This window comes from Echiichthys vipera, assembly GCF_963691815.1.
Source record: "Echiichthys vipera genome assembly, chromosome: 2".
Taxonomy (NCBI): Eukaryota; Metazoa; Chordata; class Actinopteri; order Perciformes; family Trachinidae; genus Echiichthys; species Echiichthys vipera.
Window position 1 is genome coordinate 4,072,551 of NC_139827.1, and position 55,625 is coordinate 4,128,175.

Genomic DNA, 55,625 nt, shown 5'->3' on the forward strand with positions numbered 1-55,625 from the left:
TCGAATGGAAGACGGCCCGCTCTCCCACTAATCCACAGCCGCCCAATTGTGCCACTGATTGAGATTTACTCTTGTTACCTCTCCAGTGACTGAATCCCGTCCCTGCCTCGTGTTGTGGTATTTCCCCGCAGGTTCACTCTGCTGGCCCCGGACCTGCTGAGGACAGACAGCCCGGAGAACATCTACCTTCAGGCTGACAGTCTGACCCGGCCCGTCACCGCGTCCGTCTCCATCGTGGACTTCAGTAAGACCGTCACGCTCCTCCAGGACTCCGTCACGCTCAACCTGGAGAACGGATTCCACGCTCTCAAGACGATACAGGTGATTCGCCGAGTTCAGAACCTTAGACGCCTACGTTTAGTTCAGAGAGACGTGAGACGTGAGATGAAGTCACCTGCTAGTTAGAAAAGACTAATTTCTAACACAATATCGACTCGATTAGAGGGTTTTCTTTAAATCCATCCAACCTGAAGCATTTTCGCTAACATGTAATCCAAACCTGATGCCGGTGCGTCGAAAATGCCTTTGAATACTCAGTGAATTTCATCCAGCACCTCATTCTCATCTCCTCCCAGCTCCCCTCTGATCGTTTGAACCGCGACGAGAAAAAGAACAAGTTTGTGCATCTGAAGGTGAACTTTGAGGGTTTCCACGCAGAGGAGCGGGTGCTGATGGTGTCCTTCCACTCTGGATACATCTTCATTCAGACGGACAAGCCCGTCTATAACCCTGGAGACACCGGTGAGGCCTGGAGTTAGGATGATGAGAACATAAGGCAATGGTGCACGAATGGCACCAACCAACCACCAAAGAGAACTGTAATTGTATATATACTGTGTATCAGGGCTGTGAAATAAACTTAGAGTCAGGGCCGGTTGATGGAAATGATCCAAAATGAGGGGCCGGAAAAATATGAGCATCACATTAATGGGCCTGTGAATGTTCTCATGTGTCCAGGTCGTCGTTATCCTCAAAGCAATTTCAGTCAAAAGCAACTGGACTTGGTTATTTGTCAGGAAGACGTTTCACCTCTCATCCAAGAGGCTTCATCAGTTCATGTACGCATCTGACCAGGCTGGGACTGGACCAGGACCAGGACCAGGCTGGGACTGGTCCAACTAACTGGTGTGGAGATCCAGGTATTTAACCTCTCACAAGGCCGATGATGTCACTGGAACCCTTTGTCGTTAACGACGGTCGTTGGCACTTGAAGCACCTTGTGAGAGGTTAAATACCTGGATCTCACACCAGATAGTTGGACCAGTCCCAGCCTGGTCCTGGCCCAGTCCCAGCCTGATCCTGGTCCTGGTCCTGGTCCAGTCCCAGCCTGGTCCTGGTCCTGGTCCTGGTCCAGTCCCAGCCTGGTCCTGGTCCAGCCTCAGCCTGGTCCTGGTCCAGGTCCAGTCCCAGCCTGGTCCTGATCCTGGTCCAGTCCCAGCCTGGTCAGATGCGTACATGAACTGATGAAGCCTCTTGGATGAGAGGTGAAACGTCTTCCTTGACAAATAACCAAGTCCAGTTGCTTTTGACTGAAATTGCTTTTGAGGATCACATTAATGGATATTGTGAAACAACGCAGCGACATAGGAGTGCAGATATTGAAGAGCGTGCGTAGTGTTGTGGCCGCGCACCTACAGGTGAACTTTGAGCAAGTCTTCCAGCGTGCAGGTAGTTGACGCGCTGAGACGGATACGAGAGAGGACAGAGGGCCAGGAGGGACTTTTTCACACGGGCTTCTACTCAAAGGGCCAGGAAATATTCACGGGGCCACCAATTGAATATTCCTGCTGTGTATGATAATTATAATTAAGTACATGAAACACGAATATGCATTTTCAAAACATAGTTTATCCCACTTCACAGTTGAGATGATATCAGCAGTGATAGTAGTACAAGTATCAGTCGAACTAGAAACTAGAGCTAGTCTTAAAAATGATGATGGACTTTATCTTTACACTTTATTTTGAAAAGTCTTTTGTCTCTCTCTCTCTCTCTCAGTTCATTTCAGAGCCTTCACGTCCTCTCCGTCCTTCAAGGCCTTTAACAGCACCATCTCAATCGACATCCAGGTAATAATAACGACAACAATAGTACATTTATTTTGTAGAGTGCTTTTCAGGGAACTCAAAGACACTTTACATAATGCAATAAACACCAAAACATTAAAAACAAGTACATTAAAAACAAGTAAGCTACGGTAAAACAATTAAAAACAAGTGAAGCGGTGGAAATTAAATGAAAACAGTGGAGTATTGGAGGTTGGATGCGATTCTGAAGAGGCGGGGTTTGATGAGTGATTTGAAGGTGTGCTGGTCGCTGCAGTAGAGGGGGCAGCAATGACCGCTCTGTCTCCCCAGGTACGATGCTTGGTCCTGAGAGGTAGAGGGAGGAGGTTTGTGTCCGAGGAGTGCAGGTTACGGGGGGGATGGGTAGTGGTGGTGAAGGAGGTTGGTGAGGTAGAAAGGGGCCTGGATGTGGAGGGGGACTTTGAACTGGATGCGTTGGGGAACAGTGGAGATTTTGCAGAACAGGGCTGATGTATTTACAGGTGCAGGTGCAGGTGAGGAGGAGGGCAGCAGAGTTCTGGATGTATTGAAGCTTGTTGAGGATTTTGGCAGATGAACCGTAGAGGATGCTATTGCAGTGGTCGATTCTGGATGTGATGAATGCGTGGATCTAAGTTTCAGCAGCAGCGAAGGGGAGTGATGGTCAGATCGTGTGATGTACCTGCTGTTTAAAGGAGAGGTTGCTGTTCAGAATGACTCGAGGTAAACAAATGAATGATTCATCCATTGATTGATTATATATATATATATTATATTTATAGATCACAACCTTAATGGATCAATCAGTAATGAAAATGCTCAATAGCTGTTAACTTGAGACATGAAACAGCGCACAAAAAGATGCTGACAAGGCAAAATGAACGAACAGAGAGAGCATAGAGTGTCAAGATGTGTGAGGTCTTCTGCAGCTGCAACACTTTGTCGACACAGAGTAATTATTTGTTAGTTATAGGTTACATTAGATCAAATGACCTGTTTGTGTGTGTGTGTGTGTGTGTGTGTGTGTGTGTGTGTGTGTGTGTGTGTGTGTGTCTGTGTGTGTCTGTGTGTGTGTGTGTGTGTGTGTGTGTGTGTGTGTGTGTGTGTGTGTGTGTGTGTGTGTGTTTCAGAATCCAGACGGTGTGGTGGTTAAACAGTTCTCCAGCATCAGAGCTGAGGACGGCATCTTTGCGAACACTTTTCCTCTCTCTGAAATCGTCAAGTAAGATAAACTCGTGTCTCCTTCGGCTGCCAAGAGATTTATACGAATGATCTAAATCTGTTATCGAGGGACCTTTACTGAGCATTCATACAGTACAGCCACAATCATCAAGAATAAACAAGAATTGCCTGATATGTTGAGGAAGTTTAAAGCGTTACTCAGTCAATATTTTTATCTGGAATTACCCAGAAGACCTTGCAACTGGAATCAGCAACTCACTGGTGATAATCGTGTTTATTTAAGGCCTCCACCTGCCCCAGTTAAAGTTGAGTGATAGATAGATGCTCATTATACTGACTAGACTCACCTCACTGAAATACCAGAAATGACAACTTCTACATTCTGCAGCATTGATCTGGAACAGAGCAGACTATGATTGGATGGTGGTTTCTGTTGGGGTGATACATGTGATGGAGCTGTCAGCAAGGCCGACCGTGTAATGCAATGAGAAGCTGTCTCTTAGGAAAGAGCATTAAGTTTGATGGGAATCCCAGGATGGCGAAGGCACGACCCGCCCTGCTCTGCCGATGATCGGCTTACCCTGATATTCTTTCCGTAACTTGAACCAATCTCACTCTAAATGCCTAAACCTAACCAACCCAACGAGTACTAGAAGAAGAAGAAGAAGAATTCCTTTATTCGTCCTGCAATGGGGAAATTCAATTTTCACTCTATTTTGTCATTTTACACACACACACAGGCCCACACACATGCACAGACAGGACCTATATACATGCAATTAATGGAGAGATGTCAGAGCGAGGGGGCTGCCAATGACCCGCGCCCCGAGCAGTTGGGGGTTTGGTGCCTCGCTCAACAGCACCTCGGCAGTACCCAGGAGATGAACTGGCACCTCTCCAGCCACCAGTCCACACTCCATTCATGGTCCACACAGGGACTCGAACCAGCGACCGGTTCCCAGCCAAGTCACCTATGGGACTGAGCTACTGCCGCCCCAGAAGTCCTTTAAGCACCGGCACGTGGCGGTCAGCTCTTTCAAAATAAAAGCCTGTGAAGAGCCTGCTTCTCCATTCGGAGGCAGAGTATGGTGGGTCATGAATTCCCCATCCTAAGAAAGAAAATGTGGCGTCCCACGTCTTGCCGATGACGGTTCTCCCTGACCAATTGGTGGTCCGCAGTGTTTAAACTCCACCTGGAGCCAAGTCAACCGAGGCCATACCAAAAACTACCAGGTACTATCCACAACTTTTGCAAATAGAAAACCCCCCAAAAAAGCGAATACAACATTTGGTACTTTGTTGTTCCCCCAACTTTCCCTTTAGCGGCACCAGCGGGTCAAGTTTTTCAAGGCTTTCGCTCACTGAAATATTTGTTGTACACGATGGATCAGCACTAACTTTTCTACAGACGTTCATGCTCCCAGGAGGACGAACCCTGCTTACTATGTTCTCTGATGTGACTTGTTTGTCTGTGGCAGTGAGGGAAAATGGACGGTGACCACAAAGTTCGACCACTGGAAACAGAACACGTTCAACTCCCCTTTTGAGGTGAAGAAATACGGTAGGTCAAGGAGTTGGGAGGCTCTTCAACGCTGTGGTACAGTCACACTATATTTCTTATTGTTGTGTTGTTTATCAGTGCTTCCTGCCTTCAATGTCACCCTGACACCCAAGAAGTCCTTCCTCAGCCTGGATGACAGTGAACTGGTCGTAGAGATCTCGGCCAGGTTAGTCTGAAACACACACGACATTGCAATTTATTACTGTTATTCCTGTTGACTATTAACTTCATATGCAAACTCAACTTGAACTCAAACCTAATCCTAATCCTAACTTTAAAACCACATCCTGACTGTTCACTAAAACAGCCTCTGAAGAGATCAGGAGCTGCAAACATTTTCTTGCGAGGGCATTTTTGGCCTCATACTGAAACATACATGAACCTCATTTATAAGGTCATGAGGTGGGTATATCAGGGCGCCAGACTCTTTTCACTAGGAGCACCGTGGCCCCCCCCAACTGAAAAGTTTAGGGGCGCAACCAGAAACTTTAGGGGCACACACCGTAAGGGCGCACTCACACTGTCCATCCGTACCGTGCCCAAACAGGTTCCACGGGTGAAGCCTAGTTCGTTTGACCAGGTTGAGCGCAAACGCACTGTGCCTAGCTGCAGCAAGCTTGCCGGCCACAGCCCGTTTGGGAGAGATGGGCTTTTGTAAGTGTGTTAACACATGTACGAGCACGAGCGTGCGCACGTATACGAGCACGAGCACAAGGCCTACGGCGGCTCTGACGTTATTTTATGTGCGCCTGTTGGGACATAGAAAAAAGAAGGAGGGACCATGCGCGGACATTTAAAACAATGGCGGTGAAAGGTTCACGTTGGTGTGATGCGGAGGTGGAGTGTTTACTGCAGATTTGGTCGATGAAAATATTCAAAAACAGTCGACAAGACGCACAAAAACTCAGTGGTCTATGGAAAGATTTGTAAACGAAGCGACGCATCGTGATGACGTCAATCAATGCGTGTGACGTGTTACGGCGTGATGACGTATAGGCAGCAAGAAGCATTCGCCGAGGCCCAGGTAGTGTGAGTACAAACGGGCCTGGAGGGGGGGACAAGGACCCTAAAGCACGGTGCACGGTACGGAAGGACAGTTTGAGGTTTTCGAATTCAGTCTTGCTTTTTTATTTAATGAAACCTCCGACTTAGCGTTGTTGTGATTGTGTTTCAGGTACCTGTACGGGGAGCCGGTCCAGGGGACGGCCTACGTGGTGTTTGGCGTGAAGATCAACCAAGAGATGAGGAGGTTGCCTTCAGTGAAGCAGGTGTCAAATGTAAGTCACCGCTCCTGCTGCTGTCAGTGATTTAAAGGGTGCCGTCCATCCCCCTAACTCCCAGTCAATCCAAAAATAGGAGGGCGATTGAAGTCTGGTAGCTGAAGGATGGCATTCCCCTCAAAGCCAACCTCAAGGTCCAATAAGTAGCTTTTTTTTACAGAGGAGATTAGTATCAGTTGCTGTTGAAAGCTCCAAAAGAACTTGCAGGTGGACCTAGAGATAAGATTTATTGGTTTATAATTATTTAAATTAGCTGTAACAAAGGTGAAAAAGTCTTTATTCATGTGAAATGTTTAGTGAAATGAATCTCTGCAGCTGGAAGATGGACTCGTCACACTGAGCGTGGAGGAGATCAAGCGAGCGTACCCCAACTTCAGGTCTTTGGTGGGCAGCTCTGTGTATGTGAAGGCCTCTGTGCTCACCAAGTCAGGTAAGCTCTTTGTGTCAGCGGGAAAAATAAACAGGAAGACAAACATTCCTCAGCAACATCAATCCGCACACACAGGACATAGGAAACCGTCACAGGATTTAGGATTTGACTGTGATTCAGGCTGTGCAGTGTGTCGCTGTCTGTTGTGTTCATTGCGTTTGCTCAATTCCTTGCAACACAGCCGAGTAAGATCAAACTCACAGTTTATTTACTCCACTGTACAGGACAGATCGATGCCTGATGACCTTTAGCCCTCTGGACAAGTCAGCGCTCTTCCACCCGGGGCTTAGCTCTTGGGAAATGTGGGGCATTTCACAAAACTGTGATGATTTTAAAACCCAGAGGAGTTATTTTGCAAACTAAAGTCCATTTAATTTTCCTGCATTCAACAACTGAAGCAATTCTTAAACTCGGATGGACATGATTTAATCCCTGGATGTGATAAAATGTGAAATATGATATGAAAGATAAGGTTGTCACTATATCCTGACTGGTGCAACTAATGATTGTTTTCATTAATGATTCATTTGTCCGTTACTTTCTTTTTTTGGTTATAAAATGTTAGAAAATGGGGAAAAATGTCAATCACTGTTTCCAAAAAGCCCAAGATGACGTCCTCAAACGTCTTGCTTTGTCCGCAAATCACAGATATAAAGTTTCCCGTCATAGAGGACGAAAGAAACCGGAAAATATTCCCATTTAAGGAGCTTGAATCAGAGTATTTGGACTTTTTTTTATATCTCAACAAATTACTCAAATAATTAATCGATTATCAAAATAGTTGCAGATTAATTTAATAGTCGACAACTAATCCATTAATCGTTGTTGTAGCGCTAATCCAGCAGACAGCCTGATTCGACAGTCAACCTGTGAAAAAGCCACGTATCTTTACCTCCATCTTCTGTTCACAGTGTCAATAACTGATCTAAAGAAAAATCAAACTGTAACCAGGCCGCGCTGATCAAATATGACCCCATATTCTGTCACTACGTTGCCTATTTCCCGCGTATGGTGTTTTCAGAAACATCCGTCTGGCTGTAAAATGAAAACGTGTGACCAAGTCGAGGTCGAAACCGAGCCCCGCCCACCAACTGACGGGACGGACAAACATTCTCATTTTACAGCTAAACAGTACACTAAAATATGTTTCTCTTTGAAAAAAGTATTGATTCATATTTGATCGGTGCTGCCTAGTTTCACCGTTTGCTCAGAGTTCACGAGCAGTTATTGACGCTGGATCAGAGATTTCTCGGCCGTGATTGGTTGTCGGCCGTGTGCGGTGGATCTTGCAGATGACATCGGGAGCAAATAGAAAGGTAGAGCTACATTATTATGTCACAGATCGCCGTCTCGATGTGCTGTTGGGATATAGTGACAGTTTCAAAAGATATTTTAAAAGAGAATCTGCGGTTGCCCTCCAAAAGCTGACGAGGGATATGATCTAAATACGTCACATCATCATAAAACTGGGTCTAGACACCTGAACTGATTCAGGGTTGTGGTCGGTGGCGTTGTTCGACCCTGGTTTCTCTCCTGTTCAGGTAGCGATCTGGTTGAAGCGGAGAAGACTGGCATTAAAATTGTGGAGTCTCCGTACGTCGTAGCCTTCAGAGACATGCCAAAGTACTTCAAGCCCAGCCTGCCCTTGGACTTTACAGTAAGGACCATCTTCTTTGATTTATCCACTAAAACGGGATCATTTTTTGTTTGCAACACTTTCTATGGAGACCGCATCTATAGTGCATTACGAGGGCCTTTATAATGTTTCATCACTACACACACTGGCCCTCATTTATCAAACGAACGTACGGCAGAAAAATGTGCGTACGACCATTTCCTGGCAAACTTCGGCATTTATCAATTTGGACGTGAGCAGGAGTGCAGGTTCAGCCGTGCGCACACACGCACACGGGTCACAGTGGTGCGCTGCTTCGGGTTGACTGCCTCCGTTATTCTTTTCCATACAGCGTTTTTATGATAGGCCCCTTTTATTCCACTCTTAAGACAAAAAGCATCTTTATTTTGCTCCATCTCGGATGTCAGGATGCCGATCTGTGTGTCGGAAAAGTTTCTGTTCTTCACAGCGTTTCTCCTCTGCATGTTTTACCTCACAGGGCGAGGCCTCCGAACCAGGAATATTTAAGGGCGTAACGTGTTAATGACGATCAAATTCAGCCGCCGCATTTATCAAGGCCCGCTCATTCGTACGCTGATATCGGTCAGATACGGATGTTTCATAAATCCCACGTGGGTCCTGTCAAACGACCAGTTCTGCGCTCAGATCTACGCCCGTTTTCACGCAAGATTGATAAATGAGGGCCAATGTCCTTTCTGATGCGCTATATCAGCAGTCATAAAACATTACAGATGTGACTTATAATGATTTATCAGGGTTCCCACACGTCCTGGAAAAACCAGGGAAAACTGTCGACCAATTTTCCAGTCAGGAAAAACACATGGAAAATGAAAGAAAACACTAAAATGTCCAGAAAAATATTGGGTTGACCTGGAAAATGATTTACTAGTGCGCCCCAAAATAGAAAACATGTGAAAGGACTAAGTTACATTCAGGATCATGTTATCGTTCAAATGGTAACATTATTTTTTAGGACGAGAGTATTTTGAATATGGACTGTTCTGTTGTGGAAACGTGCCACGGAGGCCGCAGTTTTAGAATAGATTTTGGGGAAAACGGCTGATTTAGCCGCGTAAAACTACTTTAAGGATCCCCTCCAGACATGTATCAAGACAAAGACTCTGTTTAGAACAATATTTGTGTGTCTGAAGTGTTATTTTCCTCTTACAAAAGTATCGTTCAGCTCAACCACTGACTGAAAAACCTCTAAAGTGTTAAAATCACTGTCCAGATCCAGGTGAGCCACCATGACGGTTCCCCGGCCCGAAACGTCCTGGTCAACGTGACGCTGTTGGAAACGCCTGTGATCGTCTCCTCGGGCACCGCCAGAGTCACTATCAACATGCCCAGTGATCCACGCTTCCAGACCATCACTGTTAGTACGACCCTGTTTACTCACTGCGCCTCCACCCACCGCCGTATATGTAAAACCAGAATTTCATCTCTGCTTTAAATATTCTGCTGTTTCTGTTGGTGTGAATGATATAGGGATTAAAAATGAGATAATCCAATAAATCATTTATTTATTTAGTCTATCTGTGGGATCAACGTGTGTATTTTTTGTTTCTCAGGCTAAAACCATGCAGGCTGACCTGAGACCAGAGCAGCAGGCCACACAACGGGTCACCGTTCAGCCGTATGTCCCCTTCAACAGAGGCCAACAGAACTACCTGTACGTCTCCACTGGGACCAACAAGGTGTCCGTGGGAGAGAGACTGTCCCTGAAGCTGACCATCACTCCTGCAGATGAGACGCACAGAGCTTACATCAAACACATCACCTACCTGGTGAGACAAGAACACTTTACGCGTTACATTTGGAAAGTAGAACGTGAAACGACCACGACACAAAATCCAAGTGTGTTGATGATGACTTTCTAAACTCTCTCAGGTGCTGAATAAAGGCAAAATGATTGTCGCGGAGCGCGTGGATGTGACTGGTCAGCTGGTCACCAGCGTCGGACTGTTGATCACCCCAGAGATGATGCCTTCGTTTCGTTTCGTGGCGTTCTACAGTATTCCCTGGGCGGGGCGGGAGGAGGTGGTGCCTGACTCCATCTGGGTGGATGTGGCAGATTCCTGTGTTGGAGGGGTGAGTGATCAGCTCAGTCTCAGAGGGCAACAGGTTAGATGACAGACTAAACTGTAAGAATTCAAAAGTGTTATGGCACTACCCCACCTCCCTAAAATAATCTAAACTCCTAAAGGCCATAATTATATCTATTATGTAATATGAAAATGTTAATGTTGCTTGGTTGGGACAATTTGCTCCAGTTCTGCCATTGACATCCTTGTACTAGGCTACATACTGTAGGTCTGCTTTTTCCTTGCCGGAGTGTACGTGATTTGTGTCGTGCAGATGGATGTAGATCCTGTACAACCAATAATGGTATATGTTTATACTTCTCATCCAATGACAATCAAATTCTCTCCATTCAGATGGCACGATTTATCTAGATAGGTTTTTTTTTGTGTGTGTTTTTTTGAACGATGCCATGACGAAAAGAAGAAGAAATGAAATAGGCGTAACAAGTAGAAACAGGTATTTCTCAGGGCTGTTTGGACGCAGGTGCGGATCCAAGTTATCCCAGAGGGATCACCACAAAATTGCAACAGTGATGGATAGGAAAGAGCCCCTACATCCTTCCTTAAGGAAATAAAGCACTAAGATGATAAACTCAACCACTGCTGCCAAACAGACACAAAAACAATATAGTCCAGGAGACCCAGAAAACACAAAACTAAAGATGAAGGCTGACACAACAAACTCTGCAGCGTCCCTACTATACACCAGAAAACAGGCAATGAACAACAAATACACACAAAGTTCTGAGATAGTGTTTGTAGGTACACTTGACAACAGGGAGAAGCTCTCACTACCTCTGATAGTGAGGTAATGAGTCAGCACAGAGCACTGGAGACTCAGGGTTTATGAAAACTCCCCACACCTGGGCTTAATCAACACCAATCAGTGCCACACACACACACACACACACACACGCACACACGCACACACACACACACACACACACCTGACTGCAGTGATTGATTCACTGATCCCAAAAATTTGGGAGCCCTCATAGGCAATGATACTACTACTTTCTTTTAAAGAAAAGATGTAAAATAAAATAAAAATAGAAACATTTAACGAATCGAGCATTGAATGAACAACTGCTTTATTTTCTTGTACCTTAAAATGTACTAAACAAACTGTAATAAACATTTTTGAAAACCAAATCATCAGCACAGCTTTGAAGAAATGTCAGTATGATGTCATGAATCAAAAGCAATTAACAATTCACTATATATATACTCAGAACAACATAAAAATACAGTGGTAACACATTATTACTCCCGTGTTTTTAGAAAACAAAGCACCAACAACGTAGTTAGTGAACCTGGAGTTTATTAAAAGAGTGTTTTAAAGACTTACCTACTGGCCCCTGTACCAGCTCCTCTCATAGTAAAGTCCATTATAGTGGATTACCAAAGTCAATCCCAAAGGAAGGAGCCCATTGGTGCTTTGTTTTGTGTGTAGGGACTCTTCTCATGCTGCTGCAGAGGTTTGCTGTTATTTTGAGCAGAATTAGTGGTTAAAAAAAGACGTTTTGCCTTCACCGTACTGCCCCGAGCTAATCAGTGTTAGCCACTTCAGGCTGTTAGCAACTCTACCAGATTTCTCCGTTAATAGTTGTTAACAGAAAGAAACTGTCTCAGTGGCATATTTGATGTATGTAAGTTCACTTTAAGTGGCCTTACACTGGTGGATGTAAAATAATTTTGGCTGCATTAATGGATAGTTAAGGTCTAACTTGCAAAGAAAATTTTGTAAATTCACTTTCTCTTCTTCAGTTCATCTTTCTGTCGATGCATTTTTAAGTCCACGTTGTTTTACAGCTGAAAGTGGGGCCGGTGGACGGCATACGTCGAGACTACACACCAGGGAAGAGCTTTAGTTTTCAGGTCAGAGGCGATCCGGGGGCAACGGTCAACCTGGTGGCTGTGGACAACGCTGTGTATCTGCTCAACAGGGACAGACTCACACAGAGCAAGGTACAGTCTGTGTGTGAAAACAAAGAAAGTACCTCAAATTTTATATTACCAATTAAACATGGTTTTTAATCTAGTGTTCACTTGTTGTGTACCGACATGCATCAGTAGTGTTTTTGTTCTTTTAAAGTACTAAACTCAAAAACCTTCACTTTGTCCTCAATGGGACCTTTTCCGTAGATCTGGGGTGTGGTGGAGCACGGAGACATGGGCTGCACCCGAGGGGGAGGCAGAGACGCCTCGGCGGTGTTCTCAGACGCAGGACTGCTCTACGTCTCCAACGCCGGGTTCCAAACCAAAACCAGACAAGGTTTGTCCATAACCTTTGAACTCACCTGGTAAAGCATGCGCCCCGGGTGCAGAGATTGTATTCGCACTGCTGCATCGAGGGTTCGAGTGCAGCTCTTTGCTGCATGTTGTCCTCTCTCTGTCAGTCTTCAGCTGGACTATCCAAAAATGGTAAAACGGCTCAGACCACAGAATCATTTAAGGCACCTCTACCCTTTGGCGCTTTATTAAGTTGAGCTTGTAACTTTGACCTCATCCCCTGTTATCATTATATGTGTTTTTTTCTTTGTATTCACTGCGGTTGTTTTTAAACGGGCTATACAAATCATGTTTGACTTGACTTAACTTGACAGTAATCGTATATGTTTGATGAATAGTGCAAACAAACAGATGTTTTTTGTTCCTTTCCTCGGCTCTTGTCAGCCCTGCAGTGTCCAGGCAGTGCCAGAAGGAGGCGCTCTGCTGAACTGTTGCAGCGTAAAGCTCAGCTGGGTGAGTAAAATGAATGAACTTCATGAATTGGCCGCACCAACAACAAGCTGGCATTGTAAAATCATGCCAACGTGGAAGCAAACAGTTGCCTTTTCACACATCCAGCAGACGTAGAGCAACATTACATCCTGTTTGAGTTTAACTGCAGCACCAACAACGTAGTCAGAGAACCTGAAGTGTATTAAAAGAGTGTTTTAAAGACTTACCTACTGGCCCCTGTACCAGCTTCTCTTATAGTAAAGTCCATTCAAGCGGATTAGCAAAGTCAATCCCAAAGGAAGGAGCCCATTGGTGCTTTGTGTTGTGTGTAGGGACTCTTCTCATGCTGCTGCAGAGGTTTGGTGTTATTTTCAGCAGTATTAGTGGTTAAAAAAGACCTTTGAATGCCTTCACCGTACTGCCCCAAGCTAATCGGTGTTAGCCACATTTGGCTGTGAGCAACTGTTAGCAACTTTCCGGGATATCTCCATTAATAGTTGTTACACGAAAAAAAAAAGTCTCGATGGCTTATTTGATGTATGTATTTGCCGAAAAAGACCCTGGGATGGTTTTACGCTGGAATTTCACTTTAAGGTTGATCTCCGCTAGCCAACAGTCTGCTTTGTAGCATTAAAGCATGGTGGAATTAGCAAGTTAGCTAACTAAATAAAACGCTATATATAACGCTTCCTCCGCACACTCTTGTCACAGTGTAGGAAAGCACGTCGCTGGCACCTGAGGAGTGACAACCATGGTGACTCATTTTCTGTAAGGAGTAGCATCGATAGATAGATAGATAGATAGATAGATAGATAGATAGATAGATAGATAGATAGATAGATAGATAGATAGATAGATAGATAGATAGATAGATAGATAGATAGATAGATAGATAGATAGATAGATAGATAGATAGATAGATAGATGAAATGAGCCAAAAGAGATCTGCGTTGCAACCAATCTGAAGGACGTGTCGAGGCAACGATAAGTAGCCAGTCACAGCACAGTAGGACGGGACTGGTCGCCTGCTCAGTGACACATGAGGCAGAATAACACATGAACTCTAACATGACCGTTCTCACAGCGGCTGCATGGCCAGTGATCGGAGAAGGATCAGATTTGGGACCACATATGAAAATGGCACTGATCTGATTTTAAAAAAAGATCTGAGATAAATCAATCTAAACATATATGGATCTGATCTGTGTCATTTTGATGATGATGGCTTCTACAGAACCAGCAGCTTTTCACATTGCCATTGGATTAATTGTTAAACTATTGATGTTATATTATAGTACTAATGACGCCGGTTCCTCTTCTCTTCTACCTGCAGAGAGTCATTACAAGGAGAAACTGAAGCGCCGCTGCTGTAAGGACGGCCTCAGGGAGATCCCCATGGCGTACTCCTGCACGCGACGCTCCCTCTACATCACAGAGGGCTGGGAGTGCATCAGGGCCTTCCGATACTGCTGCGCCACTTACAGGAACCAAGAGTTTAGCACCGAGATTCCCACCACCCCACCGCCTTTCACCACAACGCCGCCCACCACCTCCCCTCAACCACGACCCTTTTTTCCAGTCCTTCACTCTGATACACGAGAAAGAATATCCCTGTCCCGGCATACCTTCAGTAATTAACCTTTTCCATTCTGCAGGATATCTTTTAACGTCTCTATGTGAAATGTAGTGGTATAATGTTCACAGTAGTGATGTGCGGGTTATGGTTTATGGGTTTAAGCGAGGGGTGGCGCCTGGGTAGAGGCAGGACATGACGCGGGTCACATTGCGGTGTTGAACAATACGCAGACTTAGGACGCACTCACACTGTCGTTCTGTACTGTACTGCGTGATGGCGTATGGACAGCAAGAAGTATTGGCCGAGGCCCAGGCAGTGTGAGTACAAACGGGGCTGGGGCGCGTGGGGAGAGGGAGGGGGGACAAGTACCCTAAAGCCCGGGTCGCGGTGCGGAAGGACAGTGTGAGTGCGCCCTTAATGCTCAGGAGCTGGCAGGGTAAAGGTGTTTGATGTCCAATCTGATTGATTTCTTTATTTTTTAAGGCTTTTTAAATGTTCTAGGAGGTGTTGTGAGTGAGAAACACTAAATATAAACATATTACAACACTCAATAGGTTCCCTTTAACATGCAGGAATGTGTTGTTGTGTGTAGATGCACAACAGGGGATCAAGTGAGCGACACCAGGGACCATAGTAAAATGCCTCCCAGGGGCCAGAGCGGGCGACATTGAGTCCTATTTGAAACTGCTGGCTAAGGATAAACGTAAATATGATAAGATTGTTGTTCACGTCGGTGGTAATGACACCCGATAGCGTCAATCGGAGGTCACTAAAATTAATGTGGAGTCGGTGTGAGCATATGCAAAAACTATGTTGGACTAATTTTCTTATAAAGCAGGTTGAGGTGCTATAAAAATACCATGAGTATGAAAACACCCGAATCTAAAGAGAAATGCACACAGCCCGCATTTAAGAAACTGTGCCTTTAAGCGAGGCGTCAGGACTTCTGTAAATTTGTGATGTCACAAATGTACTATATATATGCAGAACATGCTGCTACAGTGCTGTTATAGCCATTCCCCGGCTGCAGTGATGGGGCAGAGACTCAGAGAGAACGAATGCAGGAAACGTGGAAACGCTGACCGATCAGAAGCGACTGGGCTTTTTCAGGAGGGGGGTCCTTAAAGAGACAGGCGCTAAATCGGAGCGTTGCAGACAGAGGGTGAATACGGGTTTATTCAGAATGACAGGATGAGACAAAATGTGTTTTTTTAACATTTAAGTGAAACAATTATATTAAAAATACAAGTATGAACATGAGAATGAGCATAATATGGGACCTTTAACAGCTTCAACATTAATGTATGAGAGATATATATACAGTACTATGAGAGGTCAAGACCTACTTATCATGTGTTCACATAGATTGGGGACGTGAAGTTGGATTACCTGGACTGGCTAGTCAACCTTTGGTACCGAACTATATGCCTGGACTGCCTGGACTGCCTGGAGTGCCTGGACCACCTGGACCACCTGGACCTGGACTTCACATGACCTATACAAATGCAAATAAAAGGGCGGAAGATGAAGTGCGGATGGTGGAGAGGTTCGAGGAAGAGGAGGACGAGGAAGAGTATCTGGATGAGACTCAAGTGTATCTGCGAAAGAAGTTCTTTGAGTCTTGGCTGTGGAAGCCCGTGACCCTGCCCAGCCAGGTCGACGGAGACGGGTGAGTGAAAAATAAGAATCAGATCAGAGGTAGGACGTTCTTGTTAGTCCACTTGCATATGATCTGATGGATCAGTGTCACTCTTAACATTTGATTCATTCATTCATTCATCTTCAACCGCTTATCCCGGGTTCGGGGTCGCAGGGGGGCTGGAGCCGATCCCAGCTGACATTGGGCGTGAGGCGGGGTCCACCCTGGACAGGACGCCAGTCTATCACAGGACACATAGAGACGAACAGAGACAGACGACCATTCACACCTACGGGTGATTTAGAGTCATCAATGAACCGAACACCTGCACGTCTTTGGACTGTGGGAGGAAACCGGAGAACCCGGAGAAAACCCACGCAGACACGGGGAGAACATGCAAACTCCACACAGAAGGGCCCAGGCCAGATTCCTATTAGTGCATTTTTATGAATCCCTAGGTTTGCTGCATAAGAATGAAAACGAAGCCAAACAGATGTCGGTATTCTTAAACAGGAATGTCAGACGATGTTAACAGGGTATGTTCAACATTTATGACATGAGAACAGGGGCGTCTAAAATGTTCTGTAACTTTTTTTTAGACAATCCAACAATCATGTCTGCTTCACTCAGGTTTGTGGCGGTAGTGATTTTGTAACTTCCCTCCCAAGCTTTCAGCCTTTTTCATTTTTCAAACATTCGCTTTTGTCACTTCTCGTTGTGCACACCCAAGTGTAAGACAATCAATGCCTTTCACTAGAGCCTTTCCCAGAATGTTTGAGCCCTTCTCCCCAATAATTAAACCATTATCGCGTCTTGTTCTTTACTATGACGTTGCTTTTCACCCCGGTTCAAACACGGATGGTTCTGCTAGGATGCGTCATCAACAGAGGGCGTTTGACAATACACAATGAGTAAACGGTTGCAGCAAGACACCCAAACGGACAACACCCAAAAAGCGGTTGATAAGTTCAGAGTACCATGGATACACATTGCTTAGCCTCTGTCCTGATTGACAGGTCACTGTTGCAGCAACCAGTCAATCATAAGGAAGCTGTGGCCCAAAGCATCCCCTGCTCTATGGTCTATTTGACTGTAAATGGGACCATCATTTACACAATGAACATCATGCTTTATATGAAAGCTGGGTCATGACCAAAAGAACGAGGTCGCGGGTACAAGCGGCCGAAATGGGTTTCCTCAGGAGGGGGGCTGGAGTCTCCCTTAGAGAGAGGGGGAGAAGTTCAGCATCCGTGAGGAACTCGGAGTAGAGCCGCTGCTCCGTTGCATTAAAAGGAGCCAGTTGAGGTGGTTCAGGATCATCTAGTAAGGATGAACCCTGGGCGCCTCCCTAGGGAGGTGTTCCAGGCACGTCCAGCTGGGAGGCGGCCTCGGGGAAGACCCAGGACCAGGTGGAGAGATTAGATCTCCACACTGGCCTGGGAACGCCTCAGGATCTCCCAGTTAGAGCTGGTTAATGTGGCCCGGGAAAGGGAAGTTTGGGGTCCCCTGCTAGAGCTGCTGCCCCCGTGACCCGACCCCGGATAAGAGGCTGAAGATGAGATGAGATGAGACATCATGCTTTATTGAAGAAGATGTGAAAATAGCGATTGAGACCATAAACATTAGCAAAATGTTTACTGAGGTAGCAAATCAAGTGAGGTCTCATTTTCTCATTGACTTCTATACAAACAAATCTTTGCATTGGCTTCATTTTTACACCAAAAGTGACCAAGACACCAGCTAATTGGTCATGACTTAAACCACTTCAGCGGCAAACCCATTGTGCACTCAACTTCCTTTTTCGAGAATACAACCCCATGAGTTACATTTCCCTCCCCCGAACATTTGACTTCGTCTTATCTGTTCTGTCCAGCATGTTTAAACAAACACAGCATGCTAGCACCCCCCGTGACCCTCAAAAATAAATTTGAAAATGCTGAACTTTGTCCGCAACTGGGTCTCCAAGAGTCCAAATCCAGCCAGTGAAGTTAAACGCACCATGACTGTCGTGCAGCACTGTGAACTCCCTGCATTGCATCATGTTTTGTTTGGTCAGTGATAAAAGCTCAATACACAGCCCAGAATCAACAGTTCTGTCACTGTTTGTATGCGGTATTGCACTGCGGTGAAGATTCCTGTATTGTGCAATGTGGTTGTTTGCGTTGTGAAATGCATCAGTCTTCCCAAACCGCGAAGTTTCTGTTATTGTTTATCGCCAAGTTAATATTTTACAAGCTAGCTGCTGAGTGTGTCGCAAAAAGGAGCAGATTTAGAGTTTAAAATCGGATTTATTTAGTTCTTTCATACAGTACATAAACATTTATACAGCTGTGCTCAGTGGTGGAGTGTGAGTATTTTACTTAAGTACTATTTTGAGAGACATGACCGAAAGAACGAGGTCGCGGGTACAAGTGGCTGAAATGGGTTTTCTCAGGAGGGGGGCTGGAGTCTCCCTTAGAGAGAGGGGGAGAAGTTCAGCATCCGTGAGGAACTCGGAGTAGAGCTGCTGCTCCTTAGTGTTGAAAGGAGCCAGTTGAGGTGGTTCAGGATCATCTGGTAAGGATGAACCCTGGGCGCCTCCCTAGGGAGGTGTTCCAGGCACGTCCAGCTGGGAGGAGACCTCGGGGAAGACCCAGGAGCAGGTGGAGAGATTGTATCTCCACACTGGCCTGGGAACGCCTCGGGATCCCCCAGTTAGAGCTGGTTAATGTGGCCCGGGAAAGGGAAGTTTGGGGTCCCCTGATAAAGCTGCTGCCCCCGCGACCCGACCCCAGATAAGCGGATGAAGATGAGATGAGATGACTATTTTGAGATACTTACATATTATTTGAGTATTTCCATTCTGTGTAATACTTATACTCCACAGATCTCAGTCAGAAATATTGTACTTTTTACTTCACTAAATGTGTTTACTAGTTACTTTTAACATGAAAAACATGCTTTCTGCTACTATATACCTATACTTCACTACTAATATACCCAGTATACAAAGTATCTAGCATTACCATTAAAATGCAATACATGCATTTGTTTGTGATAACATCATAATAATAAAATCTATTCAATAATATAACACTGTGAAAGGAGGAATTCTGCTTTTACTTTAACTATATTTTACTGATATTACTTCTGTACTTTTACTTGTAAAGTAGTATTTCTACTTTTACTGAAGTAAAGGATCTGAGTCATTGTTCCAACACTTGCTGAGCTATACACAGTTTTTTTCTTGCATCTGTTAAAAACTGAGCTGCGGTTTTGACCACCTGGTGATAATGCAGAGATGAATCTCATCAACAGGTTGGCGTCTGTGAACGTGAACCATCCTTTACCTGACAGCATCACAGAGTGGGGAGTTCTGGCTATCAGTGCATCACCTCAAACAGGTACGAGGATGCGGAGGAAGAGGCGGAGGAGGTGGTGGTGAAATTCTGGCCCTCAGATTTTGCTACATTTCACAACACGTGCCGTTGTCCGGCCTGTGTTGACAACTCTGACTTTTAACAGAAACAGAAAAATAGGCAAACTTGTTGACAACAAATAGGAGTGACGCATATTCATCTGTATTTGCAATGTCCCCAAATTCATGCAATCTGGACTATGAATAAGGAAGCACATGATTTTGAAATCTAAATGTCAAAATGTGTCGTTCAGAATATTTTAGCAGTAACTCTGCAGCAACTAAATTTTACCAGACTTCTTTACTTAAGTGTTATTTATGTAGACTTTCTGTAGAATCTGTTGTTCACTTGAATATATAGAAAAGGTGTATGACCATATGACAAAGACTGAAAGTTCAAATCTCTAAAAGAACTGAAGGAAAATACTACAAATACGTTCTCGCACGTGCAGAATCCACATTACTAATGCGCTTCATGTCTGCAGGTTTCTGCGTTGCCGAGCCTTACAACATCAGAGCGTGGAAGCGTTTCTTTGTGGACCTGAAGTTGCCGTATTCAGTGGCGAGGAACGAACAGGTGGAGATTAAAGCTGTGGTCCATAACTACGGCTACGACGACCTGCATGTAAGAAAATCGCCTTAAAACTACACAGTGCAGTCACTCCCATATTCAGGAATTTAGGAAATACAGAATGCATTTTCTACAATTAGAGTAGCATGATAGATTTAAGGGGGAGAAATTCAGCCATCCGTGAGGAACTTGGAGTAGAGTGGTTCGGGCATCTAGTAAGGATGAACCCTGGGCGCCTCCGTAGGGAGGTGTTCCAGGCACGTCCAGCTGGGAGGAGGCCTCGGGGAAGACCCAGGACCAGGTGGAGAGATTATATCTTCACACTAGCCTGGAAACGCCTCGGGATCCCCCAGTTAGAGCTGGTTAATGTGGCCCGGGGAAGGGAAGTTTGGGGTCCCCTGCTAAAGCTGCTGCCCCCACAACCCGACCCGAGATGAGATGAGATGATAGATTTAACTAATTCTAGCAATCCATCCAATAGTTAACCAGATTTCACTTACTGTAGAAAAATAAGTCACTAGAGCAAAAGTCAGGAGATCACCAAAGTGCGTAGGATTCATGGCTAATAATAAAATGCACTCAAATGCGTAAATATTTCTGTGATTGTGGTGTGACTGGTTTCCGTTCAGGTGAGGGTGGTTCTGATGAAGACACAAGGCATCTGCAGCGTTGCCTTTAAGGACCGACACACGCAGGAAGTGACGCTGACGGCCGGCTCTTCTGTTGCGGTGCCTTACACCATCGTACCGCTGGTGGTGGGGAAACTTCCTCTGGAGGTGATGGTGGTAGGCAGAGACATGATGGGAGGAGACCGCATCCAGAAAAACCTACGGGTGGTGGTGAGTCACGGAAGTATAATCAGGGTCGGATTTGAATGAAGTATCATCTAAAAACACCTGATACCTGATTAAAGGTTCTGCTTTTCATAATCCAAACAGATGGATGGAGTGCAAAAGACTGAAGTTTGGAGTACGGTGCTGAACCCGTCTGCTGAGGGAGGTAAGGTAGATCGCAGTAATGCATCATTTCCTATTATCTTTCCACCGCATGCCACATTTTCATGTTTACATCCTATCCTCTTTACTCAGAATTAGTCAATTCAGCCTCTAACTTTGGTGTGCTGTTGTGAACACTCTCTCTTTCTCTTGATCTATTTATTTAATTGTTGCTGTTTTAACCTGCATGGTGCGTGGTGACATTTTTCTTTAGATCACATTTTACAAACATCTTCTCTCGGAGAAACACTCATATTTTAGGATTTGGTGTCTTTACATTGAAAGGAATAGATCCTTCTCAGGTTTGGGTAGACCGTAAGAAAGTTTGACATCATTGCTCTGTTTTCATCCACTACAGGAACGCAGACAGTTCGTTTGGGAAAGATCGAACTGGAATCAGTTGTGCCGAACTCTGTGCCGGAGACGTTCATCAATGTCAGAGGTCAGTCACTGACAGAACAGTGGTGAGGTATAAAACTGAACCTAGAGGATCGGACTGATGCCTGATTCCTCCTGTTCCATTCAGGCAATGTGTTGGCAGACAGCATTGATAACTCCATCAGTGAGGACTCTCTGGCCTCCCTGATACGGATGCCCGGCGGCTGTGTGGAGCAGAACTTGGCCAGCATCACTCTGCCGCTCATCGCCACCCTCTACCTGGAGAGAACCAACAACTGGGAGAGTGTAGGGGTGCAACGCAAGGCTGAGGCTCTCCGGTACATCAAGAGAGGTGAGAAAGCGGGGAAGAACTCATGAATGGATGGATGGGAACATGGATGGATGGATGGATGGAAACATGGATGGAAACATGAATGGATGGATAGATAGTTTGATGGATGAATGGATGAATGGATAGATAGTTTGATGAATGGATGGATGATGGATGAATGGATGCATGGAAGGATGGGTGGATGGTTAGATGGTTGGAAAGATAGATAGTTTGATGAATGGATGGATGGATAGATAGTTTGATGAATGGATGGATGATCGATGGATACTTGGAAATATGGATGGATGGATGGAACCATGGATGGATGGATAGTTGAGTACATGGCTATATGGACGGATGGATGATGGAAAGTTGAAAACATGGATCATTGGATGGATGGATAATTGGATAAATGGTTGGGTAGTTGGATGGATAGATGGATAATTGGATACACAGATGGCTAGTTGAATGAATGTGTGGATGGATAGTTGAATGAATGGGTGGATGGATAGTTGGATGGATGGATTGATGGATGGATAAATAGATAGTTTGATGAATGGATGGATGATCGATTGATAGTATATTACATTGCTATATGGATGGATGGATGGATGGATGGATGATGGAAAGTTGAAAACATAGATGGATGGATAATTGGATAATTGGATAAATGGTTGGGTAGTTGGATGGATAGATGGATCATTGGATACACAGATGGATAGTTGAATGAATGGATGGATGGATAGTTGGGTGGACAGTTGGATGGACGAGTGAATGGATGATAATCAGGATGGTTTATTGGTGAACTGCAGCCTTGCTGAACAGATGGATGATGGCTGATTTTAGAACAAGCTTTGTTTTCATTGTGACTAAATGAAAATGTCTCTCCTTCACAACCTTTCTTTAAATTATTCCGTGTTGTTTTCAGGCTATGAGAACCAGCTGGCTTACAGAAAGAGCGACGGCTCCTATTTTAACAAAAACCTCTTTTCCCTTGGCTCCAGGGCGGTCTCCGCGGCGACGACCCCGAGACGACGCTGACAGCCTTCGTCCTCATAGCGCTCGCTGAGGCCAAGCAGGCTGGGATCCACTGCACGGGTCCAAGCGTAGAGGTAATTCATACAAACACATGATCTGCAGAGTTTAAACTTCATCTTTCGTTAACTCTTAGAGCACCTCCTAACCTCATTGTTATGATGTTGTTATTTACCAGTAGTTGTTCTTAAAACTCTCGTCTACCATGTTCTGTAGATAGTAATCCGTAGGACGGCTGAATACCTGAAGAGAGCGCTGGTGAGGACAGGGAGGAGGCCGTACACTGTGGCCATCGCCTCTTACGCGCTGGCTCTGCTGGGGAAAGCTCACCCCTACAACCCGACACCATCTTTACTCCGAGCTGCAGCTCCAGGTACCTCACGCACCTGTTTTACCTGTACGCTACAGAGAGTCTCAGCTACGGAGACGTCAACTTCTATCAATTCATTTTATGTATGTGTTGTCAAATGTCAGACGTCTTGTTATTCACCAAAAAAACAAATCAGTGCTTCATTTTTTCACTCCTTCTCCAGGTGGCAGCCACTGGCCCGACACTCACAACACCTTGTTCACCTTGGAGGCGACCGGCTACGCCCTGCTGGCTCTAGTCAAGTTGGGACGCATGGAGGAAGCCGCAGCGCCGTTTAAATGGCTGAACAGCCAGCGAAGAAGAGGAGGAGGCTTCGGCTCCACTCAGGTAACAGCAGGGGGAGTCTTTTAGCAAATTCAGCTATTTCTTATTGTCTTTTCAAGTTCATTCACCTGCTCCAGACTCTTGTCGGTCGATTTGCTCTTATCTGACCAAATTCCCAGTGGTTGGACAATCGATTGCTGGTGTTACTTTCATAAGGCCTTCTGAAAAAATGCAGAGAGGCCTTGAGCCCGCAGTTCTCGTGCTAATATCTCGATACCTGAATATCTGCAGAAGTAAAAACTCTCAGCAGAAGGTAGAGTACCAGCTCTGGATGAATTTTGAAGCACGTAGGGACAGAAGACAGATGTATACACGGATACATATAGAGTCCAGCATTTATCCTCTGTTGTGGTTTTGCCGATTTGCCCCTCGCCCTTCCTCTACTGCAATTGGATATCTGGGTAAAAACAGTGACAGTAACGACCACAGTGTTTTACGTTGAACAAGTTTCGACGACCAGAAACTCCAAACGTGCAGAATCTGCCATGAGAACATTGCAATTTAGAGGCAGAACTGCTCAGTCATGGCGTTCACTGCTCATCTTGCTCCTGATATGTCTTGTACCATATAAATGAACACATATTAACAAGGTTTAAAACTTGATTTTTATTCTCAACATTGAGACACATTCCGATCATTTACTCCAAGAGATGAAAAAGACGTCACCCACATGGGAAAACATCTTTCCTGTCAATTCTCTGTCCTCTCCCAGTCCACCATGGTGGTGCTCCAGGCGCTGTCCGAGTACCTGATCAACAAACCACCTCCCGGTGACCTCAGTCTGGATGTGGACATCAGGATGGCAGGACGCAAAGAAATCCGCTACCATTTCGACCCTGTGACCGCCTACGCTGCCCGCTCCTCAAGGGTGAGAAATGAAACTGGATGTAACATAAAGTTCAAGAGACACTTCAGGACATTTTAGGATTCGAGAGCACCACTGGCTGCAAAAACATCAGGGAGTGTCATTTTGATGTATTTCTTAATTTAATTTTACCAAAAATGTCTTCTTCTCTGGTGCTTTTGCTCTGTAGCTGCCTGCTGCACTTGGTTTGGAAGTGCAGGCTCGAGGGAATGGACAGGGGATACTGGAGGTACGATCACATCTTTCTCTTCACACATAAAATAAATACACACAAATAAATGGAACCAATGGTACGATGACTTCCTTCAGTTACGTTACATGATGAAATCCATCTGAAAGGCTTTTATTTAACCAGAGTTTGACTGACTTGTTTGTCTTGTGTCCCTCAAGGTTGTGACTTATTACAACCAGCTGCACGAGGTGGATGAGAAAAAGCCCTGCAAGCACTTTGAGCTCAACGTCACTGTTGAAGAATCTAGTGGTAACTCAAGTTCTCACATTGTCTCGTATATGTACGATGCTTGTACCTGCACAGTTATATATATATATATATACACCATATACATGACACCTTAAATAATGCTTTGTTTCTGTCCCGTAACAGAAAAACCCCCAGCTGATGTAGAAAAATCCTACCAGATCACCATCAAAGTGAGGTGAGTTAGGGCGCACTCACACTGTCCTTCCACACCGCGCCCCGGGCTTTAGGGTACTTGCCCCCCCTCCCTCTCCCCCCCGCGCCCCAGGCCCGTTTGTACTCACACTACCTGGGACTCGCGCAATGCTTCTCGCTGTCCATACGTCATCACGCCGTAACACGTCACACGCATTGATGACGTCATGGCGATGCGTCTCTTTGTTTACAAATCTTTCCGTAGACCTCTGAGTTTTTGTGCGTCTTGTCGACTGTTTTTGAATATTTTCATCGACCAAATCTGCAGTAAACACTCCACCTCCGCATCACACCAACGTGAACCTTTCGCCGCCATTGTTGTTGTTGTTAAATGTCGGTGGTCATTTAATGGTCCGTCCTTCTATTTTCTATGTGCGAACAGGCGCACATAAATGACGTCAGAACCGCCGTAGGCATCGTGCTCGTACACGTGCTCTTACACGTGCAAACGCGCTCTACAAAAGCCCACCTCTCTCAGGCGGGCTGTGGACGGCCCGCTGGCCGCAGTTATGCATGGAGCGGTTGCACTCACACTGGTCAAACGCACTAGGCTTTAGCTAACAAACTGGTTTTGGCCCGGTGCGGAAGGACAGTGTGAGTGCGCCCTTACTGTTGTTGTCTTAAACCTTTTTCCACTTTTGTTAAAAATGAAAGAAGGAGAAAAAAAGACTCTTTTTGTCCTACAGGTCTTTAGGACCCAGAGATGTCAGGATGGTGGTTCTGGATATAAGTCTGCCCACCGGCTTCACCCCAGAAAACTCCGACCTGGAGATGGTAAACAGCCTCTACTACCAGACTGAGATTTATAGTTTAGCTTCCCTATGTCGAGTATCTCCACTTATTTTGCATTCATAGAAAATGATTTAAAGCCAAACAAGAACGTTTAATAGTTTTGATGAAGATTCTCTATCCCAAGAAATGATACACACTTCCTGTTTCCTAAATGGGTGAATAACTGTTTGAAAGCGTAGTGAACACAGTGCATAATTTGTTCTTTTGCTAGCATTAGATATTTACACAGCTAACAACCATATTAGGCATAACAAAGCGCATTTATCTGAGGCGTTTGAAGTCGTTAGTTGATGTTATCTTCGACGTGGTCACAGATCTCACGAGAGTTTGTCACTGAGACAGATCTCACGAGAGTTTGTCGCTGAGACAGATCTCACGAGAGTTTGTCGCTGAGACAGATCTCACGAGAGTTTGACGCTGAGACAGATCTCATGAGAGTTTGTCACTGAGACAGATCTCTCTCGAGTTTGTCGCTGAGACAGATCTCACGAGAGTTTGTCGCTGAGACAGATCTCACGAGAGTTTGTCGCTGAGACAGATCTCACGAGAGTTTGTCGCTGAGACAGATCTCACGAGAGTTTGTCGCTGAGACAGATCTCACGAGAGTTTGTCGCTGAGACAGATCTCACGAGAGTTTGTCGCTGAGACAGATCTCACGAGAGTTCGTCGCTGAGACCGATCTCACGAGAGTTTGTCGCTGAGACAGATCTCACGAGAGTTTGTCGCTGAGACAGATCTCACGAGAGTTTGTCGCTGAGACAGATCTCACGAGAGTTTGTCGCTGAGACAGATCTCACGAGAGTTTGTCGCTGAGACAGATCTCACGAGAGTTTGTCGCTAAGACAGATCTCACAAGAGTTTGTCGCTGAGACAGATCTCACGAGAGTTTTTTCTCTGAGACAGATCTCACGAGAGTTTGTCGCTGAGACAGATCTCACGAGAGCTGCCTCTGAGACAGATCTCACGAGAGTTTGCCTCTGAGACAGATCTCACGAGAGTTTGACGCTGAGACAGATCTCACGAGAGTTTGTCACTGAGACAGATCTCATGAGAGTTTGTCGCTGAGACAGATCTCGCGAGAGTTTGTCGCTGAGACAGATCTCACGAGAGTTTGTCGCTGAGACAGATCTCACGAGAGTTTGAAGCTGAGACAGATCTCACGAGAGTTTGTCACTGAGACAGATCTCACGAGAGTTTGTACCTGAGACAGATCTCATGAGAGTTTGTCGCTGAGACAGATCTCATGAGAGTTTGTACCTGAGACAGATCTCATGAGAGTTCGTCGCTGAGACAGATCTCACGAGAGTTGTGCTGAGACAGATCTCACGAGAGTTTGTCGCTGAGACAGATCTCACGAGATTTTGTACCTGAGACAGATCTCATGAGAGTTTGTCGCTGAGACAGATCTCACGAGAGTTTGTCGCTGAGACAGATCTCACGAGAGTTTGTCGCTGAGACAGATCTCACGAGAGTTTGTCGTTGAGACAGATCTCACGAGAGTTTGTCTCTGAGACAGATTTCACGAGAGTTTGTCGCTGAGACAAATCTCACGAGAGTTTGTCGCTGAGACAGATCTCACGAGAGTTCGTCTCTGAGACAGTCTCACGAGAGTTTGTCGCTGAGACAGATCTCACGAGAGTTTGTCGCTGAGACAGATCTCACGAGAGTTTGTCTCTGAGACAGATCTCACGAGATTTTGTCGCTGAGACAGATCTCAAGAGAGTTTGTCGCTGAGACAGATCTCACGAGAGTTTGTCACTGAGACAGATCTCACGAGAGTTTGTCTCTGAGACAGATCTCACGAGAGTTTGTCGCTGAGACAGATCTCACGAGAGTTTGTCGCTGAGAGATCTCACGAGAGTTTGTCGCTGAGACAGATCTCACGAGAGTTTGTCGCTAAGACAGATCTCACGAGAGTTTGTCGCTAAGACAGATCTCACGAGAGTTTGTCGCTGAGACAGAAACAAGTCTCAAACAAAGTAAACATTGTGACGTTGTCTTCTGACAGGTCTCAGTTCTGTTCAGGGTCACGTAAGTTTATGAACGAGAGCATTTTGAAAAAGCTGTAAGGTTGAAGAAACTTGTCCGGCTCCTTTTTTTTTTGTACTTTACTGAATTTTATTTTTTAAAGAAAAAGTAAGAGAGAAAATGCTGATGTCAGAGTTGCCCGAACCAAGGGAAATGTGTTAAAATTTCTAGGTTTAAAAGCCAATTTCTAAGTTATAGCCACAGTTCTAAGTCACATCGAACTTCCACAGAGAGAGACATGTTAGCGTCTGTCACACCTGCTACATCATCACTTGTCACCATCACAAAATTTCCTGGAAAAGGTGAATGCGGCAGTATTTTTTGGCTATTCATCGATGTACAATATATTTATATATATATATATATATATATATATATTTATATATATATATATATATATTTATATATATATATATATTTATATATATATATATATATATCCAGTGTGATCATTCTAATAAACTAACCTGAATTAAAAGGAACACAGCTCATCTAGTCTGACATTTTAGGCGGCAGTAGCTCAGTCCATAGGTGACTTGGCTGGGAACCGGAGGGTTGCCGGTTAGAGTCCCTGTGTGGACCATGAATGGAGCGTGGACTGGTGGCTGAAGAGGTGCCAGTTCACCTCCTGGGCACTGCCGAGGTGCTGTTGAGCAAGGCACCGAACCCCCAACTGCTCGGGGCGCCGGTCACTGGCAGCCCCCTCGCTCTAACATCTCTCCTTAATTGCATGTATACAGGTCCTGTTTGTGCATGTGTGTGTATTTCGGGCCTGTGTGTGTGTAACGTGAATAATAACAATAACAGTCTTTAGAGGACTTTAATATTGAAATTCCACCCCGAGAGCGTCCTGATATCGTCTGAGTGACTGATGACGAGTTTCGACCAGGGTTGCTGACTGACTCTGTGTGTGTTTGTGTGTCAAGTTGTCGAACTCAGTGGACCGGTACATCAATAACTTCCAGATTGTCGATAACCTAAGTGACAGAGGCTCCCTGATCATCCACCTGTTCAAGGTAAAACACTGCAGGGAACAGTCGGATTTATGTGTTTGACGTGCTGCTTCAGTTCATTGAGTTGCATGAATTTAAAGTCTCCCTCCATGGTCTCTTAAAGTCTGTTTGTGCATCTCATAATGTCTCTATTTCTGTGCCTTTTCCCAAGAAGTATCTGGCTAACTTTTCTTAGTGAAACCTGTAAGAACTCTTTTTAAGAGTCAGATTTAAGATTCCAGGTTTTACACAGCAGTGTTACATAGATGACTCTATAGACCAGCTTCTGGAAATGGGACCGCGTATTTGTGAGCTAAGGGCGCACTCACACTGTCCTTCCGCACCGTGACCCGGGCTTTAGGGTACTTGTCCCCCCCTCCCTCTCCCCCCGCGCCCCAGCCCCGTTTGTACTCACACTGCCTGGGCCTCGGCCAATGCTTCTTGCTGTCCATACGCCATCACGCCGCAACACGTCACACGCATTGATCACGTGTGTGTGGCTTTGTTTACAAAACTTTCCACAGACCTCAGAGTTTTTGTGCGTCTTGTCGACTGTTTTTGAATATTTTCATCCGACCAAATCTGCAGTAAACACTCCACCTCTGCATCACACCAACGTGAACCTTTCACCGCCATTGTTTTAAATGTCCGCGCATGGTCCCTCCTTCTATTTTCTATGTCCGAACAGGCGCACATAACGCTACTGCTGCAGGGCTCGTGCTCGTACACGTGCGCACGCTCATGCTCGTACATGTGCAAACGGCTCCACTAAAGCCCACCTCTTTCACCGCTGTCGGCTGTTTTGCGCGGAACGGGTGCACTCACACTGCTTAAAGGTACCAGGCTTTAGCTGAAAAAACGGTTTTGGCCCGGGACAGAACGACAGTGTGAGTGCGCCCTTAAGTCTTGCAAAAGTGTCTTTTTGTTTGCTTTCACCTTCCTGTTGCAGTAATTTTTCCTCAGTCAATGCATAGAACGTCCAAATACCTGTTGAAGGCCGGTGCTGGACCGATAGAAGAGACACAGTTGAAGTCTGAAGAAGAGCCTTAGCTCCAGACATAAATTATTCGTGGATGTGCCAATAAATTGCACGCAAAGGGAGCTGAACTGCAATGAATTCTCCTTCCCTGTCCTGCTCTCAGGTGTCTCACAAGGAGCCCGAGATCCTGATCTTCAGGCTTCAGCAGAGCTTCAAAGTCGGCCTCCTCCAGCCGTCCTCGGTTACGGTCTATGAGTATTACAACCCAGGTAAGAGAACATTTCACAACCCAAATATCAGAGCAAAACTCAATCTGAGACAAGAGATTTGGCACCACACACACACACACACTGGGCATGTGGGACATTTCTAGTTTATTTGTTGTAATCATTGCTGTGTCTCTCTGTCTCAGATCACCGCTGCAGTCGTACCTACACTCCCAGGGAGGACAGAGAGGAGCTCACCCAGATCTGCAGGGAAAACGTCTGCCGCTGCACGCAGGGTAAAAAGCGTTTACACGTCTGCTTTAGTTGCCATGTTGTGTATCCATGGTGTGTTGTTATTTGTTAATTCCTGCCTCTTTTTTTCCTCCAGGCGACTGCTGCGTCTCCAAAACCGACAGCGAGAACTTCCCCGACAAAGACAGAGAGACGTTCGCCTGCACGACTTTACACCACGGTACGATACGCTGTCACACTCTCGAGCTTTGACACACAAACGTGCACACAGGTGGGTTTAAAGTTGGTCAAATATATACTGCAGTATGAGCGGCCACACCATCCTTTTAGGTATATACAGTATATTTAACATTTTAATGGAAAACCGGTACATCAAGAAGAAGAAGAAGAATTCCTTTATTTGTCCCGCAATGGGGAAGTTCAATTTTCACTCTAGTATTAATTTTCATGTTACACACACACAGGCCCAAAATACACACATACGCACAAACAGGACCTATATACATGCAATTAATGGAGAGATGTTAGAGCGAGGGGGCTGCCAGTGGACCGTTACCCCGAGCAGTTGGGGGTTTGGTGCCTTGCTCAACAGCACCTCGGCAGTGCCCAGGAGATGAACTGGCACCTCTCCAGCCACCAGTCCACGCTCCATTCATGGTCCACACAGGGACTTGAGCCAGCAACCCTCCGGTTCCCAGCCAAGTCACCTATGGACTGAGCTACTGCCGCCCCAATTAAACATGACTATAAAAGTTATCTTATATTCTGGTATAAAATGATCCGTACAGAGCTTTGATGGCTTTTTGATACACTGGTAGTGTCTCTTTATATCCCTGCTTGTGATCTATAAACTGCAATATTAATACGCCTTAGTATGTTGCCTTGATTGATCACAGTGGCATGATGACAGTGAATCATTTATCTTCAATATATCACAAAAATGACTAATAGCTCTTGAGTAATTAAGGCTGAATGTAATTGATCCGTACGGGAAAATATAAAGTAAAAGGGGGGAAACAGTCAAACTACCTGCTCTTTGTAATGAATTAATTTGCTAGCAGTAGAATTTATATTAAGATGTTTTGTTGCAGCATTTATTATTAGGCTATGGAAACATTTACTTGCCCAATTTGACTATTTTGATGTGTTAATACAACCCTGACCCTGCTGGTGGTGAAAGAAAGGTCAGGTGCACGACAAAATCAAATCAAAAAGGAAATCTTTGTCATCTAAAACCAAGCAGGATAAAACATTTGTTTTTACTTTGCATCATGAACGACACGTTTCATGTCTTCTTCATTACAAACAGAGAAAAAATGACAACTTTTGTTTCTTGTGCTCCAGTTTTCAAGGTGAAGGTGCTGAGCGTGAGCCAGAGTTACTACGACAAATACGAGATGGAGATCGCACAAGTTATCAAGCTGGGTGAGTCAGTGCGACGGCTGTCCGTCTCCTATGGGCATCGGCTTCAAATAACAGATTGTTAAGGATACTAGCAGGACAGTAAAATACTTTTTTTTCCTGAAACAAATAGCATTTTAACATCACAGTATGTGATAAAAATGACGTAATCACATGGACTCATACTCACACTGGATTTGAGATGTATCATGTATCATCTTTCAACGCAAAGGAGCAGCGGCTCTACTCCGAGTTCCTCACGGATGCTTAACTTCTCCCCCTCTCTCTTAGGGAGACTCCAGCCCCCCTCCTGAGGAAACCCATTTCAGCCGCTTGTACCCGCGACCCGCGAGAACGAACTCTCTTTTCAAAAATACCCATGTACGTACAATAATCGACTAGGCTTGAATGTGACCTTCCTGTCATCCAGGTCCGGAGGCAGGAGTTGAAGTGGGCCAGAAGAGATTTTTCATGTCTCACGGAGGCTGCAGAGATGGACTCAACCTGCAGCAGGGCTCCCAGTACCTCATCATCGGGCCCAAAGAGGACCAGTGGAACATCGACACTGACAACAACAGGTAAGAAGAAATTCTGGGAGGTGAAGTTTATCTGCAGTCAAACAGACAGTTGAAGGTTTCTAAATTTATGTGGGAGAGTTTTTACAGAAATCTATGTTTCCCCCTGGGATTACATTTCTGATTCTGGTTAAAGGGGTAAAAACGCAAAAGTGTACTCTGATCTGCTCATACTGGCTCACGTCCTGTACGGGTTTCAGTAACAAGCATGGGTAGACCACAGGTAAACAAGAACAACAAACATGTTGGACTGTTTCCATCAGTGGGACATTCAAGTGTCCTGGTCGGAGCCGAGGCGGTGGGAGGCTGCAGATGCCTGTCACGCTGTATGGCGTCCTGCTTCTCCGGAGAGAAGTAGAAGGAAATTTCTACGCATGCACCAGCTCTGGGTGGTGTTGTGTGGCAGTGCTTCACAGCAACACCTAGCCACCTGACCCGCTTACTACATCGAATTTCACATACTTCTGCGTCACCGTATACACGCTGATTTCCCCCCAAAGCCGCTTGTATAAGCACGGAATAAAAATTGAGAACGAAACGCAACTTTTAAACAGTACCTCAAAGTACCTCAAAGTGAATTCATGCAGAATCATGCTGCACCCTGGGATACTACTGGGAAAACCCAAGTTTGCAGTGTTTCCAGGTCCAGGTCTACTTCATATATAGTCTTTATGCCGAATTAGCATTGTGTCTCTTTCTTCAACGGACAATGTGACTACAAAACTTTAAAAAATGGAATAAACTATAACAAAATAAAGTATAAAAAAAGAAAGTTTCAATAATAATTCTTTCTGCCATTTTGAAGTCTCTCCAGGAAAGCTAGGCGATAATTAAAAATGACCGCTTACCGTCTTTCATACATGTATTTTGTTAAGAAATTGCCCCATGACCTAAACACAAATGCAGTTTGTAAAAGGGTCTGCAGTGACTTTACTTTCTCTGCAGTCGATTGTTGGCATTCTTAAAACAGTGAAACTGCAGTGAAATAAGTATCAAAGCCATTTTGTGGCAAAGCCCTTCACAGTCTGAACTCCTCTCGTTTCCTCCCTGTCTGTCAGATTCATCTACATGTTAGGAAAGGACACCTGGGTGGAGCGTTGGCCTACGTCTGCAGAGTGCTCCAGCGATCCCAGCCTCAAGGCCAAATGCAAGAGCCTTGATGATGCTGCGTACGAACTGTCCGTCAACGGCTGCAGGCTGTAGAGGTTTCCTGAGGAGCAACTGCACACCTCTGTTCTCCTGTGACATTTTGTTGCAAAGATGGCGAATAACTGTGCATGCAAATTATCATTCTGGGGATGTAAGAGGAAATGTTTTCAACCTGAACCCTCTTTTCCCTTGTTTATGTATCTAATCGTCAAATAAGGACAACAACTTTATGAAATTGGTCGAGTACTGAGGGAGAGGACTGCAGCTGGCAGCAAAAAGACCGGCTGAAATGTAGTCTTGTAGTGAAGTCAATGTACCTCCACTCAAAGGGCTTGTTTTTGCCAGTCACAGTTATTAATGTCCCATCAGATAAATATAATGTTTATAATTCAATTCAATTTTGTTTGTAGTGCCAAATCATAACCAAAGTTATCTCAGGACACTTTACAAACTAGGTAAAGACCCCACTCTATGACTTAATTATGATTTACAGAGACCCAACAATTCCCCCGTAGAGTACGGTGGAGACGAAAACCTTCCCTTTAACAGACAGGAACGTCAGACAGACCAAGCTCTGTGGAGGAGGGGACCCCAAACTTCCCTTTCCCGGGCCACATTAACCAGCTCTAACTGGGGGATCCCGAAGCGTTCCCAGGCCAGTGTGGAGATCTAATCTCTCCACCTGGTCCTGGGTCTTCCCCGAGGCCTCCTCCCAGCTGGACGTGCCTGGAACACCTCCCTAGGGAGGCGCCCAGGGTTCTTCCTTACCAGATGATCCTGAACCACCTCAACTGGCTCCTTTCAACGCAAAGGAGCAGCGGCTTTACTCCGAGTTCCTCACGGATGCTGAACTTCTCCCCCTCTCTCTAAGGGAGACTCCAGCCCCCCTCCTGGGGAAACACATTTCGGCCGCTTGTACCCGTGACCTGGTTCTTTGGGTCCTGACCCAGCTTTCATGACCACAGGTGAGGGTAGGAACCAAGATTGACCAGTAGGTCGAGAGCTTTGCCTTCCGGCTCAGCTCTCTTTTTGTCCCAACGGTGCGGTAGAGCGACTGCAACACGTACTCATTATTTCAAAAATAAAAGACTGACACATGTTTGGTGGACAGGTCAGTCAAGTTTTATTCTGTTACATTGTTGTTACACAGAGGTTAAAACAGTCAACTATTCAGAGAAGAATGCGTCAGTGAGAAAAAATACATATATACTTTTACAATAAAGCCTTAAGTAATTGAGGGACTGTTTAGAGCCAACCTGAAAATAACTGTTTGATTTTGTGTTCTGTTTGTTTGCTAAGCAAAAACAAAAATGCATGGTTGTCTGAATAGATATTAAATCAATGAATCAATGATTTACCTGCTTAAATAAAACTCAATATAAATACCAGGGTCAGAGATTCATTGTGTTTTCAGCAGGCTGTGTTGACTGTGCTGTACAATGCATCTGAAGCATCCTCAGGAATTCTGCACAGAAGATATAAAATGACGTGAACAGTGATTAGAAAAACAGATAAACCAAAGCGATGAAATATGTGTTGTGATCACTCCAAGCTAATTGAATCCTACTCTTAAAAGTGAGAGAGAGGAGCTGCTCACCGCGGGTCGGTACCGCCACTGTGAAATTTGACCGCGGCGTACACGACACTCTCTTCCCTCTTGTGTCTGTGGTGCTGAGCTGGTCGGATGTTGTAGTAGAGAGAATCTCGCTGCATGTTGGAGAAGTGGACACTGGTGTACTGAAGGTCGTCCTGCCGGTCGTCCATCTCTCTCTGAGTAGACATAGACAAGATAACTTTTACTTACACTTGACCTATTATGCGTTTCCTTAGTTTCTGTCATATATATCTTGTTATAATCTCTGATGTTCACAGGGCTTACTAGATGCCCGAACCACCACAACTGGCTCCTTTCAATGCAAAGGAGCAGCGGCTCTACTCTGAGTTCCTCACGGATGGCTGAAGTTCTCACCCTATCTCTAAGGGAGACTCCAGCCCCCCTCCTGAGAAACCTGGTTCTTTGGGTCCTGACCCAGCTTTCATGACCACAGGTGAGGGTAGGAACCAGGATTGACCGGTAGATCCAGAGCTTTGCCTTCCTCAGCTCCCTTTTCGTCACAACGGTGCGGTAGAGCGACTGCAACACCGCCAGCTCTCGCTTTGGGTGTACAGAGATTTGATGGCCCACAGAAGTGACCCCCTCACCCCATACGCACCTCCCACAGTATCTCCCGAGGGACCCGGTCATATGCCTTCACCAGATCCACAAAGCACATGTAGACTCTGGATGGGCATACTCCCAGGCCCCCTCCAGGATCCTTGCGAGACAGGAAGTGCCTGACCAATCAAAGCAGATTGGGAGGGAGCTTTGCGCTGCAGCAGCCATGAGCGGTATGAGAAAAATAAAGTGTTTCTTTAACATTAAAGCATGTAGAAAGAAACAACATCCTTAAAAAGAGTAGAATAGGTTGCCTTTAAAATCCCACTCCAGAAACGTTTTAAAGAATATTAAAGCTTCTCTCCAGACCGTTGACTTCACCCACTCCATCGATTTGACTGATGAAAATCGAGTGTAACAAGTTGATAATTATGTCTGATATCAGGCAGCCTGGCCCCATCAAAGGTGGGGAAGAGAGCAACATGACCCAGGAGCCTGAAGTGATTGCTTTTGTTCAACTTTTCTGCCCTAACCTGTTGCCTGAAGTCAAGTCTCTCTCCAGGCTCAGGTGACTGCTTAGCAATCCTCTTCATTCTGGATAGAAAAACAAAAGAAAAAAACAAAGTTGATGAATAACTTGAATCCAGGGGGTCACTCATTTTCAGTTACATCTTCAAAAAGTGGTTTAGAAAAATCTAGCTGAACCATTGGCAGAGGAGGACCTGCAGTTTCATCTCACCGCCAAAGAGGCCGCTAGAAACGACGTATCTGATGTCAAGATCTAGTTCTGTCAGTATCCTCCTCTCCTCCGTTATGTGTGAGTTTGTCTCCCCCTGTCTTTGTTTCCCTGCATGTTCTCTCCCTCGTCTCTGTGTAGGTCCGGTAGGCGTTCCCCCCAAGCTGCAGCCTGTTAGCTGATTACCCCAACACCTTAAATACTTGAGGCTGACAGGCATGCAGCGCCGGACCGTCGTCGACCCTGTATTGGTAAAACTATTCCCCCCGGACTGGCATCGACTTTCTCGTTGTGGTTTTCACGCTCCCCGTAGTAAGTTGATTAATCGTGTTTGTTTTCTGTTTGATCTTCTGTCGTCTTCCTGTTCCTGTTATTCCTGTGTTCGTTAGTTAGTCTTTGTTTTTGTATTCTCTGTAGTGTTTTTGCGTTTGTCCGTTTATTATAATAAACGTTTGTTTTGTAACTTTACTTTTTGTCTGTGACTGCATCGGGTCCACTTTTTGTGTTATACCTGAACTGTTCATGACATCTGAATTCCTACGGATTATAACTTAAATGGAAGCAAACTGCATACCTGGTCAACATAAAGACAGAGAGGAGTATGACAGCCAGGAGAACAGCAGTAGTTGTTCCAACAGCTCTTGATTTCCATGCTCCTGGGTAGAGGCGATAAAATGACAATTCATGAGGCTGATAATATGAAAAAACACATTTTGTTTTAGGACAGTAAAACAATCAAGGCTCCCTCGGACAAATAAAAATGCAGCAACTCTTTTATACTTCTGAGTCGAAGGCCTTCACCGGTCATGGTACACTAAGACGTCTGCTGCAGTGTGTCAATGGAAACTAACCTGCCGCAACAGTCAGATACAAGGTGTTGTTACGGCGTCCTCTTCTGTTCTCAGCTACACAGTAATAACTCCCACTGTGTTCAGCTCTGAAGTCAGTGATGCTGAAGTTCTGTCGTGATGCTTTTGGTGAATCTTCATTCTTCTTGTACCAGGTGTATTTAGCTGCTGGGTTAGCATCACTGCTACAGGTCAGATTCACTGAACTACCCTCCTCTACCTCAGCCGAGGGACTCACTGACACAGAGGGAAGCTTTGGAGCATCTGGAGGACGATATTAAGAGATATTCAATTAGTACTGGAATGCATAATTTTTAACTTCTGTATCATGAAAAATCTGACTTGTGTGACTCACACTGGACATCTATAAATACAGAGGAAGAGTTAATCTCTCCATATTGATTCTCAGACTTGCAGTGGTAGATCCCTCTGTCCTGAGAGCTGATGGAGGTGAAATGATAACTTCCTTCTGCTCCTTGAAGAAGTGTTTGTTTCTCCTTGTACCAGGTGTATTTAGCTGCTGGGTTAGCATCACTGCTACAGCTCAGAGTCACTGAGCTGCCCTCCACTATCTCACCAGAGGGACTCACTGACGCAGAGGAGGTCTTTGGAGCATCTGGAGGAGATGTGTTAACATAAGTTAACTATAAAATCAGCCACATGTTGCCAATAGTGAATACAACTTCTCCATAAACAACAACTGGAGCTTCTCAGTGAACTACAGCAGCAAACTCAACAGAATGTGAAGCAGACAGAGCTGAAGAAAGTATGTGCATGCAGAAAGGGATTAAAGGTATATTTCAGGTATTTTGAAGGTGGTCACCCCTATGTTCCCTGGTCACATAAGTCTATGCCTTCGCTGATTTAGTTTAGCAATTTGTTAGGGTCAGGGGTTACGGTTAGGGTCAGGGTAAGGTCCTTCATAGACCTATTTGCCGTGGAATTTGGCGCCGATTGTGGAAAAGAAATAACAGACCGGGGAACATAAGACCCTTTCTGTGAAAAGCGGGGAACATAGGTACTAGCTCCCTTTTGAAGTGTGCTGTATGAGGTTCTTATCCAGAGCCAGTGTTTTACCGTCAGTGCTACATTTCACTGTGGTTTACTGTAACGTATCTCAGTAAAATGCTGTTACACTTCACTGTACTTTACTGTAACTTACTGTAACTAACTAACTTCAGTCAGATATGCTGCTGCACTTTACTGTACTTTACTGTAACTAACTAACTTCAGTAAGAAAGGCTGCTACACTTCACTGTACTTTACTGTAACTAACTAACTTCAGTAAGAAAGGCTGCTACACTTCACTGTACTTTACTGTAACTAACTTACTTCAGTAAGAAAGGCTGCTACACTTCACTGTACTTTACTGTAACTAACTTACTTCAGTAAGAAAGGCTGCTACACTTTACTGTACTTTACTGTAACTAACTTACTTCAGTAAGAAAGGCTGCTACACTTTACTGTACTTTACTGTAACTAACTTACTTCAGTAAGAAAGGCTGCTACACTTCACTGTGTCATACTGTCACTTAGTTCTGTAGGAAATGCTGCTACATTTTTAACACTGTTATCACTTATCGCTCCTTATCACTTATTAAGTTTGTACTTATTTTATTTCAACTTGCTGCTAAACTGCACGCTGCGTATTGTTGTATATTGTATAAACCTACGCTTAACCACAATGTCTGTTGCACTCTGTCACACTTAGTCATTGTTTGATTTGTTTTACATTAGCTTTATTTTGATTTGATTATGTTAGCTTATTGTCACTCTGATCCTTTCCCACCTTTGTATTGAAACTGTTGCAAAATAATTTCCCTCGGGATAAATAAAGCTTCTTGAATCTTGAATCTTGAGAAGATGGTGGTCAGTACACCCCCAGTTTGGACGGTTGGGGTTACTATCCACTACGATCTTCTTTAGGTCACACACTAACTATGGATGACTACCTCATACAACCCCACTTCAAAATATCCCTTTAAAACCTGCAAAGTAAGATTTATATGGTGATGGAGAAGGGAGGACTGGAGCACACTGATTCAGATGCTTAGGTAATTTTTCTGCGTATGACTATACTGAATTTCACTCACATTTCACATCAATAACGATGTATTCAGACGTCCTTATCCCCAGCTCATTCTCAGCTGCACAGTCATACAATCCAGAGTCAGAGGACCGGATGGGCCTGAAGACGAGCTGGGGTTCTTTATTGAGAAGTGTCCAGTTCTCCTTGGACCAGGTGTAGATAGCTGCTGAGTTAGTACCAATACTACAGGTCAGAGTCACAGCGATGCCCTCCGTGATTTCACCAGAAGGACTCGCCGACACAACGGGAACCTTCAGAGCATCTGGAGTAGAAAACAACATGTTTAAAAGACGGAGAAGCAAATATCACACACAAAGTAAGTTGACTTATTCGGGGGAGCAGCCAGTTACACAGTGGAGTAAACTCACACAATGAGGGAGAGCCGTAATCCTCATGTCCTTCCAAAGCACATGAGATGATGTCTCCAGGATGAAACCGGTCTTTATAAGAAGACGCCTCCGCCCGTCTTATTTTCTCTCCATTCTTGAACCAGATGTAGGAAAGACGACCAACTGGGCCGCAGCTGCTCTGACACTTCAGCTCTGCCTCCGTGTAAATCTGATGAACTGTTTTGCTGGTCACCTGCACCTGGAGATCTGGATATAGGAGGAGGAATCCACAACGTCACTGGTTAACAGTACAATAAAAACATGCAATAATCCTTACAGGTGTAAATGAAATACTCAATGACAAATGATTAATATGCCAAACAGAATTCAGAATGAGGGTTCGTGCAAAAGCTACGAGAATCATAAAAACCTTTTAATAAAAGGTTTATACGTTCCAAATACTATTCAAAATCTAATTTCGAATGTTTACAACTCTCACGCCCCTCCCCCTCTATCACCGAGCTCCCCCGCTCCCTCCCATCAAGTGCTCGTAAGTGCGCGTGCACCAGTACCTAGCTTGAGGTGTGGGCCTGAGATATTGTAACATGTGCGACGAGGGGGTCTGTGGCGTGTGCACGAACTGTGCCTGAGAGTCAGCTCTGCACTGAATGGACAGGATGATACAGGCGCAGTGGATTTTTGCAAAACAAACAACAGCTCTAGGTGCAGGTAGAGGTGTTTTTTCCTAAAACCGGATGATTTATGTTGTTCTATCGGAGCAGAGTGTCGTTTTAGTGAATATGGTCAAACAACTAAAACTGTATTGCTCCCTCAAAAAACCAAGCAGATAAATATAAAGTAGTTGAAATTAAGTCATTACAGACATCCAATAAAGAACGAGGTCGCGGGTACAAGTGGCCGAAATGTGTTTTCTCAGGAGGGGGGCTGGAGTCTCCCTTAGAGAGAGGGGGAGAAGTTCAGCATCCGTGAGGAACTCGGAGTAGAGCCGCTGCTCCTTTGCGTTGAAAGGAGCCAGTTGAGGTGGTTCAGGATCATCTAGTAAGGATGAACCCTGGGCGCCTCCCTAGGGAGGTGTTCCAGGCACGTCCAGCTGGGAGGAGGCCTCGGGGAAGACCCAGGACCAGGTGGAGAGATTAGATCTCCACACTGGCCTGGGAACGCCTCAGGATCCCCCAGTTAGAGCTGGTTAATGTGGCCCGGGAAAGGGAAGTTTGGGGTCCCCTGCTAAAGCTGCTGCCCCCGTGACCCGTAAGCGGATGAAGATGAGATGAGATGAGATTAGACATCCAATAATATTATATATATTATTTTTGCCCATTCTGATTAATAAGCCCTTTTACTGTTTTAGGTAGGTGTTGATGCTGAGTCCTTCTCCCACCTCTGAACACTAAGTATTTAAAGCATGGCAACACCAAAAGGTATCGGTATTAATGGTTTATTTTTAAATAGTTAATATTTGGGCTGTAAACCCCTTTAAAGATGTGGTGGTAACGTTTGTTTTTTTATTAAACTGTGCTGCTGTGAATATCAGTTTGTGTTGATCAGTACCTGTGACAGTCAGAGTTGTTCCAGGTAAACTGCTCCTCCATTCAAAGCGTGGTGTCTTGAATTTGAAGCGATACTGGGCTGAATCTCTGTCTGTCAGGTCAGTGATCCTCAGAGTGGAGCGTCCTCTCTCTGTTTCAAAGACCTGGACACGTCCTGCATACTGGGAGTCTTTACGCAGGTCCTCAGGCTTGGAGGGATTCTGCCACCGATCACCGCGTTCAGGACTGAACCAGAATTTCGATTCGATGTGATCTTCGTAGCTGTCGTACGTGCACGAAATGTTCACAGACGAGCCTCTGGAGACGCACACGCTTCTGTCAGTGTACGTCACTCTGTTGCACATTTGATCGTTGACACCTGAGAAATAAAAGGAGGTCGTGGAGTCAAACGGGCATCCATTTCGATACATTTAAAAATACCAAACAGGAGGGTGCTTATTGTAGGGAAATCATGCACAACTAAGTGCTGGTTTAAAACCCTTAGTCACCAGATCCATTCAATTATCTAAACAGAGAGACTAAATACAGACATAAAGAATAGTAAATAAGGTAAGGTTCATTCATTCATCTTCGGGGTCGGGGTCGCGGGGGGGCTGGAGCCGATCCCAGCTGACATCGCGCGTGAGGCGGGGTCCACCCTGGACAGGACGTTGGTCTATAGCAGGGCACATAGAGACGAACAGAGACAGACAACCATTCACACCTACGGGTGATTTAGAGTCATCAATGAACCGAACACCTGCACGTCTTTGGACTGTGGGAGGAAACCGGAGAACCCGGAGAAAACCCACGCAGACACGGGGAGAACATGCAAACTCCACACAGAAAGGCCCAGGCCGGGATGCGAACCTGTAACCTTCTCGCTGTGAGGCGACAGTGCTAAGCACTAAGGTTATATTTTGAAATTTTGAGGTATTGAATTACAAGCAGTGGAGGTACAGAACAACAGGCTGCTGGCTCCACCAGATGGCGATGTATTATTGGGAGACTGTAAGTCAACTCACACACTGAAGGAGAGGGGGATTCCTCATATCCTTTCACAGCACAGGAGTAGCTGTGTGTAGAACCAAAGTTGACTTGATGAGAAAAAGATGTTGCTTTCCAAGTTATCTGTCCATTCTCGTACCAGATGTAGGAAGTACTATAAGGTAGTCGACAATTGCTGTGACACTCCAGATATAGCCAGTTAGGGTACCAAGATGATCTCCTCACCCGCACCTGCAGATCTGGATCTTTAAAGAAAGAACACATACGATTGTTCTAGTGGTTAAATCATAGTAGATGTCAAGCGTCAACTGGTGTGGAGGGCATGAACTTTGTCATTAGTTGGCTCTTCAGGCTACACATGGCTTTAACCGGCCAGTGAACAGAGTAGAAGAAGTTTCTAACTGTAAACAAAAGAAGTCGCCTTGGCCATCTACCAGATAAAAATGGGGATGTCTTCAGGAATTTTATTTAATTTGTGCAATTTCTAATGGCCCTATCATCTCCTATCAGCTGATGTTGTCCATGTTTTAAACTGTCTGGAGACGAGGACACTTTATGGGAATATCTGGGAAGACGCTGACAGTGGGCTCTCTGGAAACAACTGGATATACTCTCATCTCATTCAGCTAAAATGCGTGTTTGATGTGTTCTTGTTACTGATAACTCTTTAACTAATGTTAGGTTGGAGACCTCATTTACCTGTGGGGTCACAGACTAAAGAAAATGACACCACCCAAAATTTACATATATTTGGTTACAAGTACATGAAATAACGGTCAAACAGGTAAAACTGTTTGGCTGCTCCAACCAAAATTTCCTGGTCCAAATCAAGTCCCTACCACAGTGACTTCCTGGTTGATCCAATACGGAAGATTTGTCCACTATGGTAGTTTGTGTCCACTATGGAAGTTTGCACAATAGAGCAGTTTCTCATTGACTCCCATGTTAAACAGGCCCACAACATAATTAAACCTATTTAAGGCCTGGTACTGTTGTGGAAATGGATTTCTTCAATAAAGATCAACAAACAGGATCAGCTTTTTCTCCGTGGTTTATTTTGCCAAAGTGTTTTTTTCCTCTGCAGGCAAAAATACGTTCATCCCTGCGTCCTCACAAAGTTAGAGTCTAGCAGGAATGACGATGAGCCAAGTCTCGCACAGTCTTTTAGGGGAAGGGACAGGACGCGAATAGCCTTGGTTGGGTGACGACTTTAGACCAAACAAAAACCTGCCTCAGACATTACAATTCTGGACACTCTGAACCTCTCTCATCACAAGGTCTCTAACACAGAGTGCACATAGGCCAAGGTCTCTAACGCAGGGTACAGATGCACAATATGCTGTTATACCATCATGAGTTAGTTATTTGCATCATCCATTAAGAAGGTGAGACAGAGGAGACACTGAACTGCGTCTGACCTGACAAAACTATGATTATGAATTACAAATATCCAAAATTCCCACAACAGTACAACAAAAATATTCTAGTCTGTATGTTTAGGTCATATCGCTATGACAACACTTAGGGGGTGAATTTTTTTGTACCAGACTATTTTTTATTTTATTGGAGTTTAAAGTTTATGAATAATTAGGGGCGTGGCCTCTTGAGTGACAGCTAGCTGCTGGCCCTTTACTTCTCCTCTGAGGAAAACGTCAGCCCAATGGACGTACCTCCCTCCCCCCAACATCACATTGATGCCCTTGAAATGAGGTGGAGTCCAAGTCTGACAAGATGGCGACTCCTGTAGGCGAGTACGATTGGATCAAGTTGAGAGAACAGACCCCGACAGGTATGCTACGTCCATTTTTTATACAACTATGGTCCAAATGCTCCGTAGAGTAAAAACAAATGACAATGGCTGACCTGTGAACATTTTACGATCACTTCTTTCTTCTGTGAGATAACTTTTCATCGATACACTTTTCATCTCTACAAACAATTGGAAACACAGCGCTCCGATCGGCTTTGACTTAGAAATAGTACTTTGAAAGGGTGTTACGTCACGACCTAAAGCTGGGATATCATAGGTACACATACAGTAAAAATAACTTATAGACTTCATCACATTTTTATAATGCATAAGTCAGATGTATATGACATTAGAAGAGCTACATGCCACATTCACCTCTGTGCTGTGTTGGTATATACAGTATTATATCAGTTTGTACCTGTGACACTCAGAGTTGTTCCAGGTAAATTGCTCCTCCACTCAAAGCTTGGTGTCCTGAATTTGAAGCGATAGTGGGCTGAATCTCTGTCCGTCAGGTCAGTGATCCTCAGAGAGGATTGTCCTCTATAAGATTTGACCTGGACACGTTGTGCATACTGGGAGTCTTCACTAAGATCCTCAGGCTGTGAAGAATTCTGCCACCAATCACTACGTTCAGGACTGAACCAGAATTTTGATGTGATAGATTTATAACTGTCGTACGTGCAATGAATGGTCACTGATGAGCCTTTGAAGGCACACACTCTTCTGTCATCGTACATCACACTGTGGCAGTATTGACCAATACCTGAAAGATAAAACCAACACAGGGAAGGTTGTATTGTTGAGTTATTCACAGCAGAAGTGATTCTGATAGTGTATAAAATGGAGAAGTGGGGTCAACCGTAATTAAAAGACTTGCAGCCGTTGCACAGACTAGATGGCGCTCTGTTTGTGGAAGCCTGCAGAGGAAACTCACACTCTGGAGGAGAGGGGAAGTCCTCACGTCCTTTAAGAGCACAGGAAAAGCTGTCTGCTGGTTCATAGTGGACTGAAACTGAAGATGTCTCTTCCTTCATTTCATGTCCAGTCTTGTACCAGATGTAGGAAGAGCGATCAGGTAGACGGCACATGCTGCTGTGACACTTCAGCTCTACCTTGTTGTAACCCACCCTTTTGATCACCTGTAGACCTGGATCTGTAAAGAAGGAACAGGAAATATAATTTATATTCATACATATATGAATACCCACAGTCACAGTATTGATGCATGGATGGTTACTTTTTGAATCTAATCTCAAAGATACTTTTCCGAACGATCAGAGCTTTCAATTGCATCTACTGGACTTCATTCAGTGAACAGTGCCATCATATGAATGTATACGTTTAGTCAAGTGATAACAAGTGGTCACCGAGCAGGAAGAAGATGGTAAACTGCCATTCTAAGCAGGCAGGCAATGCACTATTTCACCCGTCTAAACATGAGCCAGGGCGTGCAGGACTGCCTCTGAGGAAGTCAGGTGACATAATATAAAGACAAAAGACAAAGACAACGTCTGCATAGGGAGGAGGTCAGGGTAGATAGATGGGTCAAACAAGCATAAGACTTTCACCCAGGACACCGCTGTTGATGTCCCTTGTGAAACAAAAAGTCAACCTTTACATATTAAGGGCCGGAGCACGGAAGTGCTGGGGGCTGAAACGGTTCCTGGCACTGAAAGTGAAAGGAAACCTTTTGTTTTTGATCAAATTATTATTATTTTTCTACTGCGCCATTACATTTTTGAGGGGCTTAGGATGCACGTAGGCTCATAGAAATTGGTACACAGGTCAGAAGTGAAGCAAAGTTCAAAGGTCATTGGGGTTGGGTGTGGCCAGCTGGCTTCATACCCCCCCAAACACACGCCATGGTTAGGATGAAGTTCTTTTGATATTCATGAAATTTGGTGGGAGCATTGCTCTGATCCTAAACAGTACATGTTCATTTTTTGGGATTTTTTTTTGAGTAGAGATGAAGTCCGCCATATTGGATTTTGTGCATTCATTTTCATTTTACAAACACGTTTGAAGCCTGTAGGATGCACAAAAACTAACAAAATGTTTTGCCCATGTTCAAACTAGTAATTGCTTTGATTTAATGCCACAATTGGGCTTGGGCGTGGCACGTCGGCTCTATAGCACCCCCTAACTACTTTTAGCATTTTTGAGGTGCTAATCGTGCTCTTAAGCGCACAAAAAGTTGCACATGCAACATTATTGTCTCAACGTAATACCTGATATGGGTTTAGGCTTGTGTATGTTAAATCAGCTCAAGGGCGCCCCCTAGAATATATCGAAGTCACTGCCCCCACCTTTAAATTTGATTTAGACATATGAAAATTGGTAAGCAGACGTAAAATATGGAGATTTTTTTTAAAAAAGGCCTCCTGGAGCCATACCCCTGCCACTGTAAATCCAAAATGGCCACCGGAAGTTGGCCATTTTGGATTTACAGTGGCTTTTTTTCACAAAGTGAAGCCAGTCAGACGTGTTGTACTTTAACAAACTCCTTCTAGAGAATTAACCAGAGTGACTTCAAATCTGGTAGATTGCATCTAAACCCTTTGTGATGCTAAATTGCGAATCTTTTGAGGATTCATGGAACGTCCTCGATGTGGCGTGGCGGTGAATTTTCCCCAAAACTTGAAAAGGGAAGTTGTCGTAGCTCAACTTTACATTGTCCGATCTGAAAACATTTACATGCTGAAATTGATTCATATTCATAGCGCCACGTACTGACAACAAGAAGTCGGCTTTATGTGTCAAACTTCATCGAGTTTTTGGGGGCTTGGCCTTTTCAAAATTGGCACACAGATCAGAATTGGCAAAAATTACAAATTTCTACAGTAATTGAACTTGTGTGTGACCAGCGGGCTCCATAGCACCCCCAAACGCACGCCATTGTTGGGAAAAAGTGATTTTGATGTTCATGAAATCTGGGGCCTGTTTCACAAAGCAGGTTTAGTGAAAACTCTGAGTCTGTTAACCCTGAAATGAGGGAAACTCTGAGTTTTCCGTTTCACAAAGGGAGGTAACTCAAACCAGAGAAAGAGGGGTAACTCTAGCCTGTTTCACAAAGAGAGGTAACTTAAACTCTCGGTCAGTTACCATGGTAACATGCTCTCTGAAACTAACCTGGTCGGGACCAGGTTTTTCTCAGAAAACCTTGAGTTTCTCTCTGTCTCCGCCCTCTTTCAGCCACACACGGTGTTTGATTTCCTCATTCAGTCAGTCAGCACGCGAGTTTTGGCGTAGTATAGTTCCGTCTGTTTTTTCAGAAAATCACTGCAAACATCCGACATTAGAAGTTATATGAGGTGGCGACTATTTCACTACCATGGCGTGTTCTTTTGATAACGATCCCGTGGATGAAGCTGCAGCATTACTGCGCAGAGAATTAAATATTCGTCGGGAGATGATTATCAAACTATTGATTATAGATGTTCTTGCATTTCCAGGCAATTCTCTTTTTGAGCGGTACCGTTTCATATCACAGCAGATATTCTGTGTTGCGCTGCGTTTTTTTGCAAACGGGAGTTTTATCAGACCGCGCATAGACGTCCTTAATATACTGCAGCCATAATTACAAAATGAATGAAATGGATCTTTTGAGCAAGTTGAATGTATTTGACTCAGCGTTTCCTAAATAAAATCCCAGCTTTTCTTGCAATTCATAGGTTCAAAAGTGTGTGCTTTTAGTTGGGTTACCTGTATATAAACTACTCCTATAGGTGGAAACAACAGCCTTCTGATCCAGAATATCACCTATAATGCGAGGGGGTGCATTTCACGGCAGGGGGCTGAATACGGCACAACACCCTTTCATGTCACAGTCCATCTCATCCCTCCTTACATTTCCAACATTAACAACCAGTAATGCTCTCATATCACAGCAGATATTGTGTGTTGCGCTGCGTTTTTTTTGCAAATGGGAGTTTTTTATACAACATTGATATGTTGTATAAAAAACAGCCACTTACGGTAATATTTACTTTACGATATAAAACATGCTCAAAATGAGGCGTCACCATGAGACTGTGCTGAGGTTTTACCTGTTTGAAAAATGTTTTTATGTTTCATCTTAAGCTGCGCTTCTCCCCCGCGGGGTTGCACTTAAATGAAATAAACTAATAGGCTCCCACTCAAGCAGTTTCCCCTGTGATATTACTGTGATTGCAACAGGACTACATTTAAACCCAAGCCGCAATGTTCTCCCGCACCGCCTCCCTCTCTTTTGCTGCAGCAGCGGTGTAAACCTGCTCAAACTCTCCGTATGAGCGCATTAATATTTCCATTTCCAGTTGTAGCGTAGCGCTTCGCTTCCCTGTTGCCATGGTGACTCGTCGAATCAGGGCTCCATTGATGCTGTCTTTTTTTACTTGTGGTGCACGCGCTTAACTCCAGGTCAAACTACTCTGAGTTGATCAACCTAACGCAAATCTGCTGTTCTGGAACCGAAAACTCAGAGTTTCCTATCTCAGAGTAGATCAACTCAGAGTTCACGGTTAAACTCAGAGTTTTTTGAACCTGCTTTGTGAAACAGGCCCCTGGTGAAATCCTTGCTCTCATCTTGAAGAACATATTGACCCTTTTTTGAATGTTTTTCGCATAACAGAATGTTGGCCATCTTGGATTTTGTCTATTCATTTGTTTCATATAATGATTTCATTTAGTTTTGTCTCAGGGAGGGATAACCACAAAATCACGATAGAGAGGAAAGGGGGGGTGGACACATCTGTATAGAGCCACTACAGGCTGATGATAAACCCAACCACTGCTGACGAGCAGCTGTCACAAAACCAGAAAACACAAAACTAAAGAGAAAGGCTGTCCGAGAGACTTTTGATACAACAAACTCTTCAGCGTCCCTACTATACACTAAAAAAACAGGCAATGGACAACAAATACACACAAAGTTCTGAGATAATGTTTGTATTTACACTTAACAACAGGGAGAAGCTCTCACTACCTCTGATGGTGAGATAATGAGTCAGCACAGAGCACTGGAGACTCAGGGTTTATGAAAACTCCCCACACCTGGGCTTAATCAACGCCAATCAGTGCCACACACACACACACACACACACACACACACACACACACACACACACACACACACACACACACACACACACACACCTGATTGCAGTGAGTTGAATCACTCACCACTTTCACTGATCCAAAAGATTGAGAGCCGGCCCCTCACACATACATGACCTAAATCATGATCTTGCCCTAACCAAGTTTTTAAAATGAACTTATTTCAACCCAAATTGCAATCCTTTCCTAACCCTACCCAAGCAGTTTTGTTACCTCAACCGCACCACAGGGCTTGCGTACTGATTGCTGGTGTTGCGGGACAGTCGTAGAATGCATTGTGCATATCTTTTTGTCAGGTATCACGCAAACATGCAGGTTGACAGGAGCGTCACACACAAGTGTCTGAACACAAACACACCAAGACCACTCCAAAAAAACACCATAGAGGCCATTCACATCCTACACTTGCAGTCACGCTTAAACTGAACATTCCCCAAATATTTGACCACTTGTTATCACCAAACATTCACATTCAAGAGTCATAACTTAGTTTCTTTGAGCTTAAAAGTTTGGACCAAAAATAACTATTCAGATGAAAATGTTACCCATGTTCATGACCGAAAGCACGAGGTCGCGGGTACAAGCGGCCAAAATGTGTTTCCTCAGGAGGGGGGCTGGAGTCTCCCTTAGAGAGAGGGGGAGAAGTTCAGCATCCGTGAGGAACTCGGAGTAGAGACGCTGCTCCTTTGCGTTGAAAGGAGCCAGTTGAGGTGGTTCAGGATCATCTAGTAAGGATGAACCCTGGGCGCCTCCCTAGGGAGGTGTTCCAGGCACGTCCAGCTGGGAGGAGGCCTCGGGGAAGACCCAGGACCAGGTGGAGAGATTAGATCTCCACACTGGCCTGGGAACAACACCTCGGGATCCCCCAGTTAGAGCTGGTTAATGTGGCCCGGGAAAGGGAAGTTTGGGGTCCCCTGCTAAAGCTGCTGCCCCCGCGACCCGACCCCGGATAAGCGGATAAAGATGAGTCGAGATGAGATGATGTTACCTGTGACAGACAAAGTGACTCCAGGTGAACCAACTGTGTTCCTCTCATGCGGTTGATTTGTTCCGAACACGAACTTGTACTCAGCCGAGTCGCTCTCCCTCAGGTCTGCGATTCTCAGAGTGCAGTTGTTTTTATCCAAGTAATACTGAATCCGACCTGCGTACTCTGAGTCTGTGCTCAGATCCACAGGCTCAGGGTCACGTTCATAAAACCAGAATGTTTTTTCAACTGTAGTATCACGGCCCTTTATCCTGGATGGGTACCTGAAGGTGCAGGGTATGTCCACTGTTGATCCTTTCAAGGGGCAGATCTTAGTCGAGGTGTAAGTCACCCCCCACGCATTTTGACCCTGTATCACTGTAACACAGAGCACATCAGGGACAGATTTACATATGTTATGTACGTGTATCTGTATGTGAACCTGCCGGAAAACCAAATGTGTTGCATCTTTCTTTTCATTTAGTTATTACTTCAGTGAAGATTTGATGAACTCTGTTACATTTAAGAGGGAAATGCACACAAAACATATGAAGCCACACTTGATTAACACTATACACAAGCTAAACTTAAGTCATTTGTCATGCAAAAACATTTCATGGTTCCAGCTGGCTGGAATTCTCCAGACACAGAAATACATTCCCCAAAATGGGAAACTGACGACACTGAAGACAACAATAGTCTGGTCCACGCCGCATTCTGGTGTAACACTGAACGCCGGAGGAAGTCTTTTCTTCCGGCGGCAATCTAACTTTATAATTCATCTCCCCCCGGGTCAGGTAAGGAACAGTGGAGACACTGTATCCTGAAAATGTCACTTTGTCACTTTATATCATCACTGCACCACTTTATTCAGTTGTACTGTAACTTACTTCAGTTGCTGCTACACTTCACTGTACTTTACTGTAATTAACTTACTTCAGTGAGAAATGCTGCTACACTTCACTGTACTTTACTGTAACTTACTTACTTCAGTCAGAAATGCTGCTACACTTCACTGTACTTTACTGTAACTAACTTACTTCAGTAAGAAAGGCTGCTACACTTCACTGTACTTTACTGTAACTAACTTACTTCAGTAAGAAAGGCTGCTACACTTCACTGTACTTTACTGTAACTAACTTACTTCAGTAAGAAAGGCTGCTACACTTCACTGTACTTTACTGTAACTAACTTACTTCAGTAAGAAAGGCTGCTACACTTCACTGTACTTTACTGTAACTAACTTACTTCAGTAAGAAAGGCTGCTACACTTTACTGTACTTTACTGTAACTTACTTCAGTAAGAAAGGCTGCTACACTACACTGTACTTTACTGTAACTAACTTACTTCAGTAAGAAAGGCTGCTACACTTCACTGTACTTTACTGTAACTAACTTACTTCAGTCAGAAAGGCTGCTACACTTCACTGTACTTTACTGTAACTTACTTCAGTAAGAAAGGCTGCTACACTACACTGTACTTTACTGTAACTAACTTACTTCAGTAAGAAAGGCTGCTACACTTCACTGTACTTTACTGTAACTAACTTACTTCAGTAAGAAAGGCTGCTACACTTCACTGTACTTTACTGTAACTTACTTCAGTAAGAAAGGCTGCTACACTTCACTGTACTTTACTGTAACTAACTTACTTCAGTAAGAAATGCTGCTACACTTCACTGTACTTTACTGTAACTAACTTACTTCAGTAAGAAAGGCTGCTACACTTCACTGTACTTTACTGTAACTTACTGTCACTTACTTCAGTAAGAAAGGCTGCTACACTTCACTGTACTTTACTGTAACTAACTTACTTCAGTAAGAAATGCTGCTACATTTCACTGTACTTTACTGTAACTTACTTACTTCAGTAAGAAAGGCTGCTACACTTCACTGTCTCTTTATATCACCACTACATCACTTTATTTATTTATTAATGGTACTGTAACTATCTGCTGCTACACTTCACTGTGGTTTACTGTAACTAACTTACTTAAGTACGAAATGCTGCTACACTCCACTGTGCCATACTGTCACTTAGTTCTGTAGGAAATGCTGCTACATTTTCTTTTAACATTTTTAACACTTATAACTTATCGCTCCTTCTCACTTATTTAGTTTGTACTTTTTTCATTTCAATCTGCTGCTAAACTGCACGCTGCGTATTGTTGTATATTGTAAAAACCTACATTTAACCACGATGTCTGTTGCACACTTTAGTTATTGTTTGATTTATTTTACGTTAGCTTTATTTTGTTTGATTTTTGTTTTTATGCTTATTGTCACTCTGATCCTTTCCCACCTTTGTATTGAAACTGTTGCACAATAATTTCCCTCAGGATAAATAAAGCTTTTTGAATCTTGAATCTTGAATTGGTGGATCCCAGCAGGTGAAGCATAAAGCAGCAGGTCAGGAGAAAATATTTTCTCAAAATTTAACGTAGAAGATGTTTCATGGGTGAAAAAAAATATCTGACATCAGTTATTGCCACACAATATGTAATGATGCCGAAAACAGAGACTTAAGCTAAGATGCAGACCTGAAAAGTGGTGGATTTGGAAATGATTTCGAATATTTTCTTAATCCCATTTAAAGCCTCTTTGAATAGTTTTCTAATAGTAATAGTTTGCTTTACCTGGCACAGAGAGAAGGAAGACAACAAATCCACGTGTTGCTGCTGTTAAACTCATAGCTGCTCCTCTCCTCTCTGTGTCTTCGGTGACAATAAAGCAGATGGACATACACCAGATGCACATTCGTCACCTCAAATGCTTCTACTTTCAATAGAGAAGAAGGGTATCTTGAACCGTAACGGTAGTCTGTAGGCTAGAGGTAAGCAGGGCACAGAGAGCAGGTGGTTAAAAGAAACCGTGCTTGCTTCCTCTTTAAATTATTAATACACACAGAGACCCAGATGCCAGGAAATGGCCAAGAAAATCCACTGTTTGTTGTTTTGAAGAGTAAGAGACCGGTGTTGTGGCCTGATGTGACCAAATAACAATGGAAGATTGGTAAATGGACTTGTACCTATAAAGCGTCTTTCTAGTCTTCTGACTACTCGAGGCGCTTTCACAGTGTTTGTCACATTCACCCATTCACACTGACATTCACACTGATGGCAGTGGACATCTACAGACCATCACTAACCATTCACACCACATTTACACACCCATGCGCAGCACAGTGAGCAATTCAGGGTTCAGTGTCTTGCACACTTCGACATGTGGACCGGGGGAGGTGGGGATTGAACAACCGATCTCTCGAATGGAGGACAACCCACACCTCCACTGATCCACAGTCGCCCCAGATTGTTTCCCGTGTCTTCTTTTTTTGTTAACGCAGGCACAATTTAGTACTTTAAGTAATGTTTTGTGAATCCTCACAGCAGTGCACAGCTAAACTAACTTTAGTGCATGATGAGAGGGTGAAACTGCCTCTGCTCCATGACCTAAAATAGCTACTGCATTAGTAACGGCTGCAAAAACATATATATTAATGTTTGTCATTAGAGCTTTTTATGTTAGGTTATAAAATCCTGTCTGTTTATTTTGAATATTATAAATCAAGGAGAAAGTGGTTAAAAAAAACTGGTAACCATTTGAATGAAGAACACATCTATAGTGCGTCATGAGGGCATTCATAGTAACTTATGATGCATCTATAATGCTTAACGACTACACTCATAAACAAAACAGTCATAAAACATTAAATATGTGGTTTAAATACATTTTAAAATACTGCAATAAAGAGTGTGTTTACTACTGTTTAATACAATTTAACAGTCTTTCCCCTTTTTATTCCAGTACAACACACACAGTGAAAAGCTCTGGGAGCATTTCAACCATTTTTTAATTATTGAAAGAAATCAAAACAGAAGAGGAAGGAAGATGTAAACAAATGCAGAAATACAGAACAAAAGAGATGGACAATAGCTTTACAGACAATTGGAGCTTTAATGTTGATATAAATAAAATAAAATAAAAAGCAGGGCAGATGAATATTGTGGCTAAAATAAGAGGAATGTACTTGAAGGGCTCTTGTCTTCTTAAAAATTTGACTAAAATCTAGCGGCAGTGGAATAAAACTACAACTGGATCACCTAATGAACACTTCTGTCAAGACCTGGTTCTGTCAGTATCCTCCTCTCTTCCTTTTTGTTTGAGTTTGTCTCCCTCTGTCTGTCTGTCCCTGCTCATGTGTGTGTGTTCATGTTTGTCTAGGTCCGGTAGGCGTTCCCCACCAAGCTGCAGCCTGTTACGCTGATCACCTGTACCACTACAAATACCTTGAGCTGACAGGCATGCAGCGCCGGACCGTAGACCCTTAACTGGTAAAACTATTCCCCCCGGATAGGCGTCCCCTTTCTCGTTGTGGTTATCACGCTCCCTGTTTGTTTTCAGTTTTCTCCGTAGTTTCCCGTGTTCCCGTTTCCCGTCCGTCTCCCTGATCTTCCGTCGTCTCCTCGTTCCTGTTTTTCCTGTGATGGTCTTGTTAGTTATATTACCTGTTTTTCTCTGTAGCGTTTTGCGTTTTTCTGTTAGTATTATTAAACGTTTTATTTGTAATTTATCTGCATGGGGTCCACCATTTTTGTGTTTTCTCTGAACCGTTCATGACAACTTCTCTCCAATACCCCAACATGCTTTTCAATAACAAAACTGTATAGTGGTAATAAATGAAATAATATTTATTTAAGACAAAAGTTATAAACACAACTATAACTGTATTTTATTTTTGAAATGTATTTGATTTTATTTTAATGTTTTATTTTGCAAATTTCCCTCAAGTGACAAATAAAGTGTCCATCTATCATGTTAACAATGTTAGAAGAAGAATTACTTTATTAATCCTGCATGGGGAAATTCAATTTTTTCACTCTATTATTATTCATTTCACACACACACAGGCCCGAAATACACACACATGCACAAACAGGACCTATATACATGCAATGATGGAGAGATGTCAGAGCGAGGGGGCTGCCAGTGGATTGGCGCCACGAGCAGTTGGGGATTCGATGCCTTGCTCAGCAGCACCCAGGAGATGAACTGGCACCACTCCAGCCACCAGTCCACGCTCCATTCATGGTCCACACAGGGAATCGAATTGCCGACCCTCCTCAGTCACCTATGGACTGAGCTACTGCCGCCTGACTGAGCTAGGTTAGCACGTTAGCTGCTAACATTTGCCAATTAGCACTGAAAGCACAACTGAAGCTGCTGGGAATACCTTTACTTTTGCAGGTTTTCAGTCATAAACAAAGTCAAACTATTGGAAAAATTATGGTATTGCCATTTATCCCGAGGGGGGGGGGGGGGGGGGGTATGCGGCAATTTTCATGGTTATCCATCCAATAGTAGTTGAGACATTTCCGATGAGAAGGATGTATCTTTGGAGCAACATGGACATTTGTACCAACACTAAAGACAATCCAGAAGTTGCAAAGACATGCCAAAAAAAACCCCAAAATGTCCCCGTGCTTTGGCACTGGAGTTAAAGTCGGCGGGTCACCAAGAGTCTAATCAAGTCTGGACCAGAGTGGTGGACTGAGTGTGCCGTCCCTATACCAATGCTGCATGTTATGAATAAAATGGTTACCTGTTTACAAATTGTCAATGACAGAAAAGA

The 55,625-nt window shown here is 44.3% G+C and overlaps 1 protein-coding gene across 1 annotated transcript; it reads left to right on the plus strand.

Annotated features, from left to right (window-relative positions):
• Nucleotides 1–671: 671 nt before the first annotated feature.
• Nucleotides 672–33,524, plus strand: LOC310963547 (complement C3-like; the record flags this gene model as incomplete). The annotated part of the gene is made up of 38 exons (XM_083936411.1): nucleotides 672–741; nucleotides 1,999–2,069; nucleotides 3,176–3,267; nucleotides 4,706–4,788; nucleotides 4,867–4,954; nucleotides 5,963–6,065; nucleotides 6,384–6,498; nucleotides 8,040–8,155; nucleotides 9,366–9,509; nucleotides 9,706–9,921; nucleotides 10,025–10,225; nucleotides 12,031–12,186; nucleotides 12,364–12,493; nucleotides 12,895–12,963; nucleotides 14,276–14,572; nucleotides 15,884–16,187; nucleotides 19,455–19,540; nucleotides 20,040–20,179; nucleotides 20,755–20,964; nucleotides 21,064–21,124; nucleotides 21,479–21,562; nucleotides 21,647–21,850; nucleotides 22,758–22,792; nucleotides 22,834–22,941; nucleotides 23,081–23,237; nucleotides 23,398–23,561; nucleotides 24,271–24,426; nucleotides 24,593–24,652; nucleotides 24,814–24,904; nucleotides 25,028–25,079; nucleotides 25,783–25,870; nucleotides 28,843–28,932; nucleotides 30,051–30,156; nucleotides 30,300–30,389; nucleotides 30,482–30,565; nucleotides 31,690–31,770; nucleotides 32,177–32,324; nucleotides 33,380–33,524. The coding sequence occupies 38 exons, from the start codon at nucleotides 672–674 to the stop codon at nucleotides 33,522–33,524; spliced, it is 4,695 nt and encodes a 1,564-aa protein (XP_083792537.1).
• Between the last annotated feature and the right edge of the window lie 22,101 nt (nucleotides 33,525–55,625).